The following is a 55653-nucleotide window of genomic DNA, read 5'->3' on the forward strand; positions in this document are numbered from 1 at the left end:
AATTGGAGTACTTTAAATTCTCTTAATTGCAGGGTAAGTCAACCCTCCCATTGAGGTCAAGTAAAACAGTTATATATATATCTGGAATTATTTTATAATCAATATATTTTAATTTAGAACTATTAAATATATTATTTTTAATATACAATATTTAAATACATAATTAAATACATCTTATAAATATGAAGAATACATACTTATTTTTACATTTTTCTTAAAAGCATCAAAAAGTTGATGAGATAGTGACAGAATACTATGCCAAAACTTTGGAGAATCTGAGAAGCAGTCTCTCAAAGCTCGGTTTTCTCTGCATGGGAAGAAACAGCTGCAGTATGGAACTGTGGTATTTGGCCGCCTCCCTGGACAAGAAAGATAAAATGGCCGGGCAAGTGGAGAGTCTGATAAATACCCACACATTAAGTTGAGGTCCTGAAGGGCTTTAGTCTTGGAGAGAGCTTCCCAAATATGTCTGTGCATTAGAATCTTGGGAGAGCTTTTAAAAATTCTGAAGTGAGCTCAGTGGTTGAGCGTCTGCCTTTGGCTCAGGTCATGATCCCGGGGTCATGAGATCGAGTCTCACATCGGGCTCCCTGCAGGGAGCCTGCTTCTCCCTCTGCCTGTGTTTCTGCCTCTCTGCCTGTGTCCCTCATGAATAAATAAATAAAATCTTTAAATAAATAAATAAATAAATAAATAAATAAATAAATAAATAAATATTCCAAAGTGCAAGATGCACCACAGACCAATGAAGTCACAGTCTCTCGGGGTGGGACACAGGTAGCAGGATATTTGGAAGCTCCCCAGGGGATTTCAATTTGCAGATGAGTTTGGGAAGCTCCAGTGTGTGAGAGAGTATATTGGGAGTAACACTGTTCTCACATGGGTGACTGGGAATTTCAAGTCTGGAACCTCAGTTAATGTGGTCCCAGAGTATGAGAGACAAAGGAACATTCTCTGTGGAGGTATATATTTTCATCCTAGGCCTCAAATTATTTCTTTTTTAAAAGATTTTATTTACTTATTCATAAGAGACACAGAAAGGCAGAGAAACAGGCAGAGGGAGAAGCAGGCTCCCTACAGGGAACCCGATGTAGGACTCGATCCCAGGACCCTAGGATCATGACCTGAGCCAAAGGCAGATGCATAAACATTGAGCCACCCAGGTGCTCCAAGGCTCAAATTATTTCTACCAAAAAAAAAAAAATATTTAAATGCAATGTCAAGTGTAAGTTCTCTATGAGTAAGAACCGATGATAGGGAATGCTCACAAAAACAATCCTACAGACTTCCGGTAGTGAAAGAATCAGGCACAGACTCTGAAACCATGTTTCCTGTCTTAAACGAAAAAAAGGTAAAGCTTGGAAGTTTTAGCTGGTGGAAACCAAAAAAGTAACTGATTTGAAAAAGAAGCAAGTAAAAATTCTAGAACTAAAATATACAATAACCGTAATGAAGAATCAAATGCACAGTTTAACAGTTAAGCAGATAGAGCCAAAGATTAGACTAGGAAACTGGAATATAAATCAGAATAAAATATCCAGAAGCATTACAGAAAGGCCAAAAGGATGAAAGAGAAAACAGAAGAGAGGATAAAAAAACATCAAATAAGCCTTGGCAAATTCTGCTTGAAAGGTCAGATAGGAAATACTTTAGGCCATGCAGGCCATACTGTGTTAGTTGTAACTATTCATATCTGCCATTGTAGCTTAAAAAAAAAAAAAGCCATAGACAAGAAGTAAATAAATAATCATGACTATATTCAGAACTTTGTTTCCAAAAAAAATGGCTGACCCAGAGGCCACAGTTTGTCATAGAATAAAAAAGATCTAATATATGTATGTTATATCTTGGAGACAGATGTCTCCAATTACACCCTAGAGAACAGTAGAGAGGAATAGGGTAAAAGCAATAACTGAAGAAAAAAATTACTAAGAATTTTCAAGACTTGATGGAAGACAGTAACTCACAAATTGGGGAGTCCAATAAATCCCTAGGACAAATATAAAAGAATCCACATTTTGGTTTGCAAGAAAAGCAAAGAGAAAGAGCAAATCTTAAAAGAAACTAGAGAAAAGATTGCTTTTAAAGGAATGACAGAGTGACAGCTGACTTCTCAATATCAGAAAATAAAGTAAAAGGGAGCCTGGGTGGCTCAGCTGGTTAAGTGTTTTCCTTTGGCTTGGGCCATGATCTCAGGGTTCTGGGATCGAGCCCTGCATTGAGCTTCCTGCTTAGCAAGGGGTCTGCTTCTCCCTCTGCCCCTCACCTCATTTGTGCGTGTTCTCTCTCTCTCTCAAATAAATAAATAAATAAATAAATAAATAAATAAATAAATAAAATATTTTTTAAAAAGAAAGGAAAAATCCAGAACACAGGGGAATATTATTTCCAATATATTGAAAGGAAATAACCACCTACCTAGAATTCTACACTTAGTAAAATTGTACTTCAAAAATGAAGGCAACATAAAGACATTATTGGACAAGTAAAAGAATGAAAAGTTTGCCTTCTGTGGATCTGCACTTGGGAATACACTTCAGACATAAGGAAAACAATCACATGCAGAAGGTATACTTGAGACCGGGAAAAGGCAAGCAAAGAAAATGGTAAATATGTGAGTAAATCTAAATGAATATTAACCATGTAGAATAATAACTATCATGTTATTACAGTGTTTAAATATAAAGTGAATTGAAACAAATAGCAATAATAGCATGAAGTTTGGGAAGATGATAAGAAACATTGACATTTTTGTGCTATCTGGGAGGAGAGTAAAGGTATTAATTAACATTTAATAAGTCAAGGATGCATATTGTGACTTCTAGAATAACTGCCAAGAGAAAAGAAACAATGTGTGCAACTTCTAAGCAGAGAGAAAAATTTCCAGCTAGTAAAATTGATGAAATAAAAGAGAAGGCAAAGACAGAGAGAAAAAATCATAGAACAGCTAGTATGACAGAAAGTACAAAATAAAAAGTAAATTTAATCACAATGCACAGAATAACTTTAAATGTAGATAGACTAGTAGCTCCAGTTGAGACTAAGATTGCCCATCTAGATCAAAAAACAAACTCCAAATATACGCTATTTAAAAGCAACATATCTAAAACATAAGGATACTGAAATGTTGACAGCAACTGGAAAACATACTCCAACAAAATAAGGAAATAAATAAGAAGAGAAAGATCCAGGATTAAGAAAATAGGGAATTAGAGGAGGACAACAGAAGGTTCTGGGAAGAAAGCTTCCAGGTAAAAGGAAGGATTAAATAAACTATCTAATGCTTCTGAGCATAGGAGATAATCTGCTGATAGGTATTTGGTTCCTCAATTGAATATCTGGAAAAATTTAGATATGTTTTTTTTTTTTAAAAAATCACACAAATAAAAACAGAGGGGAATATCACAAATTTTGGCTAAATACATATTTCATGTTTACATTAAGATTGGGCAAATACTTTTAATTGCAGAGTTGATTATTAGTATATATTACATTTCCTTTCTAGGTTTTTTCTCAGGGTTTTTTTTTTTTTTTTAGAGTTATTCATTGCCAAAATTTGTGATATCCTCTGTTGAAGAGGGAGGGGAGTGAGATATAAGAGAGAGAAATACTTATTAATAGAAGCCAATCAATGGGGGATCCCTGGGCGGCTCAGTGGTTTAGCGCCTGCCTTCAGCCCAGGGCATGATCCCGGGGTCCTGGGGTTGAGTCCCACATCGGGCTCCCTGCAGGGATCCTGCTTCTCCCTCTGCCTGTTTCTGTCTCTCTCTCTCTCTCATGAATAAATAAATAAAATCTTAAAAAAAAAGAAGTCAATCAACAATGTGTAAAAAGTGATAAGCCAAGTGATTAGTAGTATAATAACATTATTTTGAAATATAAAGGATAATGACAGAATTATCAATTAAAAGAAGTAAAGGTGATTACCTATGAGGAGAAATGAAGAGTATCAGGACAAGTGTTTTGTAGTTATAAGCCTTCTCATTTTTTAAATTTTTAAATTATATACATGTGTTATTTTGTTAAAGTTTAAAGTTAGAAGTTAAAAATAAAACCAGAAAATAGAAGCAATTAAAGGGACCTTTTCCTACCAGATATAAGAATTAAAATGGAAATTAAAATTATAAATTACTTTATGCAGGAAGAGGCAAACAGCTGTCTGACTAGATCACAAATCATACAATTTAAGCAATAATTAATTGGCACAGAAAGAAACAAGCAGATCAATGAAACAGAATGAAAGTCCAGTCAGATTCACAGATTCACATTCAAATGGGAATTCAGTTCAAGATAAAAGCAGCATTTTAAATCAGTAGGGAAGGATAGTTTTTGATGACTGGGTGAGACATCAGTCAATTCATTTAGAAAATCAGTGTTCAATCCCTGTCTCATACTATACAAATAAATAATCTCAAATTAAAAGGTTAAATGCAAAAAACAAAATTACAAAAAGAGAATGAGATATTTTCTCATTCTGAGTTTGAAGTAGGTCTATACAATATTTTTGCATGGAAAAGGAAAATAGCAGTACAGTATAATTAGGATGATTATGGGTTTTTGTGTTTTGTTTTCTTTTTAGAGGAGGTGGAGGAGGGGCAGAGGAAGAGAGAGAATCTTAAGCAGGCTCCACACCCAGCACAAACCAGAGCCAGGGCTCAGTCTCACAACCCTGAGATCATGACCTGAGCCAAAATCAAGAGTCAGTGCCAAATCAAGTGAACCACCCAAGTGCCCCGATTCTGGGTTTGTTTGTTTGTTTGTTTTAAGTAGAAATGTATATGAGTGAGTTTGTGTGTGCATGTGAGAGTGTATGTGTGCACTTGTGTGAATGTGGATATGGATGAGTGAGTGTGTTTGTGTGAACGTGTGAATGTGTGTGTGTGTGTATGTGTGAATGTGGATGAGAGCATATGAGTGGATGAGTCTGTGAGTGTGTGTTTGTGTGGGTGTATGAGTATGTTAATCACAGTGACTGGATTTCAGTGGTGGTGATAACGAGGGAGTTTATAGTTCTCAAAAATGTGGCAAAGTTGGGATGATTATTACTTTCATTTTCTCCTCTTATCATTTTTCCAGTAAAAAAAAGTTAAAAGAAAAAAATTTAAAAGTTTTAAGTTTTCATCCTTAACATTTGAACCTTTCCATCTATTACTTATCAGGGAATTTGTAAAATTGTACTCATATGTAAAGCATGGACGAATAAGTACATATATTTATAATTGCTATGACTTCTCTGATCTTTAAAAAAAAAAACCTTTATTCAGCCTTTGTAAATAGGAAATGTTCCCTTTTAAGCCACATTTCTTGAATGATTAACACTTGCAGGATATATGACTACATAGATGATGTAATTTCTCCTAATATAGGGAAAGTTTTCTAAGTAAAGTTGTGAGCCCAGTTAAAAGAGGGAAATGCTCCTTCTAGCTGGTGATAGGAAATAACTTCAGAACTCCAAAGCAATAATAGCCATTTTAAAAAATTGACTCCTGGGGATCCCTGGGTGGCTCAGCGGTTTTGTGCCACCTTCGGCCCAGGGCATGATCCTGAAGACCCGGGATCGAGTCCCATGTCGGGCTCCCTGCATGGAGCCTGCTTCTCCCTCTGCCTGTGTCTCTGCCTCTGTGTGTGTGTCTCATGAATAAATAAATAAAATCTTAAAAAAATAATAATAAATAAATAATAAATAATAAATAAATAAATAAATAAATAAATAAAAATTGACTCCTGTACTATGGAGAAAGTGAAAGTCCTGAGATGCTATGACTAGCAGCACCCTTATATACTATCAGTTGTAAGAACTACAAAGAAAAAGATGCACCAGGAGAAACTTTTCTGGAAGCATTTAATTAAAAAATAAATCCTGTTTGCCTTAGTCATTTTTAAGCCACAATAGTAAGACTATTTTTTCTCCCCATGTAGTGCAGAAAGCAGATCAACAGAATAAAATTGAAAACAACAGAACGAAACCCAAACAAACAAGAATAAAGGTTTTATATTATCTTGGAGAAGCCGCATTGATGTCTGAGACCTGGAGGAGCACGGAGGCTCGGTCTGGACCTCTCTTTCGCACCTCAGATCATTGCCATCTCTTGGCATCATTTACTCAAAGACGCCCTGGAGGCCTGCTTTTCCCCAGGCACGATGCTGGGCACCTAGGGTGTGACAATCTCAAGTCGTTGGTAGCAGAGGGAGTGGGAGAAACAGGTCAGAACTCAAATGCCAGCCTGGAGGTGCACACAGAGGCCTGCTCCCCGCCCCCCCGGGGGGCTCAGGCTGCCTCCCAAAGCCATCCAGTATCTCCCGGGTGTGAGAAGCCAAGCAGCAAGGAGCAGAAGAGCAACAGAGTCTAAAAGCATCTTCTCGTTGAGAATTTTTGCATCCATGTTCATCAGGGATATTGGTCTGTAATTCTCCTTTTTGGTGGGGTCTTTGTCTGGTTTTGGAATTAAGGTGATGCTGGCCTCGTAGAACGAATTTGGAAGTACTCCATCTCTTTCTATCTTTCCAAACAGCTTTAGGAGAATAGGTATGGTTTCTCCTTTAAACGTTTGATAGAATTCCCCTGGGAAGCCATCTGGCCCTGGACTCTTGTGTCTTGGGAGGTTTTTGATGACTGCTTCAATTTCCTCCCTGGTTATTGGCCTGTTCAGGTTTTCTATTTCTTCCTGTTCCAGTTTTGGTAGTTTGTGGCTTTCCAGGAATGCGTCCATTTCTTCTAGATTGCCTAATTTATTGGCGTATAGCTGTTCATAATATGTTTTTAAAATCGTTTGTATTTCCTTGGTGTTGGTAGTGATCTCTCCTTTCTCATTCATGATTTTATTAATTTGAGTCTTCTCTCTCTTCTTTTTAATAAGGCTGGCTAATGGTTTATCTATCTTGTTAATTCTTTCAAAGAACCAACTCCTGGTTTTGTTGATCTGTTCCACAGTTCTTCTGGTCTCGATTTCGTTGAGTTCTGCTCGAATCTTTATTAACTCCCTTCTTCTCTTGGGTGTAGGATCTATTTGCTGTTTTTTCTCTAGCTCCTTTATGTGTAAGGTTAGCTTTTGTATTTGAGTTCTTTCCAGTTTTTGAATGGATGCTTGTATTGCGATGTATTTCCCCCTTAGGACTGCTTTTGCTGCATCCCAAAGATTTTGAACGGTTGTATCTTCATTCTCATTAGTTTCCATGAATCTTTTTAATTCTTCCTTAATTTCCTGGTTGACCCTTTTATCTTTTAGCAGGATGGTCCTTAACCTCCACGTGTTTGAGGTCCTTCCAAACTTCTTGTTGTGATTTAGGATGCAAAAATTCTCAATAAGATACTGGCCAATAGGATCCAACAGTACATTAAAAAAATTATTCACCATGACCAAGTAGGATTTATCCCTGGGACACAAGGCTGGTTCAACACCCGTAAAACAATCAATGTGATTCATCATATCAGCAAGAGAAAAACCAAGAACCATATGATCCTCTCATTGGATGCAGAGAAAGCATTTGACAAAATACAGCATCCATTCCTGATCAAAACTCTTCAGAGTGTAGGGATAGAGGGAACATTCCTCGACATCTTAAAAGCCATCTATGAAAAGCCCACAGCAAATATCATTCTCAATGGGGAAGCACTGGGAGCCTTTCCCCTAAGATCAGGAACAAGACAGGGATGTCCACTCTCACCACTGCTGTTCAACATAGTACTGGAAGTCCTAGCCTCAGCAATCAGACAACAAAAAGACATTAAAGGCATTCAAATTGGCAAAGAAGAAGTCAAACTCTCTCTCTTCGCCGATGACATGATACTGTACATAGAAAACCCAAAAGTCTCCACCCCAAGATTGCTAGAACTCATACAGCAATTCGGTAGCGTGGCAGGATACAAAATCAATGCCCAGAAGTCAGTGGCATTTCTATACACTAACAATGAGACTGAAGAAAGAGAAATTAAGGAGTCAATCCCATTACAATTGCACCCAAAAGCATAAGATACCTAGGAATAAACCTAACCAAAGATGTAAAGGATCTATACCCTCAAAACTACAGAACACTTCTGAAAGAAATTGAGGAAGACACAAAGAGATGGAAAAATATTCCATGCTCATGGATTGGCAGAATTAATATTGTGAAAATGTCAATGTTATCCAGGGCAATATACACGTTTAATGCAATCCCTATCAAAATACCATGGACTTTCTTCAGAGAGTTAGAACAAATTATTATAAGATTTGTGTGGAATCAGAAAAGACCCCGAATAGCCAGGGGAATTTTAAAAAAGAAAACCATATCTGGGGGCATCACAATGCCAGATTTCAGGTTGTACTACAAAGCTGTGGTCATCAAGACAGTGTGGTACTGGCACAAAAACAGACACATAGATCAGTGGAACAGAATAGAGAATCCAGAAGTGGACCCTGAACTTTATGGGCAACTAATATTCGATAAAGGAGGAAAGACTATCCATTGGAAGAAAGACAGTCTCTTCAATAAATGGTGCTGGGACTTCATCAAGATAAGAAGTTTTGCACAGCAAAGGATACAGTCAACAAAACTCAAAGACAACCTACAGAATGGGAGAAGATATTTGCAAATGACATATCAGATAAAGGGCTAGTTTCCAAGATCTATAAAGAACTTATTAAACTCAACAGCAAAGAAACAAACAATCCAATCATGAAATGGGCAAAAGACATGAACAGAAATCTCACAGAGGAAGACACAGACATGGCCAACATGCACATGAGAAAATGCTCTGCATCACTTGCCATCAGGGAAATACAAATCAAAACCACAATGAGATACCACCTCACACCGGTGAGAATGGGGCAAATTAACAAGGCAGGAAACAACAAATGTTGGAGAGGATGCGGAGAAAAGGGAACCCTCTTACACTGTTGGTGGGAATGTGAACTGGTGCAGCCACTCTGGAAAACTGTGTGGAGGTTCCTCAAAGAGTTAAAAATAGACCTGCCCTACGACCCAGCAATTGCACTGTTGGGGATTTACCCCAAAGATACAGATGCAGTGAAACGCCGGGACACCTGCACCCCGATGTTTATAGCAGCAATGGCCACGATAGCCAAACTGTGGAAGGAGCCTCGGTGTCCAACGAAAGATGAATGGATAAAGAAGATGTGGTTTATGTATACAATGGAATATTACTCAGCTATTAGAAATGACAAATACCCACCATTTGCTTCAACGTGGATGGAACTGGAGGGTATTATGCTGAGTGAAGTAAGTCAGTCGGAGAAGGACAAACATTATATGTTCTCATTCATTTGGGGAATATAAATAATAATGAAAGGGAATATAAGGGAAGGGGGAAGAAATGTGTGGGAAATATCAGAAAGGGAGACAGAACGTAAAGACTGCTAACTCTGGGAAACGAACTAGGGGTGTTGGAAGGGGAGGAGGGCGGGGGGTGGGAGTGAATGGGTGACGGGCACTGGGGGTTATTCTGTATGTTAGTAAATTGAACACCAATAAAAAATAAAAAAAATAAAAAAATAAAAATAAAAGCATCTTCTCTTCTGACTGCAAAGTGAATACCCTGCTGTGATCACTCAGACAGGAGTGGGGGTGGGCTTGGGGAGGTGAGCCAAGCCCCAGGATTCACAGGTGGTTGGAGAGCCTTAGCAGGTGGGTCGGGGTCTGCACTCCCCCTACCAAAGTCCCGGATCTGGCTCTGCCCCCCACTCGGCCCCAGCTCTGCCCACCGCTCCCCCAGCTCCTCCTCCCTCCCCCCACCCCTCATCTGGGCCCTGCTCTCTGCACCCTCACCCCACCCCGGTGATTACATCCTCCTGCCCCATGTCCTGCCACTGGTTTCAGGAGGTAGCTGTAGCCCTGTGCACAGCTCAGCTCTGCTGCAGACACCCCCACACGCAGCCCCCTACTACTCCCACCCCTCAGCCCTCCAGGGAGGGGACGCTTCTTTCCCACTAGTGTTTTCTGTTCTCATCTGTCCCTTCCTTTCGTTCTCCACACACAGATGTCCACACAGTAGCATTTAAGCAATCTGCACCTAACCATCAGAGGTGATGGATTGGAAGTACAATCCAGAGAACGGCTTCGTGGAAGTGCCAAGACCCAGATCTGCCTGCAGGCTCCCTTCCAGCCCTCGCCTGCTGCCATTGAGGCAGGGGAGGGCTCTAGACCTTTCCCGCCTCAGAGCCCAGGGAGGCAGTATTTTCTCTTATTTCATTCCAGGACCCTAAGAGAGGAGTGGCCATCAGTTCTGGTTCACACCTGAAGTGTTCACATTATTATTAACAGGTTCCCCTTTGGCTCCCGAAGCTGATATCCCAAGTTTGGATGTTAAGTTTCGTGGTCACCTTGCCTGGGAATAACCTACCCTAGGACGGACAGGAAGGACACCCATTCCTTTTGTGCAAATCCCACCCCCCACACCAGGAGAATGAGTGGGCTCCACGGGACCCAAAAGACTTAGCCTCCCTTGGCCTGAAGGCAGCACTTCTACCTCAGTCTGTCTCCTTCTGTCTTACGTTAAGTCCCGTGTGGGGCCTCGGCAGTCCAATCCAGGGTGTGCTGTGGCTGGACCAGTACTGTTCCTTTTCAGTGAGAGGGGAGTCCTCTGCTAATTCGGAGTCCAAGTGAAGTTCAAGTGTGGGCTAGTGACATGCCATTCACACCTACATACAAGCCACCTGTCCACAGGACAGTTCATCCAGCATGGTTCACCTTCAATGACAGGAGCCCCGTGTGTTACAGGAGTGAGCAATTTTAGAAAATATGCAAGCAACTAAGTATGTGAACCAACCTCAGACCTGGCTACCAACTTTTTTGGGAGAGCAATATAAACGCCAGCTCATGGGTTCCCTGGGTGGCTCAGTGGTTGAGCATCTGCCTTTGGCTCGGGATGTGATCCTGGGGTCCTGGGATCGAGTCCCTCCTTTTGCCTGTGTCTCTGCCTCTCTATCTCTCTCTCTCTCTCTGCCCCTCTCTCTCTCTGTCTCTCTCTCTCTCTGTCTCTCATGAATAAGTAAATAAAATCTTTAAAAAAATAATTAAATAAACATAAAAATAATAAATGCCAGCTCAGAAGCAGGAATCCTTCTGTTGGTAACACTGGGGCGTGCATGGCCATATCCAAAGTCTAGCTGATAAGCAAGTTTATGCTCCTCGCACGGAGGTGCTACATGTCAGATCAGTGAGGACTTTTGCACTGGGTTTTTGCACACGCCCCCAACCCCATTCACACTCAAACCCAAACTGAATGAGGGCCTGCAGGGGGGCCTGTAAAAGCAGGCCCAGGTGCCCAGCTGCTCTGGGGTCTATTTGACTTTTTTTCCCCCCATTCGCTTATTTCAATGCAGTATTGATTCGGCGCCGGCTCTCAGAGCCTGCTGGTACGTGAGATGACTATTGCACGCGGAACATCGATTCCGTCTGGGCTGCCCGAGTGCCTTGCCGGCTGCAAGTGGCTAAGTTTTCAAGACAACCCAGCATTCAGCTCCTGCCAGATTTAAAAACTGCGAGGCCAGCCTCGAGTGGGTGCAGCTACCCCGTGGGCGTGAGACGCTCCGGCTTCCCCATATGTCTGTGTCTATATGGAGTGTCTCTGTTTCTAAATGGAGTCCGAAAGTTTAGACCTGAGTTCTAATTCGAAGCTTTTCTTCTGAAGAGCTGACGTCCACTCTCCGGTTCCTGGGACCCCCACCTGGGAAGTAGAGTGGCCGGGCTAGGGAGCCCCGACAGCCGCCTGCTCTGACATTCTGTGGGGCTGCGTTCGGTGTCAGCTGCCACCTGGGTGGTGCATCTCAACAAATACTCTCTGGGTCTGTATCCCCATTTGCAAAAGTGGTATGATGGCCCCCATTTAATAAGCACCTCGGGAGGAGGTTGTGGGCTCCGAGTGGGACAGGGTACATGGAAACGAGCGGCAAATGGCTGCACACAGCAGGCGCTGAATAAATGTGCTTGCACGGCCTTGCGGAGTCCCCGTCTGCGAGAGCGGAGTGGCGCTTGCCTGTCTATCTTGGCCAACACTTAAAGGCTCTCCGGAAGCCATGCAAAGGCTGGGGATGAAGGCAAGCAAGGGCCAACCTCAGGAATAATTATCACGCAGAAGTGGGCTGGGATCCGAGCTGAAGACAGAGCCCAGAGCAGAGCTGATGAGCCTGATTAATTTCTTGAACGAGCTAAAACCATAGAGACGCCTGCTTAAAGCCCTGGACTTGTCCCGGATGCCACTCAGAGGGAAGGCAGAGGAGGACTCCCCGGGCGTTCAGGGCTTGCTGGGCCCCCCCAAGCCAGGCCACGGGGTGGAAGGCAGGAGGGGAGGGGGCGATGGTGACAGAGTGGCTGTTGGCCCGAGGAGCCACCGAAGCCCAGGGAGCAGCTGGGAACAGAGGCAGCAGCGGGGCGAGGGGTTATCTCAGAACCTCTCACTAGGGCTCTGGGTAGCAGGAGGGGGCTGAGCTGGAGGGCAGGCGGCTTCCCCTGTTAGGATAAAGGGTGAGATTTTTCTCGAGGAGGGGAATCACCACAATAAATGGTGTGTCTGTTTCTACTGAGGCTGAAAACTCAGACTCTGAGGCGGGAGGTTCTCCTGGGGGCCCAGGGGGAAGCCAGAGCCATGGGCTGCTCAGAGAGATAAAGCTCTGGCCAGGAAACTGGGCTTCGCTAAGGGTTGTTTTCGCTCGCACTTGATTACAAAAAATCTCAAAAGCACAGCACAGCTGAAAGCGCTTCCCAGGGCACCGGGGTCGCTCAGTCTGTCAAGTGTCTGCCTTCAGCTCAGGTCCTGATCACAGGGTCTTGGGATCAAGCCCCGCATTGGGGAGCCTTCTTCTCTCTCTGTCTCTTATGAATTAAAAAAAAAAAAAAAAAAAAAAAAAAAAAAAAAAAAGCACTTTCTAACACTGGCATCATCCAGCTAGATTCCTTCATGATTGTTTGTATCACATCTCTCCATCCATCTCTCCCTCTCTCCATCCACTATTCCATGTTAATTTGAGGGCATTTCAGAGTAACTTACAAGCCTCAGGACACATCCCCCTAAATATCTCCACATACTTAATGTTAACTAGAGCTCCATGGGTCTCTCTCTTTCTTTCTTTTTTTTTTTTTTACAGATCTTTCCCTCCCATGTAAAATGTATATGCCATGAAATGTGCAAATACTAGGGCTCCAGGTGCTGTGTTTTAACAAATACATGCCCCTGTGTAACCCCAACCCCTGTCATGGTACAGAACGTCCCCAATCACTCCAGGGTTGGCTACAGTTGTGTCACCTGACCTCAGACAGGAGGCTTACTTAGGTTTGACTCCAGGATGTCTTCAAACTTCTCGCATCATAGAACGCTTTTTCTAAGTGCCAAGTTCAAAAATTCTATCTTAAAGAAATAAGCCTAGATGGAACACTGAATATTATTTAGTTCAAGTTCTCTATATTACAGTTAAAGAAACCTGAGAACCGTAGTTGTTATTTATCCGAGGCCCCTAAGCAAAGTCACAACAGGAAATTGATATTTATTGAGGTACTGCTCCAAACCAGGAAATGTGCTGTTATATGGGGGAACCCCTACCACATAAACCCTGCCTCGCAGGGCCATTGTAAAGATGGAAGACAGTTATGTGGGACGCCTGGGTGGCTCAGGGGTTGAGCATCTGTTTTCTTTTTTTTTTTTTTTTTTTTTTTTTTTTTTTTTTTTTTTTTTTTATTTTTTTTTTTTATTTTTATTTTTTTTTTTTATTGGTGTTCAATTGAGCATCTGTTTTCCTTTGGCTCAGGGTGTGATCCTGGGGTCCTGGGATCAAGTCCTGCATCGGGTCCTCACAGGGAGTCTGCTTCTCCCTCAGCCTATGTCCCTCCCTCTGTCTCTGTGTCTCTCATGAATAAGTAAATAAAATCTAAAAAGAAAGAAAGAAGAAAGAAAAGGAAAGGAAAGAAAGAGAACTGTGTACGTGGAGCCCCTCGCTTGTGCCTGTACCGAGAGGACACCAGAAATCATCACTGACTTTCTCCTCGGTTCCTCACTAACATTTTACTGTGTTCACATGGCTAAGACAGCATGTGTACATGCTTCATTTCATTTCCTTAGTGTAATAACCCTGTGAGGTAGGTAGGAGAGGTATTTTTATTCATGCTTTACAGGAGATTATATGGCTTGTCCCTGATCATTATTAGTAAATGATAGGGTCACCGGGACTTAAACTCAGTCTCCAGACACCAAATAATTTCAGCAGGGAGATTTAGGAGCTTTGTCCATTTTCCTCCCTGGCCATCTGGGCATAGAGTGGAAGGGCAATTTGGAAATGCTAAGAAGGATATATTTAGTTCAGTGACAGGCACCCAACTTGAATTGGCTAAAGAAGAAGAGGAAATCTATTGGCTTCTGTAATAGAAAATCTCTACCCAACCCCCTCCCCACTCTGCCACACTCCCTCCAATTTCCTCTTGTCCTGGCTCCACTCTCAGGTGACAACACCCCCATGGAGGCAAGATGGCCACCACGAGGTATTGGTTTATATCCATTCCAGTTAGCAATCTCAAAAGAAAGGGAGAATTTTCTTTTGCAGTATCAGGCAAAAACCCAAAGAATGGGTTTTATGTGGCCATTCTTTTTTTTTTTTTTTAAAGATTTTATTTATTTATTCATGAGGGAGAGAGAGAGAGAGAGAGGCAGAGACACAGGCAGAGGGAGAAGCAGGCTCCATGCAGGGAGCCCGACTTGGGACTCAATCCCCGGACTCCAGGATCATGCCCTGGGCCGAAGGCAGGTGCTAACCCTCTGAGCCACCCAGGGATCCCCCTCATGTGCCCATTCTTGAAACATTTTTTTTATTTTTTACAGTCTGTTGACTGGCCACCATGTAACCAGGGGGTGGGGCAGCTCCTCCTGTGCCCTGAAAGGGAGGGAGGGATGGTGTTCTCTGGAAAGATCAACAGGCTGTTATCAGAGGAAAGGGAAAACGGATGATAAACGCCTGGCAACAACATTTAGTTAACAAAAATAAGTTTAACAAAACTAGTGGGAAACCTGGATGAACTTAAATTGTTGGAAGTGGGTTTACCAGTGCTCCCTTGGAGCTTTCTAGACCCAGTCTTTCAGAGATTTTCATGGCAGTTTCCTTACATAGGCACGATTGATTGCACTGTGGGTGATTGAACTCAGTCTCTGCTCCAGTAGAGTGGGGGCGGGGGGGCGGTGAACGTTCTAGCCCTCAAATCACATGTTTGGTCTTCCTGGCATTAGCCCCCATTCTGAAGCCACCCAGGACCCCCTCACTCCTCAAGAGTCACTCGTTAGCATATACTCAGATAGGGTTGAAAGGATCTCACTATGAAAACAAAAGACACTCCTAACATAAGTTCCAGCTGAAGCTCCTGCCACCAAGAAAATGATGAGTTCCCCTATTTTCTACTAGAATAAAGGACTTGGAGTTAGAATGTCAATGTATTCATGTGACGTCCTTCTCAGGAAACCTACCTGATTTCTCACAGAAACTCTCATGCTTAAGCCCGGAGATCCTACAGATGTCTGAGTCACTCCAAGCCCCTCCCAGGAAGTCTCCCAAGAAGCTATGGTCTGTTCCCCTTCTCTATGGATGACAGATACTGTGCCTTGTTCCCTTGTGATGCTCCCTTACTTGCCACAGAGATTTTCAGGCCTCAGTGAAATAAAAAATGACTCCCTTTTGGACAAGACGGGGGGCTGTTGGTTTGGTATTGTTTTCCAAAGGGATCATCATCATGGCAGCCGTTTTGAATGTCAGGCTCATGTGGGCTCTTCATCATGGGCGTTCCCACTGCCGTGCAGCCTGAGAGGTAGGGTGGAAAAAGACATCTACGCACAGCTTCTCTTTCTCTAAGCATAGTTGACAGAAGTCAGAAAAAGTTGTGGCAAAAACTGGACAAGGTCAGCAAAGCCTTCCATGTTGGCTCCCATCCCCACAGCCTTTCTCTTCCCCTTTGGCAGGTTTCCTCCTTTCTAACTCCCCCGCTGGAAGCAACACAAAAGGGGACAGGGACAGAAAGGACATGACAAAAGACAGAGCCCAGGGAAGCTGAGTAGTTGAGAAATGAGAATCAGGACAAGACTATTAAGAGTCTTGTTACATTGGTTTAGAGTCAATTAAATTTGATATTGATGGAACATGAAAATGGGATTGGAAACAATCACAAAAGAGCAAATCCAGATTGTTCAAAATTCATGAAGTGGCAGGAGAAGAACCAAAGATGCAGTTTGGCCAGGTGACATTATTAATACTTAGAGAATCATTTTATTCTGTAATCCCAGCACAGACTCTACATCACTGCCACCCGCGTGCCTCCCAGCCACCATCACCCGGACTCGTCAGGCTCTCTTTCTCCATGTCTTTCAGTTTTTCCAATGACAGCCAGATGGTACCTCTGAAGACATGAACTGAGTCATGTCACCCCCTTGCTTAATTGTTTGACCATTTCCAAGTGCATTTAGAATAAAACCCCAAATCCTTGTCATGACTTAAAAAGCTTCATATCCTCTAGTATCTGCCAACTCCTCAACCTGATACCTTGTCATTCTTCCTGCTACCGAGTACAGGTCACCAAGGTTTACTTTTAATTTCTTAAAGTACCAGGAAACTGCCCCAGGACCTTAGCTCATGCTGTTATCACTTCTTGGAGAACTGTCCCTGCTTTCCCCCACAACTACTCCTGTTCATTGATAAGACCTCACACTACTCTGATAACACCTCCCTCTTGATCTAAATTAAGTTCCCTGTGTTAGGTCTCCTGTCTCTGGGGACCCCGTGCTTTCCATCTGTTTGCTACTTACATGTGAACATGTATGCTTATTTGTTTAATTTGTGCTTCTACTCTCACACCACAGTAGAAACACCGTGAAGGCTGGGACCATATTGCTTTTGTTCATTGTCATATCCTCAGTTCCAAGTATAATACCTGGCACATAGGGACACACTACCGACATTTGTTGAACCAATAATGAATAAATGAGCTGCTGTGTACTCATTGCTCCAAGAACCTACCTCCACAAACCCCATTGGGTGCACCTGGACCTTCCTTTCTCCCACCCAAGTCATGTTCCTTCTCCTAAGGCACTAACCAATTTCTCCCAAGTTATGGCTATGTTTTTCCTCCCCCCATTAGACTATAAACACCTTTAGGGCACATTTGTTCACCTTTTTGCAGCCTTCTATAATGTCTAGTATGTGCTTTGCATTAAGCATTTTTTAAAAGATTTTATTTATTTATTCATGAGAGACACACAGAGAGAGGCAGAGACATAAGGAGAGGAAGAAGCAGACTCCCTGAGGGGATCTGATGTGGGACTCAATCCCAGGACCCCGGGATCATGTCCTGAGCCAAAGGCAGAACCATTGAGCGACCCAGGCACCCCTGCACTAAAGCAAATGAAAGTTTAAAACCAGTGTGGATGATTGACATGTTATCTTTTCCTGTGCCTATATTGGTAAACTGATCTTCATATTCCCAGTGAGCAAAGGATCATGGGATGGGGCCAGAAAGAAGGAAATTGGGGGGGGGGCGGGGGGAGGGATGATGGGAAAGGAGAGGAAGAAAGAAAGGGAAAGGAGAAATGAAATGGGAAGAAAGAGGGATGGGGATACCTTATGTTATGATGAATGAAATGCATGTGAAGTCCCAGTTACCAGAAACAGTTTACATTTTTTTCTTTACCCACTTCCCTTGTCATAGTTGCATTCGGTTACTTGTATAGCCTGGGCTTTTTGCTAAAAGTTGATGGGTCTGATTTTATATTTTAAGCCTTGCAGCTCCTGCAGATGATCCTAACAGACGTGGAGGGATTGGAGGGTGACAGTGATGGAAGCACCCTGTTTCACCAGATGGAGACACTGGATCTTCAAAGGTCAGCCAGTTGGCACCAGAGAGTGAAGCATCAGCAAGCTCTCCTTGGCCCGTGAATGGAACTATTTCCCACGGGTCTCAGAGATCTCTAATCAATTCAGGAACCTCACAATCTCTGGGTCAAAGTGTATTCTTTAGGCCAGTGTGTTCTCAGGATATGTCTGAAAGAATTTTTTTTCTTTCATAAATGTCTCTGCTCCTTCTATTAATTACATATGATGTCTCAATGGCCAATCATTGTTTCATTCCATTTGACCCAAAGAATAAATGAATTTCCTGTCTATGCACTAAGAACTATTCAGTTGAAATGGCTTTCTTCTTTTTTAAGATTTTATTTATTTATTCATGATAGAGAGGGGAGGGCGGCAGAGACACAGGCAGAGGGAGAAGCAGGCTCCATGCCGGGAGCCCGACGCGGGACTCGATCCTAGGGCTCCAGGATCGCGCCGTGGGCCAAAGGCAGGCACTAAACTGCTGAGCCACCCAGGGATCCCCTGAAATGGCTTTCAAATAAAGTCAAAGTTTAAGTGGAGAGTAGCTCAGAACCCTATTAATACATTGTGGAAAACATACACCTATTTGTAGATGAAAGAAATAAACTGTTTAAGTCAAAGAATAAGTAGATAGTTTATCCTTAACAGTATTAATTTACTTCATAGTATTGCCAGAGAGTAAATCATTCAAGTCTTAACATTTAACTCCATTTTCACATTCATTCACCTGATCCCCTTGGGGGTAGACAGCATCAAAGAAGTTGAGAAGTGTATAAATCTAAAGAGGGAAGAATGGAGTGTAGCCAGAAATATACTGAGACAGGGATTAGAAATCTGGACTCTCCCCCACTCTCTGCCAATAGTGAGTGTGAAGTGAGGTAAGTCAAATCTTACCCTGGATCTTAGTCTCCTAAACTTGGGTAATAATCTCTAAGATTCCTTCTTGCTTTTCTTTTTCAAGATAATAGGCTATCAGGGTTAATGCACGTCTCTCCTTAATTCAATAATTTTTCTTAAAGTACTCTAATGGAAACATATTCTTCTTAGCTGGGACACAAGAGTGATAGGGAATTCTGCTTCCCAAGGCATTCACTCCTAGGGATCCCTGGTTGGCGCAGCGGTTTGGCGCCTGCCTTTGGCCCAGGGCGCGATCCTGGAGACCCGGGATCGAATCCCACATCGGGCTCCCGGTGCATGGAGCCTGCTTCTCCCTCTGCCTGTGTCTCTGCCTCTCTCTCTCTCTATCATAAATAAATAAAAATTAAAAAAAATAAATATGTCCAAGGCATTCACTCCTCATTAGTCGATTTGTGATCTTAAAATGTGTCTCTCTGTAATTTCCTCTCATTGATCTTAGTCTGTGCACCAGAAAAATCCAGAACAACAGAACTTATCTGGCCACATGACTGCTGTTTAAAATTTGAAGGCCTTATCTTGGCCTCTGTTTTCCAAGAGAAACCTCTCCACTTCCTTTCACTCTATATAAATGCTTTCCAGACACCTCAACATCCGCCTTGCTGACAGCTGGCCCCTCTCCATTTTACCAACGTCTATCTTAAAATGTAGTTTCCCAAATTAAATTGTATATCCTATCTGTGATCTCAGCAGAGCTTGAAGCGTGTCTCTCCAGTGATCTAAGAAAAAATACTTCTCCAAGTAGTTTGGTTTCACTGGTAATGAATAAAAACACACACTGTTGATACAGTTGTTGTTTTTGTTTGTTTAAACCATCTACATCACACTGTTGACTTTCATGGCTGTAGTTCCAGCTGGGCCTAAACTGGGATTCAGACTCTGAGAGTATATGATAAACTGGTACTAATGGTGACCCACAGCATTGGCCATTGTGCATAAGGTGAGTTTCATGGAAGAAGTAGCCCGCAGAGGAGGGTTGGTGCCAGTGTCTGGGGATGGAAATGGGAAGTGAAGGCAGGTGTCTACCAAAAATATTGCCTTTGAGATGTCTTAGGTCTAGGGAGAGTAAGGCTGGGAATGATATTAGGGTACACGTAAGACTATGTTAGCAACTGCAGGAGATGGTACCTCCTTATCTCTGCTTGTGACCTAGCAGGGACTTTTTTTTTTTAATAAAATGGATTTTTAAAATTTTATTTATTTATGATAATCACACACACAGAGAGAGAGAGAGAGAGAGAGAGGCAGAGACACAGGCAGAGGGAGAAGCAGGCTCCATGTACCGGGAGCCCGACATGGGATTCGATCCCGGGTCTCCAGGATTGCGCCCTGGGCCAAGGGCAGGCGCCAAACCACTGCACCACCCAGGGATCCCAATAAAATGGATTTTTAAAAAAATTTTAGTTATAGTTGACACATGATATTACATTAGTTTCAGGTGTATAACATAGTGATTTGACAAGTCTATACATTACAAGTAGAGCCACCACTGGCTCCCATGCAACACTATTCCAATACCATTGACTCTATTCCCTATGCTGTGTCTTTTATTCCCATGACCCGTTCATAACATAACTGGAAGCCTGGATCTCCCACTCCCTACCCCCAGTGGAGTCCCGAAGTAGTGAATACTAAAGGAAATATGGCCCTTGAAGACATCTGCCCATTGGAAGGGACTTGGGGTTGCCATGAACCCCCAAGCAGGCAGGAAGCCACAGGCAACAGTAGGGAGGAAAATCTTCTTTTCCAGTAGCACATGGGGGACCTTCTGAGGATTCTAAGCAAAGCTTAAAGGTACTTTGAAGATGAACTGAGATCCTGGCATAGGTCCAGCCAGGGAAATCTGAGCTAGTGAAATTGAATTATTACTGATAATGAGAGCTCACTGGGACCATTAAGCTGATGAAGCAAAGAAAGAGTGGGTTCTCTTGTTACAAACTTAACAATGAACACGATCTCTTTTTTGTTAGCATCAGTCTGGAGCATCCAAGACTTTCCTGAAAAATTCCCAAGTGATGCCAAATCTTCTGGTTTGGCATACTAGACTTTGAGTAACAAGGAATTAGAATGACATGACTGTAGAGCCTCTAAAAAGAAATAGTATCAGGTGAAAAACTGCCCTGAACTAGGACTGTTATATTTGGCTTCACTGCTCCTTGCTGACTCTCCATCTTTCTGAGTCCTCTAAACCTTCCTCTGACTTGTGAAAAATGAATCTCTGCCCTCAATATTGTTGCTGTATTTGCGTGGTCCCCCAAAACAAAGAGAGAACAGCTATTTGCAAAGGAAATGTCTGGAAAGCAAAACTGTCTACTCTTCAGACAAAGAAGCTTCAGGAGATATTAAAATTAATCAGAGAAACAAGATTTTGAACTTTCGTTCTGTTTGGCCCGATATTTGATGTTCCAGAATGACTAGTAAAGGGGAGAAGGGAGAAAATGCTAAGAAGTCATTTTAATATGATTTCTCCGCTCCTTTAATCCCAATACAAACTGCCCAGGGCTCCGCTGAGACTCTAACTCCATAAAATCAAAACGTGTGCTCACAGGAGATTCCCTGGCAAGCTTCTAGATCTTGTGATTATTCCATCGAGGCCCTGTGGTGGTCGGGGGCGGGCGCGGGGGCGGGGTATGGAAGCCACAGGGGTAGGTGAAGGGTTAGAGGGAATAGGAATGAGCTCACTCTAATGACAGACCCTGCACTCAGCCTCCAGCCAAGAAGCTCACTTCTCTTCCTTTTTTAAAAAAAAATATTTTATTTATTTATTCATGAGAGACACAGAGGAGAGACAGAGGCAGAGACATAGGCAGAGGGAGAAGCAGGCTCCCTGCAGGGAACCCGATTCAGGACTCGATCCCGGACCCCTGAATCAGGCCCTGAGCCAAAGGCAGACGCTCAATCGCTGAGCCACCCAGGCGCCCCAACTTCTCTTCCTTTCAACACTGTCAGAGAATCTCCTCTATTCTCCTTGAGCATCACATTTCAAAATCTCACACAGGAGACCCTTCCTAACAGCCAACCCTAAAACACAAGGCAGACACAGGACGCCAGCAGAAATTTCACATCACGTTCAAGTATAGAGGGATATGTAGCCCTACCATCGCCACTGGAAGGTGGCATCTCAGAGGAGCACCACACTGACTCAGGCTCACCCTCCAGGGCAAGCTCTGTGGGCTCCCCTCTGCCCCCTGTTCCTGTTCCTGCTATGGCCCTCAAGTCCTGGGGCTTTGGCTCTCCAGTAGGAGGACTTCAGTAATCTTGCCCATTCAGGCTCCAGTAGGTTCTCTTCAACACTGTGTGAAGAGCAGACGTGTTCACGCAGCACTTCCCTACAACACAAGCTCTCCAAGCCCTGCATAAGAATATTAACCACAGAAGCCCAAGGGATGGCTCTTTCGGCTGGCCAGGACCACGACCCTGACCGAAATCAAGAGCCAGACACTCAAATGACTGAGCCACCCAGGTGCTCCACCACTTTCACTATTTTTAAGTGTTCAATTCTGCAAACCCCCTCCACACTAGCCCCTTCTATAAAGAGAGAACTTAGAGACATTATTATTTTTCTTGGGGATTATATGTGTCTTTTAAAAAGAGGTAATGAAAAAAAAAAAAAACCTTAAAAAGAGGTAATGATTACCATAGAGGAAGACATGAAGGAATTTCAAAGAGGAGAGATAATGAGACAAAGAACCTTGCATATTTAGAAATAGGTGAGGAATAAAATTTTGTGTGACTTTCTAATGTCCTTAACACAATACTTTCTTTCCCCTCGGTTCTCTTCGGCATGCAGTGAAAGCAACATGAGATTTAGAGGTGCTACTCTGCTGTGTGTTAGTTGTATGACTTTTCAGCTGGTATCTTTCTGCCTTGATGTATTCACCTGTGAAATGGGAATAATAGTACTGATGTCAGTGTTGTTGGGTAATTCAAATGAGATAATACACATCAAGAGGGATCTTAAAATTACTCTGCACAGGGATCCCTGGGTGGTGCAGCAGTTTGGCGCCTGCCTTTGGCCCAGGGCGTGATCCTGGAGACCCGGGATCGAATCCCACGTCAGGTTCCTGGTGCGTGGAGCCTGCTTCTCCCTCTGCCTGTGTCTCTGCCTCTCTCTCTCTGTGTGTGACTATCATAAATAAATAAAAGTTAAAAAAAATTACTCTGCACAACTTGGTTATTATTTATGTGAAATTCTGTTACTGATTAATATATCATCAGGCTACAATTTCCCTGAGGACAGGGTCTGGGTCCTACTCACTGCTCTGCTGAACCCCCAGCCTGAGCACCTGGTTGGCATTGAGCAAATACTGATTAAATGTTTGGAGGGACAAGAACTCTCCATTTTTTGAAAGTTCTTAATGTATCCAGGATAATGAGAAGTAAAACCTTAAAGACGAAGCACATAGATAGAATAAGAGAGCAAGTCTGTGTGGTTTGGTTTGTTTCACTTACTCTGAGTCCAACGGGGCAAATTTATCATCATACCTAAAGCTGGTGCTTCAGGCATGGGCACTCATGACTTGGCACAACCTTCCTGTACGGGGATTTGGCAAAGGGTATAAAAACCTCAAAAACAATCCATCTTGACCCCAAATTCCAAGTCAAGGAGGTGATGAGAAACATCCAAAGATGTGAGCAAACTTATAACTAAGGATATCCTATAACGGAAAAACCAGACACCACTTTCTTACCCAACAAGAGAGACTGGCCAAATAAATCATACATATTCAGACAACAGGACACAGCCCAGCCACAACCTTTAAAATGAAGGTATAGAAGTGTACTTATTAACAAGGAAAGATGTCTGGAACGTAATTAAAAGAGAAAAAAATTGCCGAGCAATTAACACAGAATGAAGGAAATGCCTGTCCCAAAATATTAGCAGTGATGACCTTAGGGATTATTCCTGTTTCTGCATTTTGTTTTTCTGAAATTTTCTCCAGATTCTATAATCAGCATGAATTGTTCCTGTGATCTTAAGATAAGTTAACCACAGAAAGAGAAATAAAACAGTCCCAGATAGACTGTAAGGAATTTGGGAGGCTTGGAAAACACTTGGAACCAAGTCCCGTATTGATACACCAGCCAGGCATCTTGAAGGCTGGCAGGGAGCCGACAAGATGCCAGCACGACCACTCAGCTGACTAGTGTCTGTCACTGAGGCATTTGGTTAAAGAAGACACTGATGGCGCTTGCCTCCGGCTGCCCCAGCCAATGCCACGCCGACCCCCGGCTATCAGTGTCGGCACCTTCTCTCTTCCATTTGAGGCCTGGGCATCTGCAAGAAGCAAAGGGAGGAAATGTCCACACTCTGAGTCAGTCAGGTCCCCAGCTGGAGACTCTTGCATCTCCTTCTCCCGGAGGAGGAGGTAAGCCTGGGGACTTCAGGGCAACGACCCAGAGCCAGTGCCACCCCCCTCCAAGCCATGAATAAAGACTAGGGTCCAACAGAGGGACCCCTGGGGATCAATGCACAACTAATTTCCTCCTGCTTAGTGAACCCTGTGAACAATCTGAGGACTGGATTTTTTAAAACTTTGTTCCATAAAAAAAAAAAAAGTGCTCACATAGTAAGAGTGGCCAAGGAAGTATCAGTTCTGGTTTTTTTTTTGTTTTTGTTTTGTTTTGTTTTTTCAGTTGCAACATTTTCCGGTTGAAAATTGCTTCATTATCTACAATGTCCTCTCTGCTTCACCTCTCTGGCTTCCTTGCTTTACTGAGAATCCTGAAACTCCTCATGCTTCTCAAGTGTACAACCTTGCTTGAAAATTCTTGCCAGACTGTGAAAGTACTGAAAATTCTCCATGGCTTGTCTAGTCTCTGAAAAATGCCTTCTTGTTGCTGTATCTCTAACAACCTTCATGCTGATCATGTGCCCAAATCCCCCCTCCCCAGTCTGTCCAGAGGCGTTTGGGATGCTGCCAATTCCAGGAAAGACCTAGACCCAGGTTCCCCCAAGAATAAAGACCCTTCAATATAAACATCACACTGGACCCTGGGCTCTGTTTAGTTTTGTTTTATTAAGCATATATTTTTAGTTTGTATTTAAATTCCAGGATAGTTAACATACAGTACACTATTAGTTGCAGGTGTACAATATAGTGATTCAACACTTCCCTATGTCACCCGGTGCTTAACCCCCAACACCTGTATCACCCATCCTCCCACCCACCTCTCCTCTGAGGACCAGCCGTGTGTGCATAGGGTTCTGTTTTACAAACTTCTTGAGAACCACACTCAATTCCTTCTAAGCACGAAAATGCTGTTCTGTGGACAAGTCCAAAGCCAGTGCTTTCAGGACCATATTTTAGGCTCCTGCTTACTTGCCTAACCTCTGTGGGAGAAAAGGAAGAAGACAAGCAAGAATGATAGCATTTGTCATTGATGTTTGGGGATGAGAAGTGCTTTGTTCTAGAAGGCATGGGGTTAGAGCATCAGTGTAACAACACAGTATTAGGAAACGCCACTTGTTGGGGGGATGAATCTGTTGGGACTCCTTGAGTTCTAACTGAGAAAAATCCCAAGACCAGTAGGCTTCAGCAAAGGGATGTTCATTGCCTCAGGGAAATGCAGATGTCAAGGCTGGGTCTGACTGGATGTGTCATTCAGATCAGGTGCCATCAGGAATCAGACAATTTCTCTCTTGCTAACTATCCATCTACTTTCCTCTGGGTTGGGTTCCTTTTTGCTGTGCTCACATGTTGAACTCCCAGAGAATCCTGGCTTTCATTCAAGTAGACTAGAGAGCTTCTGTTCTTTTTAATAGCTCTACATTAGCCCCGGGACCAAGTCATCTTGGACTGAGTAAGCTGCTCTGTAGGAACAGCTCACGGGGTTTGAGAAAGGAAAGCAGCTGATGGGCCAGCTTTGGCCCACCCACCCTACTATGCCAAAGGAAAATTGTGATGTTCCCAGAAGAAGCAAAGGATGGAGGTCAGACAAGAATATGAAATACCTTCCACCAGGTTTGTGGGCAGTCTTGAGTAGCGAAGACACAGGCAAGGACCACTCAAACGTCAGCAGTTCCACGGACAGTCGTGTCAACAGCCCATGAACTAAAAGGCTTTAGTGACCACCCAGAAACAACTTTCAGAAGCAATCCACACTTAGGAGATGAATCCTTGCAAGTCCTAACCTCAAACAGCCCTCAATTCAGGGAAACGTAGAGACTCGCACAAGCACATATGTTTCACGGAGAACAGACTTGCACTGGGTCTTGAAGAATGGGTAGGATTTGGATGGAAAGCTGGGAAGGCAGAGAAGCAGGAACACACATAGAGGCAAGGAGTCTGGAATAGATGTAGGGACCACAGCCTCCAAACAGATGCAGAAACCACAGCCTCTAGAAGAGGCAACACATGGGCGATTCTAGAAAGGAATTTGAGCATCCAGATTAACTCTCCATTACTGAGGCTGACTTTCCCTTTATTTAAAAAAATGTCCTCTTTCTTTTCTGATGTGTCTCAGCACAAGCCAGAGCACAAGCCAGAAACCCATGCTTTCACTAAAATGTCAGGGCTTGCAGGGGGCAGGTGTGTGCTAACATAGAGTTAAGGCACGCTGTCACCAGGAGACACGCCAGATCAGTGGGATCCCTTGTAAGCCAAGATCAGAATCCATTGTCACCCAGGAGAGAGCAAGCGAGGGCCTGGGGGATTGAGGCACAGGACAGGTAGGAGGTGGGGAAGGAAGAGCTAAGGAAAAGGCTGAGAACAAAGGAGTCTGGGAAGGGCCGTAAAATGGAAAGCACACATAGTGATAAAACACAGGCTTGGAATCCAAAAACCTCAGTTTGATTACAAGGTCCAAATTTTTATTTATAAGATGAGATGATGGATATCTTCATTTACGTGATTGTGGTAATCATGTTGTAATATATGTATTGAATCATCATGTTGTATACCATTAAAAAAAATCATGTTGCAGAACCTAAAAAAAAAAAAAAAAATCGCAGTTTGAATCTCACACTTAGTAGCTGGGAGGCCAAACTCGATCTCTTTAAACTACAGGTTCCCCATCGAGAAAACAAGGATAATCAAACCTGTACTTTAAAGCAATTAGTATTAATAAAGATGAAGGAATTATCATTGTTCTGCCATTTCCTTGCTGTGGGTCCTTGGACAGGTTGACTTCTCTGAGCTACAATTTCCTTATCTGTAAAGCAGAAATGGTAGAAATGGATCCAGGATTAAATGAGATAATACATGTTCAAAATCAGCATGATGACTGGCAGCAGTGAGCACTTAGGGGGTGTAAGCAATGGTGGTGGTGATGCCAATGATATCAATCGTATCATGCAGGATGCTTGCAACTCTATGGGACAGAAAACCCAAACAGAAGTGACTGAAACAGTAAGAAAATATTATTCCCATGACAAGTCCTGAGGCCAAGAGGTTCCAGGTTGGGTGATTCATTGGCTCAAAAATGTCATCAAGGGTCTAAGCTCTTTCCTGCCTTCACTCTGAGTTTCTTGGTGTGTTGGCTCTTTCCCGCCTTGGGCTGTCCCCTCATGGGTGCAGGATGGCTGCCACCACTCCAGACATCACATCATCTCCTAACAAACTCCAAAGGCAGAGGAGATCACATCTTTCCTTTTTAAGGGAAAGGGAAATTTTTCTGGAAACCACCCTGTAGCAGCAACCTTTCTCTCATTACCTCATTACTCGAAACAGCATAGACACACTAAGGCCTAAACCTATCCCTGGCCTCATGAGAGGGGAATAGAATCATGGCTCTGTTAGCAAGGAAGAAGGTGAGTGCAGATGGCTGTAGAGACCACCCAACCAACATCAGTCACCTTGTTAATGATGAGGACAACGCTGGACACCAAGCACTGGGAGGGGAGAGAGAGAGGTAACCGGGGTGGAGGGGAAGAGGGTACGTTAGCTACGGAGTTCTCAAGAGAGGAGTCTTTGGAGTCACAAAGTTGGATCCCAGATTTTTGGCTCTGCCACTGTCTACCTGTTGAACCCGGCCATGATTTACCCTCCATGGCTTCTTCCCACAGCTGCTAAAAGCCAGCATCGAGGGATGCTTGAGAGGAACACTAAGCCATGTAGAGTATGTGCTCAATAAAAAATGAAGCTACCACTAGTACCTCCAGCCTGGTGACAAGCACAGAAGCCACGTCAGTTGCTAGGCCAATAATCACTGCAGCCCTTGAATGCAAATGTGTGTGTGTAGACTTTCTTCTCTGTGACTGCAAGAGCATGTTCAGAACAAGGGGGGGACATTAGGAGTGTGGTTGAACCAAACGGACCAGGATCTGCTTCCGTGGCAACATTTGGATGCTTCGTAATCCTGGGAAAGTTGCTGATCCACCTCATGCCTCAGTTTCCCCATCTGCAAAATGGAATGATAGCTCATTACATCACAAGATCAAGCAAGCCCACCCGAGTGCTGCCGTATAAACTGTCAGGAAAGATGGGCTACTGTTGGCAGATTTTCTCTTTTTGCCATAAAGACGCAGCTCTTCATTCTGTCTCTCACTCACTTGGCAAGTTGGCGCTACTTGAGCAGTGGTGAGAAACTTGGCTTTCAATCCTTGCTCCTTCTCTTAAAGCCACGTTGCTCTGAGCATCAGGTGTTTTTTTCAGCAATGTGATCAGCCCACCTATCTCTCCAGAGATGAGACACTCCAAATAAAAAGTTGTGAAGACTGACACTCCACCTACAATGTCATTTCGTTTATGCTTACTTGCCACAGTTCTGGTTTTTGTCTTGTTCTTTCTTATCACGCACACTTTTCTTTGACATCCTGCCTGAGACTTCTTCCTAGGCTAGGGTCACTACTTAGCATCATCCCCCAAATTTCTCTATTTTCCCTTCTACCCAAATCTTTATGCATCATTATCAGTAACCTTCTAAGTGTGCCTCAAACTTTTCATTATAAGACAGTGACAAATATAAATGTATTCTTTTAAAAGATTTATTTATTTGAGAGAGAGAGAGAGAGAGAGTGTGTGTGTGTGTGTGTGTGTGTGTGTGTGTGTGTGTGAACAGGGAGAGGGAGAGAATCCTCAAGCAGACTCCCTGCTGAGCACTGAGCCTGATGCTGGGCTCCATCCCAGGACCCTGAGATCATGACCTGAGCCAAAATCAAGAGTCAGCTGCTTAACCAATTGTGCCACCTGGGCACCCCATTAGTTATTTTAAATTTAATCTATTTTCCACAGCCCAAAGGTACTGGTACTGAATTAGAATGTGAAAAATGCCAACTACACACACAGTGCTTATTACAAATTCTAAATAAAATATGTGATTTTAGTAAATGCAAATATACCTTGGAGATATTGTAGGTTTAGTTCCAGACCAGCACAGTAAAGCAAATATTGCAATAAAGTGAGTCAAATAAACTTTGGGATCCCCAGTGCATAGAAAAGTTATGTTCTGCACTGTACTGTGGTCTATTCAGACTGTGGTCTATTCAGCGTGCACTAGCATTGTCCCTAAGGAAACAATGTACACAACTTAATTAAAAATACTTTATTGCTAAAAAATGCTAACCATCATCTGAGCTTTCAGGGAACTATAATCATTATGATTATAATGGAAAACTTTGGAATATTGCAAGAATTACCGAAATGTGACACAGACACAAAAATGGTGCCAATAGATTCGCTCAATGTCAGGTTGCTGCAAACCTTCAATTTGTAAAACCTGCAGTATCTGTGAAGTTTGATAAAGCAGAGCACAAGAGAATGAGGTGTGCCCATCTTTGCTGAGGTCCTACTGTGTGTTGCATCGGGCCACAGGATGCCTGAGACACAGTTCCTGCCCTCAGAGAGCTGACTCCAGTTTGGGAGGAAAGACCTGCTGCTAAGTAAACATTATACATATAAACACTTCTAAAATCAATATTCAAGTAGTGAAGGCCTTTTAGAAAGAATGGTGGCTTTTGAAAGCTCTGAAGTGAACATCACTGGAAAAAATAAAACATCAAAAGATGAATTTTCTTTAGCGGCCTTTAGCCACTACATTACATCACAAGATCAAGCAAGCCCACCCGAGTGCTGCTGTATAAACTGTCAGGAAAGATGGGCTACTGTTGGCAGATTTATTTTTATTTTATTTTATTTATGTATTTATTTATTTATTTATATTTATATTTTATTTTTTTAAAATATTTATTTATTTATTCATAAGAGACACAGAGAGAGAGGCAGAGACACAGGCAGAGGGAGAAGCAGGCTTCCTGCAGGGAGCCCAACGTGAGATTCAATCCTGGGACCCCAGGGTCAAGACCTCAGCTGAGGCAGACACTCAACCACTGAGCCACCCAGGCGCTCCACCTCTAACATTTTAAATGTCCAAGATTCTATCATTTTCCCCAAACAGATGGATCCTGAATGATGACACACTAAAGGTATGATTACTTATCAGTTTGATTTGTTCAGGTTTTTCTGATCCTCCCTGAGAATGAAGCCAAGGCTGAGTGTGAGTCAGAGGCTGAGGGCCACAGCCTCTCCTTTAGGTGTTTAACCCCATGAAATGGGATGCTAACTAGGGTGGTGCTTTCACTGAATGGAAGGGATGAAATTTCCTTTTAGATTTCTGTTTCAGAGAGCAGTCTTCAAGGCAAAGGGCAGAAACCAACTCTGCCTCTAGTAAAAGCACTGAGAAAGTTATTAGGGGCTCACGGAGTCTACAGAAGGCTGAGGACCAGGCTTGGAAAAAAGGCTGGAATCCAGGGTGTTCCAGAGGTCAAGGCACCAGGACCACTGCCAACTAGATCTTACATTCAGAGATGGAGGCAAGCCCACAGAGAGGGCCCAGGGCCTGTGCCCAGCCCTTCCTCTACACACCACCCTCTCTCCAAAACAGATGCTCTTGGCCACCCCTAGGACTTGGGAGCATAGACACCAGTGGCTTGATCTGCCCTCACAGGCTTGGGGCCCTTTGAGTAGGGTGCCCAGAGTATGGTCTAAAAAGGTTGATACAGGCTCTGGCTGGGCAGAGGTGAAGCCAGAGGGATCAAAGTAGAGCCTTCCAAAACTCAGGGAGCCCTGGTGCCCAGGTCTAGGGGAGATACCACTTACAGCAAAGGTCTATCCCTCTGCAAGACTCATCTGGCCACCTGGCACCACTGCTGGCATGTACTTCCACTCTAATCCAGCCACACCTCTCTCAAGAGGCCAGGCCCAGGTGACACCATCCAACGGTCAAGCCCAAGTCACCTGCCTTCCCCAAGGCTATTCCAGATGGTAGGAAGCCCCATCTGGACCCTGGGGCTTCCTCCCAAGGCCACACACACAGAAGTGGAAAGGAAATCTACAGAAGAAAATCTGGGTGCTGCAGGCAGAGATGATTGGTCAGATAGCCCTAAAGCAGCAAGCACTTCTGGCTACCTCTCAAGATGCTTGACTTTTCAACTCATGATAGCCATGCACTCTGTGCTTGATGGAAAATCATGACCATTACCAGTCCCATCCAAAAGAAAACAAGTCACTAGTCAATAGTACATTTTTGTTGGTACCCCAATCCATAATATCAGAGGACAAAAAGTTGCTTATTTAATCATGACTGGCATCACACTAGTTGACCTTCCTGCTTCTTTCCACATGTTCTCAAACTCCACCCCAAAAGTCTCCACTTTCTTGGAACTTAGGTAAATAAGCAAGAGTACTAAGAAAGCTATCATGGACTATCAGTTTAAAAATTCCTCAGGTTGGGGGGCACCTGGGTGGGTCAGATGGTTAAGTGTCTGCCTTCAGCTCAGGTAATGATCCCAGGGTCCTGGCATCGAGCCCTGCATCAGGCTGCCTGCTCAGTGGGGAGTGTGCTTCTCCCCCTGCCTCTCCTCCATGCTCATGTTCTCTCTCTCTCTCTCTCTCTCTCCTAAATAAATAAAGAAAATCTTAAATAAATAAATAACTCAGATGGGCAAGAAGGAGTAATCTATCGCTAGGACAGGATGGTGCTAGAACGGCACTCAAAGCAGACACTTCTACTGTGGCACCCTCCTGATGACAGTACCTGCCTGAGGACACCTGCCTGAGGCCCAAAGCAGGGAAGACAACAGCAGAAAGGCAACTCAGAGCATCAAAGAATCCTTTCAGACACCTTAAGTTTCTAGGTCTATTCCTCTATTTATTAAAAGAGGCATTACATGTGTAAAAAGATTATTTAATAAAACCTTTGCATTCACATGCACAAGGAGGGGAAGAAAACCATCCTTATAGAAACACAGAAACCTATGTGTGCTGACTTGTAGTAATGGCCAAGGCATAGTGTTACATGAAAAATGCAAGCTGTTGAACATTGTAATGGGTTTGGTGCTGAGTGCATAATGAACAGGAATTACATCCACAGCAGACCCTTGAACAACTTAGGGGTTGGGGCATTGGAGTCCCTCCTGGTTGAAAATCCACATATAATTTTTGACTCCCCCAAACTGAACTGTTAATAGTCTACAGTAGACCAGAAGCCTAATGATCATGTAAATAGTCAATTAACACATATGTTGTATATTCTATGTACTATACACTGTATTCTTAGGATAAAGTAGGCTAAAGAAAAGAGAATGTTATTAAGAAAATCATAAGGGGGATGCCTGGGTGGCTCAGCAGTTCGTCTGCCTTTGGCTCAGGGTGTGATCCCAGGGTCCTGGGATTGAGTCCCACATCGGGCTCCCCGCAGGGAGCCTGCTTCTCCCTCTGCCTATGTCTTTGCCTCTCTCTGTGCCTCTCATGAATAAATAAATAAAATATTTTTTTAAAAAAGAAAGAAAATCATAAAGAAGAGAAAATACATTTACACTGTTGAAGTGTATTTATTGAAATGAATATGTGTGCAAGTGGACCCTCAGAGTTTAAACCCAGGTTGTTCAAGGGTCATTATACATACACATTATACTATACTATACCTACTTGTATATGCTTAAAGTGTCTCGGATGGGTATACAAATAACCTAATGAAAGTGGTAGCAGGGACTTGTGTGTGTAGGGGGGGTGCTGAGAATGGAGGGGTGATTTAAGCAATTTGTCTGGTTCAGTTCTTCCTGAAAGAAAGTGTTATGAGAACAAAAGAAACAAAAGCAGGGATGCACCGGCTTATGATATTACCCCATAGATCCACAAATGAATTAAACATGTGCATGTACTATTCAAATAGTTCAATAACTGAATAATAATTCAATAATACAGAGAATTTGAATACAATTCTATGGAAAATTGAAAAAGGTAAAAATAGAGAAATGGATTTCATAGTGAAGCAAATAGCAAAGGAACTTGCAGTGCTGAGGGGTTAACAAAGATGATTTGACCCCTTTCAGAGAACACAATCCTTTTACTCCAGCCTCCCAGGAGCGAATCTGTGTGCAAATGGGATATTTTTATTTATTATTATTAGTTTTTAAAGTCGACTCCATGCCTAACATGGAGCCCACTGCAGGGTGTAAACTCACAATCCTGACACTGACATCAAGACCTGAGCTGGAAAAAAAACAAAAAAAAAAAAAAACAAAAAAAGACCTGAGCTGAGATCATTAGTTGGATGCTTAACTGACTGAGCCACCAGGTGCCCCAAATGGGACTTTTTAAAAGAAAGAAATCATTGAAAAATCCCAAATGGCTTGATTGATGAATGGTTGATTGAGACCTGGAATTTGCTTCAAGAATTTTGTTTCCTTTCTTTCTCTTGCTTTCTACAGACTCTTTCTGTAGTAGAAACATAAGAGCCAGAATTATTTTCTAACAAAGAAACAATTAAACAAGGGCCAAGGAGATTCCAAGAAGCCAAGAGGCATGAGAAAGATAAAGCACACAAATACTTTAGGCGACTTCTTGAAAATTTCTGAAACATGCTCAGAAATGTAGAATTGCAGATTTGTTAGAAAGAAAGGAAATGTGGGAGAAAGGCAAAGGTGAACAAAGACCCTCATGAAAGAGAAACCAAAGTCTACATTCTTCCCAAAAGGGAAAGAGACTAGGAATTCAAATAATTGTTTGATTTTTTTTTTAAGATTTTATTTATTTACTTGAGAGAAAGAGTGAGAAAGAGCTCAGAGGGAGAGGGAGAAGCAGGTTCCCCACTGAGCAGGAAGCCCAATGTGAGGCTCAATCTCAGGACCCTGAGATCATGACCCCAGCAGAAGGCAGATGTTTAACTGAGTAAGCCACCCAGGCTCCCCTGATTTTCTTTTTAAGCAGGCTTCTCACCAGCATGTAGCCCAATGTGGGGCTTGGACTCGTGACCCTGAGATCAGGACTCGAGCTGAAATCAAGAATTGGACACTCAGTCAACTGAGCCACCCAGGTGCACTTCAAATTGTTCTATTATTTAAATACTCTCCGTAATTGCAAAATAAAGAGTTGCAGGGATGTTGTCGACCTTCCAAATATGTTTAAGCAAATATATTTTTAATTTGGAAAAAGACAAGAGATATCAGTTAATTTGGAAAGAGACAAGAGATATCAGTTATTTGAAAAAACACAGGAGTCCTTCAGCACTGCCTGAAAAAATGTTTTAAAAGATTTGCTCTCATCTGCTAAAAATGGAATTTAAGGAATGAAAGGACCCTTGGGTGCTTTGCTTCAGAAGAAGTCATAAGTCAAGGAGGTCAAGAATGCTTCTAGAACACCACAATGGTCACAGACGAGACCACCCTGACTTGATCTTGAAGCTTCCCCAGACTCCCTGATCACCTAACCATGATTTCTACCCCTTGTCATGGTCAACCAGAACCATGGGATTTTGAGTTCAGTGTTAGCACGTAGCCCTCTTCTCTCAAGGGAATATTATCTGATGCATCCACTCTTCTTCATTCCACTGGAGGAAAATGTGGGTATAGAGAAAAGTGGAAAACACAGATAAAGCCAGCTAGGAAGTAATGCACTCAAGAAGCAAGGGGAGGGAGGAGGTAACGTTCTTTGCCGACACTCCTGTGTGTGGGCACTTCCCAAACATCATCCTCTGATTTAATCCTTACAACCACTCAGGGAGATAGGTACTTTCCTCTCCCTTCTTTCCAAATGAGGAACAGGCATCAGGAGATTAAGGACTTGCCCCAAGCCACTCAGCTCCAGCAAGTGGCTCTGTGGGGATAGGGGGAGGGGGTGCCAAGCAGTGATGATGGGGGGGAGAGGGTTGCAGCTCAAACTCTCCCACTGTCTCCTAACCTCACTTCTATTGGGGCCAACCTAATTTCACACTTGGCCTGAATTCCCTTGTGCCCAAGTTAATTTGTAAGATTGCCCTACTTTTTTTTTTTTAGACAGTGACTCTATTTGAAGGCTCTTCGTCACAAGGGCACAAACATCTTTTCTAAGTGAGTACTGTTTCTACTATTTATGGAAGACTGGAATAAGCAGGAGGGCAGTCTCTGACTCACCCTCTGTGGCTCCATCTATGAAAACAGACCCCGGAGATTCCAAAGAAGAGTGATGGTGAAAGGCATGGCTCAGGCACTACCCTCCAGTTGGCTGCAAACATGTGATCCTGGCTTCTGACTGACCCAGAAATAAGGCTTCTACAAGTGAAATCTGTTGAGACCCTCATCAAAAAATATCTCTGCCTCTCCTCTCTCACAAAGTGCCTTTGGAGCCTCAGTAGATCTCGGCTCAAATATTCCAGAACACCTCCTCCCATTGGCAAAGGAGGACTGAAGCTGTCTAATTTTAGGGTCTAACAGTTGGCATGCAATTAAAACTGTATTTATTATGGGCTTCAGAGGAGAATAATTTATTTATGGGTAAATTAGGATCATTGCAATACAAACATGCTCCCACGGATCAGGAATTCGCTATGCTCAAGCAGGGACTGTGAGAACTCTGCCATTTTTACAATATGGGGCTTACTGTCACAGAGCAGAAGATCCGACACTTCTAGTCTACTTTCAGTATCAGTCCTGAATGCTAAAGCGGGGTTCCAGTCAAGACTATTTTTTAGCATTGCTAAGGATTTGAAGTAATTCATCAGAGGAAACTATAAACAAGAAAATCTCTTCCTCTTCCTGAAACAAAAAAAAATTACGTTAGTTTTAATAGTTCAGAAAAGCAAATTGAGAGCATTTTGGGTTTGATTTGCTTTAAAAATTTTTGCTGACCAGAAATAGGTGAGTCTAATTATGCTGGCTCTTTTGATGATGCTGATTTGCTAAAATAGAGAAAATCATGCTTTATTATTTAAACAATGAGAAATCAAAGAAAAAAATTGATCACACTAAGCTACACTTCCACTGTCCTCCTGAGAACAAGGTTTCTGCATTATTCCTCTCTGTCAATTCAGTATTGCCTTCAATGTCCTGTCTCAGAGTCTTCCAACCTAGAGTATGTCCTCACCTCCACCACTGCCATTTTACAAAAAGGTATAAAGCATAAAAATACACACAAGCATGAGTCCCTTCCAACTCAAAAACTGTATCACACTGTTCTATGTGGCGTAGGGCAGTTTGTTTTTAACTTGTTTTTAAGTTCTGATGTAGAAAAAAGTCTAAACCCTAAAGCTAGGATGTAGTTGTATAGCCTTCCACTATATCGTCTACTTCCTCAGGTTGAAGACAGATTGGTAACCCGGGACTATATATATACCCTTGGGGTTATGTATTTCACCTCCTTCTTTTAGAGAGAGAGAGAGCGAGCAGGTGGGGAGGGGCAGTGGGAGAGGGAGAGAGAGAATGCCAAGCAGGTGCCATGCCCAGTTTGATTTCACCACCCAAAGATCATGACTTGAACCGAAACCAAGAGTCGGACGCTTAAGTGACTGAGCTACCTAGGGAACACTCTGTGTCTTCTTTTCCTGCCCACTCACTACTACATGGTAGCCCGGGCATGAATACTTACATATGATTTGCAACTAGTCCCTGTATGATCAAACCCATTCAGCATGAAGAGAAATGCAGAGCTGATCATCACTCCCAACTGCCTGTCCTAAATGAGTACACAGAAGACACCCTCCCCACTTGGGTCAGTCTTCATCACAGAGCATGTTTTGTTTTGTTTTGTTTTGTTTTGTTTTGTTTTCATGGAAACATTCATTACTATAGGAAATGATCTTGCTCATTTGATAACTTGTTTGTTGCTGGTCTCTTTTTATTCCAACATGCTTTTCATGACATTAGGAAACCTCTCTTTTTTAATTCATTGCTGTGTTCCAAACACCTAAAAGAGAGACTGGTGCGTGATAGAGATTCAGCAAACATCTGCCAAAGGAATGAATGCCCTAATGATTTTGGAAAGGACGAACAATGAGTCTGTGAGTCCCTAAAGATAGTACTCAAGAACTCTAGAATCCTCTAGATGATAGGTCATTTAGAGTTGGCAAAGTTTTGTAAAAAGACCAGATAGCAAATATTTTAGGGTTGGTGGGCCACATGGTCTCTGCCATGACTACTCAAGTCTGCCATGGTAGCGTGAAAGCTCCATAGACATTCTGTCATGAAAGGGCATGTGTTCCAATGAAGTGGTATGAATAAAAATGGTCAACGGTGTAATTCAAAAAGGTATCTGTACCCCTACGTTTAGTGCAGCATTATTTATAGTAGCCAAGATGGGAAGCAACCTGAGTGCTCACAGACAGATCAATGGATAAAGAAGATGTGATATATGTGCACATATAGTATATAAGATGTGATATATGTAAACATACAGTATGTAGTATATATATACTATGCTGCAGTGCATATAAATACATATATATATACACACCTCATATATACACCATATGGTGTGTGTGTATACATACACACACCCACTAGAATATTACTCAGCCATAAAAAAGAATGAAATCTTGTCATTTGCGACATGGATAGATCTAGAGGGTATTGTGCTAAGCAAAAAATATTCAGACTGAGAAAGACATACACCATATGATTTCACTTATACATAAAATCTAAAGGACAAAACCAGTGAAAAACAGACTCCTAATACAGAGAATAAACTGGTGGTTTCCAGAGGGAGGTGGGTGAGGGGATGCACAAGATAAATGAAGGGGACGAAGAGGTACACACTTCCAGTCACAAAATAAATAAGTCATAAATAAATTAATTAATTTTAAGTTTAAAAATTTGTATATGTGTGTGTGTATAAATTTTTTAAGTAGGCTCTACACCCAGCAAGGACCCCAACATGGGGCCCAAACTCACACCCCTGAGATCAAGACCTCAGCTGAGATCAAGAATCAGAAGCTTAAACTAGTACAGCACCCAGCCGCCTACCTTTGTTTTTTGTCTTTTTTTTTTTTTTTTAGTATCTGCCCTTCCTTTTTTTTTTTTTTTATCATCAGAACATTTCTTCAAATAAATCATGGTGATACTAAATTGATTTCGTAGTGTTAATACCCTTTTTTGGAACAACAAAAGCAGGCATGCCAAGGTATGCTTCGGACATTTTTCCTCTCCCAGAAATCCCAACAGCTGAGAAGTGCCACGATGCTCTCCCATTCATCCATCGCCTTCCACAGCCAGGGCCTCATTTACAGTCAAGAGAGCCCTTTCTCTTTGGAAGAAGAGGACTTCAGAAGTTGACAGAATCACAGAGATACTGAGAACGAAAGCACCAGGACAAAGCCGTCCCTCCCCACATGAGCGTCCTGGGAGAACATAGACTCCCCACCTGTCTGCTGCACCTCGCCTGCCTTAGCAGGGACTGAATGCCAGAAACAACCTTGTGGGCCCCATAGAACAGATGCTTCTAGTGCCCTGCATGTCAAAAGAACTGTCCCCTCCCACTCTGGTGCCAAGGCACCGCCTTACTCCATCTCATGCTCCCCTGAGCCTTGCAGAGCCCCCTGGGGTTAGCAGAAGCAAGGTTGCCCACAGAAATGAGTGTTTAGCCCTTCAGCCACTTTAAACAGCAAATTAAGACAGGAGGGGATTATGGAACGAGTGCTGAGGAAGCCAGGAAGCCAGCTAATAGCATCTTCCCTGACAATCCTGAGCTCCAGAGCTCTTTACCTTTCTCTATACACTGGTCCAGACTACTCCAGAGGACAAGGGAGCTCGGGCCTGAGGGTCTGTAGCATAATGACATTTTTTTGGAAGAGAAGTCGCCTCTTGCAAGGTTGCCAGAGGGTTAACATCACAGTGACACATTCAGTCTGTTGGTGAAAGCCACACACGTAGACAAGTGGAGAACTGGGATATAATTATCCAGATAATTCAGAAATCGAAACAACTTTGCCCAAACACTAAGGCAAAAGGTGAGAAACAAAGACCCTCACAATTCAAATGATTGCTTCAGTCATTTTTTTGCACTTGCAGACATGTCTTTAAGCCCTAGAGTTGAGTAGGGTGGGGCTGGGAGTTGCTTCTAAGCACACACTGGCTTCTACATGCAGCTCTCAGACCCGAGCAGTAATGTCAATGAAGCAACTTACCCCGGGTACAGAGAGAGGATTCTATTTAAACAAAACAAACCAAAGCATCACATTAGCTTCCTTTTATCTGTCAGTAGATCACTACGGGGCACCTGGGTAGCTCAGTTGGTTAAGCATCAGATTCTTGATTTCAGCTCAGGTCATGATCTCAGGGTTGTGAGATCAAGCCCTGTGTCGGCTCCATGCTGGAGGTGGAGGCTGCTTAAGTTTCTCTCTCTCTGCCCCATCTCTTCTCTCACTCTCTCTTAAAAAAAAAAAAATCATTGCTTTGAGGTAAGAGCCGGAAACCGCACACTTATACAAGGAAAGTTTGACTTAAATAAAAGTTGTTTGATGGGCTACTTCCAGTAATCCAAGACCTAAGTAAACACTCCAAAATGTCAATAGTGGTTATGTCTGGATAGTGGAATGGCAATGGCATTCATTCTTTCCAAATTTTCAGAATTACGCATATACTATGTATTTAATCCTTTTTAATTCTTTATAGATTTATTTTAGAGATAGAGAGAGATCACAAGTGAGGAGAGGAGCAGTGTAAGAGAATCTTCAAGCAGACTCCCCACTGAGTGCAGAGCCCCACACAGGGCTCGATCTCATGACCCAGGAGATTATGACCTGAGCCAAAACCAAGAGTCGGATGCTTAACTGACTGAACCACCCCGGGGCCCCTGTATTTAATCCTTTTTAAAACCAGAACAATTTACTCTCAAATGGCATATCAGTATATAGGTATTTCTCCTTAATGCATTTTAAGTTTCTACCTCTTCAGTAAATATTTAAATTATCTCTAGCTAGGTTACAACGTAATCACATTAATCACTCACTTAATACTAACTAAATGGAGTGCATATGTACTGACCTAGATGTAGGCTGACCACCCCCCACACACACCAAAAAAAGGAGGCGTGTTTACAGTTGGGTTCAGACGCACACAGACAGGGCTGGCAGCCTTTGGGCTCTGTGAGAAGCCAGCTTGTGGGGTCAGAGAAGCCTCCGAGAGCAGATTCACCATCTAGAAGCAGCCTGGCCGACTTGGCAATAAGGCTTGAGCATCAGGAGATAAAGTGGTTGCAGAGAAACAACACTTGAATCCCTCCCAAACTTACGACTTGGGTGGTATATCTATGCTGTGAGGAGGAAAAGCCTTTTATTTTGGGACTGACAAAGCTCTCCCTTGAGCCCTGCAAGGTTCCAGAACTTTTGGGGTGGGGGTGGCGTGTGGCAAAGTTAACATTCTTCTCACCTGCTAGGGGAGACTGAGAGTTAGGCTTAGTGGGGAAGACTTTTGTTCAATAGAAGGATAAATTTTTTTTTAATAAATAGAGAATAATATTTATAGAACTGTTTAATCTTACAAAGTAGTGAGCTCCCTAGCACTGGGAGAAAAGACTGAAGGATCAACACTGAATGCAAAGCAGCCGGGTTAGCCTCTGAGGTCCCTTCTGGGGTCCTATGCCTCAAGCTAAAACGTGGGCTGGAATGTGCTGGGATGTGCCATTTTTGTTTGCCATGTCTGTTCAGCTCTCATGCATATGCATGAGAAACTGTTAAGAGCATGCCAAGAAGCTGACTTTCCTACCCCACTGTATTGCTGTGCTGGTTAATTCCATGTCAACTTGACTAGGCTATGGGATGCCCAGATATTTGGTCAAATGTTACTCTAGGTGTTTCTGTGAGGGTGCTGTGGATGAAATTAACACTTAAGGCAGTAGACTCTAACATTTGATTAAATTAAAATTTTAATCAGTAAAGCAGATTTCTCCCTCTATAATGTGGGTGGGCCTCATCCAATCAGTTGAAGGCCTGACTAGAACAAAGAGACTGACCCTCCTCACAGGTGAAAGAGAACTTTCCAGCAGACTGCCTTTGGACCTCATTTGCACCAGCTCTCCTAGATCTTCCACCTGCTGGGCCCCACTGCAGCTTTGGACTTGCCACCCTCTGTAACTGCAAGAGCCAATTCCTTATAAACCTCATTCTCTCTCTCTCTCTCTATATATATATATGCAAATGTTACCAGTTTTGTTTCTCCAGAGATGAATACAACTTGCCTTATCAGTCTCCTGTGCTGACCGAGTTTCCGCTTTCCCATCTCTAAGCGTTGGAAGCATTCCAAAGCTCAGTCCTCAGTCATCTTTCCTATGTGCCTCTCTCTGGAGGGGAGACCAGTCAGGCTGTGGCTCTAAATACCATCCCCTATAAAGTGTTGGCTTTAGAGCCGGCTCCAACCTCCCTGTGGACATGCAGACCGGACCACACTTCCGATTTCTTCTTGGATGTCCAAAAAAAATCTCAAATTTAACATATCTGAAACAGAACTCTGCCCTCCACTACCCCTTTCTTCCTTCACTCCTCCATCATCATTAATGGCACCATCCTTCGCCCAGCTGCCCAGGCTCAAAACCTAGAAGGCGTCCTTGATTCTTTCTTTTTCCTTCATATCCAACCTTTAGCAAGACGTAGGAGCTATTCCAAAACAGAGGCCACATCTGTCCACTACCCATCGTCTTCACTACAAGACTTTGCTTCTGCCCTTGGTTCCCTCTCTTTCTTTTTTCTTTTTTTTTTTCCCCTCTCTTTCTTCTCCTTACAGTCGTAGTGGTATTTTTAAACAATGAACCTGATCACATGACCTCTGTACTCAACACCCTCCCATGGTTTCCTGTTTTGCTCAAAATGAAATCCAAATTCCTTCCCAGGGCCTCAAACGGTGCCTCTGCTTCTCCCCCTGACTCCACATCTTATGGCCCTCCCGCCCTGGCCTTCCTGCTATTCCTGGAACACTCAAGCTAGATCTTACCTCAAGGCCTTTACACGTGCCATATCCTTGTCTGAAATACTCTGTCCCCAAACCTTCATGCTGGTTTTCTCCTTCACAGCATTTCTGTCTCAGCTTCCATGTCACCTCCTTGGAGGTCTTCCCTAACCAAGGGTCTATCTCCTTTTCTTCCCTAACTCCCACCCCCAACTCTGCTTTCATTTCTTTACAGTACCTATATTTGGTTGGAACTAGGTTGACCTCCAGGAGGAATCCCTACTGCTCACTTCCTTGATCTGGATCTGGGGCTCCACCTGTAGAGGAGACCAGGCCTCCAGACTACCCAAGACTTACCCAGTGAGTGCCACAGGAAACGGCCACCTCATAACCCTCCCAGATCTCAACAGGAAGGACAAGGAGCCACAGGTCTCCAGAAGGTACATAGAAGTTGGGATCTGGGCCTGACCAAGGCGTGCTTGCTGCACGGGGGAAAGGAGTGTAAGCACAGTGCTCCCATCTTAGGGCAGGCTGGCCCGGGGGTGAGCAGGAGGCCTGACAGGGATGATCCACCAACTCTATCATCAGAAACAATTTTTCCTTGGGAGTAAGGGATGGAGAGAAGGCCTGCTAGTGGAAGATCCTTCATGGACACCCGAGGCCTGGGGAGGAGGGATCCCTCAATGAAAGTAATAAAAATATTATTGGAGGTAATGGGCTGAAAAGCAAGTAAGTTGACTGGTTTGTCTACCAAACAGGACTCAGTGCTGAAAGAGATGTAGGCTCGGTGGTGGCATTCAACACCATAATTTTTTCATACGGAGCATTGCTCACTCTTCACTGGTGCCTTACCGATGGCAGATGAAAGCTCATACCTGCCTTCCTCTCACCCTCAACACCTCTTTTACAGGAATTTGGTTACATAAGTTAATTATCTTCCTACTTCTCCTGTCTTCTCATGTCATTTGCAAACTAACTTGCTTTTCTCTCTAGTGGCTTTATTATCCTTCTGTATCTCTGTGAATATCTTGCTTAAATTGTAGGTTCTGATTTCAACCAAGGAAGCAACATGGAAGCAACAGACTTGCCATGCCGAATGGTACCATGTTGGAGGTGCTAGAGAAAAAATAAAAGGGAAAAAGAAGAAAACAGAACACCTTCTTCTCCCATCCTCCCAAATGCACCCTCATCATTTTCCACGTGTTGAATGCCAGGCTAGGCCCCACTCAGTGACTCTGCCAACATGATCACCCTGGCCCTGGTTTGATCTGGACTTGCAGCATTTCTCCTAACAGCAACTCACAGGTTAAAGAGTAGCATGTTGGGACACCTGGGTGGCTCAGCGACTTAGCACCTGCCTTTGGCCCAGGGCAGGGTCCTGGAGACCCAGGATCAAGTCCCACGTCCGGCTCCCTGCATGGAGCCTGCTTCTCCCTCTGCCTGTGTCTCTGCCTCTCTCTCTCTCTTTCTCTCTCTCTCTGTGTGTGTGTGTGTGTGTCTCTGATGAATAAATGAATAAAATCTTTTAAAAAGTAGCATTTTAATGAATTGTGAACATGTTTCAAGACAGAAAGGGCAACATAGACTGAATATGGGTCTTCAAAAAATGCACAAGACAGGTAGTTGTTGGTTTATTTTTTACAATTTTTATTTATGTATTCATGAGAGACACACAGAGAGAGGCAGAGACATAGGCAGAGGGAGAAGCAGGCTCCCTGTAGGGAGCCTGATGTGGGACTTGATCTCAGGACCCCGGGATCATGCCCTGAGCCAAAGGCAGACACTCAACTGCTGAGCCACCCAGGTTCCCTAGGTAGTTGTTGTTTTAAAGCTGATACCAAAAAAAAAAAAAAAATGTGTAGGAAAGAGAGCAGCATCACCTTGAATGGGTATCTGTATCACATCGAGTGTCCATCTGAGAAAGTCATGGGAACGGATGTGCCATCTCAAGCCATTTCTAAATACACAAAATCTCCGCACAATCACCATCTGAAGTCTTGGCTCTGAGTAGTTAAAGAACATGAGAGCTCTTCTATCTTTCTTTTGCTAAATAGTCAAGCTGGAGTTTTACTAAAACCAGGATTTGCTAATAAAAAGATAATTTAACTGTTTCAGCTAGGATTCCTCCATCATAAGCCTAGGTAACTAACACCAACCAGCTTAGCAGGAAAAGGGATTTATTGTGAGGATATGGTAGCTGATGCAAGGACAAGCTGAAGCACTAGGTCTCAACAGGGACGGGAACTGGGCTACGCTGGGGATCTAAGTAATCAAAATCACCAGGGAGTCTCTTCAAGATGCCATTGAGTTCAAGGAGTTCCAGGCATTTTTCCTTTGTATTCAATCCACAGAGACAGCGAATCTGATTGCCCTACTTTAGTCAATGTAAGCAGAACGGTCCCACGAGGGGCGGAACCAGTGAGAGAGGGGTAGGTCTCCCAAATAGCATCATGAAGCTGCCGCCAAGACAAGCACGGTGGTGCTAGAGGGTGGGGATAAGGGAGGGATGGGGGACGGGTGACCAAAGTCCATTCTAGTGCACCAAGCAACTTACGGAAGATGTTTCAACTCAATCAGGTACTTTCAAGTATTAATTCGATGTCAGTGACTAATTTCATACATTAAGAAAAGCCTCTTTGGCTATGCATTGGCTCAGCAATGAGGAACAGCTGCTCTGCACGGGGACTGTCTTGAATTTGCCCCGGAGGGAATAGGCTAGGTGCCCCTTTCTTATTACCTGGAAAATTCTCTTCATCTGCTTTTCATGGTGGGCGTGCCACATACTTCTTTTGTGTTTCTCTTTCTCTGTTATATGATTCAGTGTACCTAATCCATGCACTCCTTAAAGAGCCATAAGTTGAATATCGTTACGTTTTCCCCCCTTTTGCACTTTTGTTATTTTAGGGAGAAAAATGTACTCTACACATGGATGGTTAGACTGCCTTAATATTCCTTCTCATCACTCTCTCAATAGGCCAACTTTATTTAGCTAACTAGCTATCCTCTATCTATCTATCTATCTAGCAGGCTCCAACATGGGGCTTGAACCCATGATTCTGAGATCAAGATTTGAGCTGAGATCAAGAGTCCAAGGCTCAATTGACTGAGCCACCTAGGTGTTCTGGCCAACACATTTTTTTAAATTTTTTTAAAGATTATTTATTTATTTATTCATAAGACACACACACAGAGAAAGAGAGAGAGAGACAGAGACACAGGCAGAGGGAGAAGCAGGCTCCACACAGGGAGCCTGATGTGGGACTCAATCCCAGGTCTCCAGGATCACCCCCTGGGCTGAAGGCGGTGCTAAACCGCTGAGCCACCAGAGCTGCCCTGGCCAACATTTTTTAAATTGGCTTTTTCAGGGGCATTTGGGTGGCTCCTTGGTTAAGAGTATGCCTCTGGCTCAGGTCATGATCTCAGGGTCCTGGGATCAAGCCTTGTGTCGAGCTCACTGCTCAGGCAAGGAGCCTGCTTCTCCCTCTCCCTCTGCCCCTGCTCCTGCTTGCTAGCTCTCTCTCTCTTTCAAATAAATAAATAAAATCTTTAAAATAAGTAAATAAAGCAAATTGGCTTTTTCATTGTGCACTTTATTTTTACTCTCTCCATGAATCAATAGCATTTGCAGTGCCCATTTACTTGTGCCTTTAGGTTTCTTTCTCCCTTTTCAAAGACTCTGACAGCTGAGGGGAGAGTTGCTCTCCCCCTTTTTGCAACAAGACTACAATGGTCACTTAAGAGGAAGCATTGGAAAGCTTCAATTTTTAAGGCCCTGTCGTCACTCCCTGGCACCCAGTGTCCAGCCAGCGGCTGCTGTTGTGTTTCCATGTGAGGGCCTGGACTGGGGAGGAATCATCTGCAGGGGTGGGTTTTGTTTCGTAACTGCCGAGGAAGTGACAAGTCGCCAAGCTCTATGTTTAGAGTCCCCGGGTGAGTTCTCTTCCCCACCCACTCATCCTCCAACCATCAGCAATTCTTTAGGGGCTCCCTGTGAATGTCCGCCTGCACCCTTCTCCTTCTATCTCTGTGACCAGGACCCTGGGCATGGCCACCGCCATCTCCCATCTGGACGGTAGTGACAGCCTCCTCTTTTGAGACCTGCCCGCTCGGCTCACCACCACCACTTCTCAGGGCAGCAGTGCAGTTATCTTTCACTAACACACAGCCTGTCAACAGGAGGTCAGGCCCCTCCAGTGGCCTCCCATCACACCCAGAATAAAATCCAAACTTTCCACCACCATGCCCAACCTGCCGGCCCAATGGCCACCAGTGCACCTGACAACCTCTTCCGGTCCTGGGTGGTGTCCTTGCCATTCCTTAAATAACCAAGCCAGAGCCCCCCTCAGGGCCTTGCTCTTCAGTCTCCCAAGGGCTGGACAGTTCTCCCCTTTCTCTCTCTCTCTCTCTCTCTCTCTCATCTCAGGGAAGATGGCCCATCCTCAGAGCAGCTATAGTGATCGCCCACCCTGAACTGCCGGTCCTCCTCACTCTCTCTCTACGTGGCTCTTATTTTTGGGGCAATAATATATATATATAAATATCCATCTTCCACTGGGAGAGGAGAGCCAGGGGATCAGTAACATTGTGCACATTACTGCCGATCCCCCAGCACCTGGGACCCCCCCACCCCCGATCACCTCAGATGCTCTCGGTGGAGACTTGGGGTAATCGGTTCTCTCACTTCTGACTATGATGGTTTTTCCTATGGGCTACTTCGGGGCCCCATCACCCTGAGAGAAAGGAGAGTTTCTTGGGCTCTGGAAGGAGAGAAGGGATGGCTGACAGCGTGGCGGTATAACAGGAACACCATTGGCAGTCACCCTGGAAGTCCCAGTGAGGTCGCAGTGTGTCCCACCAGGCGGCACTGTCCGTGAGGCTGTTAGTCATTCCCTGCTCTCCACACCTGAAAAGTCCTCGGCAGGAGTGCACCCTCGCTGGAGAGCACTTCGGAAGCCCCTGTTCTGTTCAGCAAAGGAAACCAGAAATCAAGGCCTCCTGAAATATCCAGGCCTGCATGGTGACATGATAGAATGTGCCCTGTCTCCTCAGCCCCTGGGGCCTAACACTGACCCCACTCCAGTCTCTAAAAACGGGGAGGCCACCAGGGGTAAGTACGATGCCAAGAACTGTGCATTTCAAGTCAGAAAATAGAGATTTGAAGTCGTGAGCACTGACATTTCACAGCCTGCTGACTCCAGCCAAGTTTTGGATGAACTTACACCCTTCTCTGCGCAGGGGAGATAATGGCACCTACTTCAGGGGTTATCCTGGGGAGTCGGCAAGAAAGATAGGGCTCTGGTGGACCCAGCCCACAGCCTGTGTCTTCCCATCCTTTAAACTCTGTACTCTTGTCTCTCTCAAAAGGATTTGGCATGCCCTGTATGCTTTTTCAAGCCTCTGTATACAGGCTTTCAAGGTTTGTTTTCTTCACCTCACATAATCAGATGAGTTAGGCCTAATCAGCCGGAGATGTGGTCTTCTTTGGATAGTAACAGCTTTAGATTTTGCAAACACTGCTTCTGCTGCATTAGAGTCTCAGCGCATCACTAAAATGACAAGCTGCTTTCCTCAGAATGTATCAGGAATTCTGTTTCTTAGCAACACCCCTCCCACAGGCAATAAAAGACGGAACATAATTCCCTTCGGGCATTGGGAGCCTGCTCAGAATACTGAAAATGTGGCCAGTTTCCCCCGTGGAGGCAGAATCAGAAATCAGTTCTCCGCCTTTGAAAGACAATGCAGTCAGGACCCTTCAAAGTAAAGCTTGCGAAAAGTTTAGCGCATTTCTCATCTCAGCACCTGCTGTTACGGGGCTTAGTTGTCAAGGTAGTACGGAATTTTAATGTATTAGCTCTAGCCTTGCTCTGCCTGATTCAAAATTAATAAGGAAGCTTTTCTTTCTTTCTTTCTTTCTTTCTTTTTTTAAGATTTCATTTATTTATTCATGAGAGACTCACAGAGGGAGGCAGAGACATAGGCAGAGGAAGAAGCAGGTTCCCTGTGGGGAGCCCAATGCAGGACTCGATCCCAGGACCCCAGGATCACGACCTGAGCCAAAGGCAGATGCTCAACCACTGAGCCACCCAGGTGCCCAAGAAGGAAGCTTTTCTAAATGCTCAGCTCTTTCCTGTTAACTACCTTCAAGTCCAACTTCCTGGAAAGTATAACAACTTACTAGCTGCCAATACCAGCTGCCCTCTTCAGTTTTATATTGTAGATTTCAGAAAATATTTTACATTTTTGGGTCAGGTATACAGTAAGCTCACTGGGCATGTCAAGTTCATTTAAAGGTTAAAATCCAAGCAGATCTAGTATTTAGCTTCTCACTTACTTTTCCACCAGACAATAATATTAGCTACTGCATTTATGAACAAATTACTATGTGCCAGGTGTGCTCCTGGGCACTTTAAGTGCTTTATTGATTCCTTGTAAAATCTTTGTGAGATAGGTATTATTAATTCTCATTAATTGTAGAACTGAGGCTTAGAAAAGTAAAGTAACCAGCTCAAGGTCACATTGCCAGTAAGAGAGACTCATGCACTTAAGTAATACATTAATCTTTATTCGACTATTTTACTCATAAGTTTCCTTTGTGATTTTTGTGTTATGCTCATTAATGCCTTTGATCTAGTTTGCTGAATCTGAGTGAATAAAACCACCTGTAATTTTACATTTCTAGAAAAGGCAGTGTTCAGTCATCACCTAAAGACACGTAAACACATGTATCATTAATACTAAGCCCTTTAATGCTGAAATTGTATGCTACAGAGAGGATATATTGAATGAATCCAGGGCAGTAAACAACCAACCAAACAGGCAAAGAACTCCCAATGAGCTCTGACTTATTTTCTGAACAGATAAGTTTCTCAGCCACCAGAGCCAAACTATTTTTTCAGCTGTTTGATGATGGGGGTAATTTACTATGTCTTCTCTGTGTCTGTGCTTCTGTCATGCCCTGTGGGTAGCTAGGAGACTGGCAAAACAAATGTGGTCACAATTATTTCAAGTGTGTTCCCATCTGATGGATCTAATTTTTTCTTAGACACCTGACATTTGAATGGCTATCATATTCTGTGAGTAAAAACAGTCTTGTCATTATCATTTCATAAGCCATCCTTAACTTTAGCAGGAATACTCCAGCAAGTATGTTATCTGGTATGCTGTCGACACAATCTAACAAAGTGCATTTAGCTCTATACTAAATAGTGTCTTGGGAGGGATCTCTCTTTCTCTCTCTCTATCTCTGCATATCTATTTAGATATATCTGTAGGTCTCTCTATATGTAAAACATATGTGTGTATATATATTTACATATATATACATTATATGTAAATTCCAGTATTCTGGCACAAATGGAATAATGAAAGATCCATTAAATGCACATTTCTTTTAGCTACCTCAAGATATCAGTCCACTGTTAGTGGTGTATGACATTCTCTTAAAGGGTCATGAGACACTAAATGCTTCACAAACATGTAAATAAGAATAAAAATAGAACTTGTACTTTGCACAAGAAAATAACCCATGAGTGAATGTTTCTAGTAAAGGAGAGAAAATGCGCTATATCAAATTTTCACCCTCTCTTTTACCCTGGACATTATAAGCAGGTTTACTTGAGCTGGGTCTACAGTCTGCGACAACAAAATGAAGACTTCTCTGTGGCTCAAAAAGTTCTTAGCCCCAGATCTGGGCCTCATTACGGGTTGTTCTAAGGAACTTTGTTTTTTCTATGGTGGCAGAGGAAAAACAATGTTTACATTCAGAAGTGAATCCCAAGGGCATTCCCAAGGTTATATTTATACAACTTTCAGCACAATTATAATTCTATGCCTTTCTGACCCACTAACAAAATATAACTGAACTCTGGAAGGAATATCAATATAAGAATGACCTTGATTCACCTCTAACTTATAAAACTTAAAACCCTCTAATAACTCTTGGACTTGTGACCCATCAGTTTGAAAAGGAGGCTGGCATCTTGCTGAGTGTGGACTGCTCTCGAATCACAAACACATGGAGATGGACGTAATACCTACATGGATGGGGTAGGAGTATCTCATGGCTGGGGACTCTGTACCCAGAAAAGGTAGCTCCTTGAGTCTCAGTTACACATGACATCAGGACCCCAGATGAGTAGTTCACAAGAAAACCTCAGCCTCCTCGTCCAGAAAGGCAGCTAGGAGCCTTTGTTGTCTGCCCATTACTCCGCATCAGGTGAAATAACTAAATGCTCTCACATGAAACTAACCAGAAGCTCACACACTGGACATAGGATCCAAATTAATTTCACCCTCTTCCTGTAGGATGATCAAGCTGAAAATTTAATGTAAAATATGAATTCTAGAATCCTTGGAACCCTGATTGCTCTGTAGGGATATTCCCTGAACTCTTAGGTCTCAGTCCTGAAGAATGGCCACCCACTGAGGACAGCTATAAAAATAAAATTAAAGGTGCACCTTGTGGCTCAGTTGGTTAAGCATCAACTCTTGATTTCGGCTCAGGTCATGATCTCAGGGTCTTGAGATCGAGCCCCACATGAGGCTCCATGCCCAGCTTAAGATTCTCTCTCTTCCTCTCACCCTCCCCCGACCCGTGCTCTCTCTCTCTCTCTAAAATAAATAAATTTTAAATAAATAAATAAAATTACAACCTCCAGGAGGAGAGAAGGCTTATCAAGAGGGAGCACCATACACAGGAGGATTGGCAGCCCCTGAACTCGAGACAGCCTGCTGAAAAGGAATCATGAAGTAAGAATATTAGCACAGTGCTTGAGAGAAACTGAAAAAGGAACAAGGCTACTTGTACAAAAGAGAACTGCTGGAAATAAAAACAGAGGCGGTAGAAATTTCAAAACTAAATAGGCTGGACAGCAGGTGTAGGGAGAATTAGTGAAGACAGAGGAATGGTTCTGGAAGATGAGAGTCTAGGACAGAGACAGTGAAGAGTTAAGAAAACAGACAAAGAAGAAACCAGAAAAGTCTAACAGTGGGTCCAACTAGAGTCCCAGAAGGGAAGAATCCAGAGAATGAGGAAGAGTCAGCACACAAAGATACAATGGGCGATAACTTTCCAGAACGGAAAAAAAGATGGGAATCCACAGATTGAAGAACCATACTGAGTCACAAGCAGGATAAAGAGATTAGTCGCAACCTAGTCACATCATAAAAGAAACTGCAAAATGCTGAAGATAGAAGATCTCAAAGTAAGTGGGAGAAGAAAAAAAAAACCCAAACTGATCACCCACAAGGGAACAAAGAATGACACAACTTCTCAGCAGCACTGTACACCAGAAGACAATGGAAGAGTAGCTTCAAAATGCTGAGGGGCAGCACTGTCCATAGAAAAGCTGTTAACATACATCTTTAAAGTGTCTTCTGTATGTTAGGAAGAATTTTCCTGGGGCACCTGGGTGACTCAGCAGTTGAGTGCCTTCGGCCAAGTCATGATCCCCAGGTCCTGGCATCAAGTTTAGCATCAGGCTCCCCACAGGGAGCCTGCTTCTCCCTCTGCCTTTGTCTCTGCCTCTCTCTGTGTCTCTCATGAATAAATAAATACAATCTTAAAAAAAAAAAAAAAGAATTTTTCCCCAAAGGAAGAAAAGTAGGCTGCAGGTAATGAACAGTGCTATTTGTGAAACTGGTAAATATAAGTCCGTTGGAGCACAAGTAAAATGAGAAAATGATTCACTCATATGGGAGAAGCGTTAAAATCCGGGGTGAGCCATCCTCTTAGGTGTGTAATGACCAGAAATTCAAGAGGTAAGAGAGAGGAGGGAAAACATCCCAAGGTGTGTGGAGCTCCATCAAGCCGGCATGCATGCTATATTCGTCTTCTGGGCCTACTCCAGTGGTTTACCATAAACTTGGCTTCAAATGACAGCAGTTGCAGCAGGCAAAGTCCAAAAGCCAAGTGTCAACAGGATCAGCTCCTTCGGAAGATCTGAGGAAGAATCTGTCTCCGCACCTCTCCCAACTACTGGTGGCTGCCACCAGCCCTTGGCATTCTGTAACCTGTGGCTACAACCCTCTGATCTCTGCTCCCATCTTCACATGGCCTCCCTGCAGTGTGGTTCTGTCCTCACGTGGCCGTCTCCCTACTAGTCTCTTAAAAGGAAACACTCTTCATTGGATTTAGAGCCCATCCTAATCCAGGATGACCTCATCTTGAAATCCTTGCCCTATAAATATATCTGCAAGGACCCTATTCCAAATAAGGTCACATTCTGAGGTTCTGGGTGTACATATGTTTTGGGACTACAATTCAACCTGGTATACATGTTAAAAAATGTAAAAGTAGTCACTAACAACGTTTTTTTGTTTGTTTTTTTGTCTTAAGAATTCTAAACAAATGGAGAGAATAAGAAATAAAGAGAACAATCTCCCTGAAGGTAGGAAAGGAAGTAATATGGTAGAAATCCAAACGAATTAGAAATTACTTTAAATGTAAATAATTTAAAATGCAATTGTTAAAAGACGGAGTCAGATTAGAAAAATGAAACAAACCCAAATCAACATATACCATTGCTGATGAAAACATTTACAGACTTGAGTAATATCCTATTTACCATCTTTCTCAGGGCCATAGCTCAGACAAAAATACCACATTCTTACTGGATTAATGTCCTGAAATCATTTTCACTTGTGTCAACATTAAAAACAGATGATAAGGCCACCTGGGTGGCATAGTTGTTTAAGCATCTGACTCGGTTTTGGCTCAGGTCGTGATCTCAGGCTCCTGAGATGAAACCCCATGTCGGGCTCTGCACTCAGCATGGAGTCTGCTTGAGATTCCCTCTCCCTCCCCCTCTACCTCTCCCTCTGCAAGCTCTCTTCCCCCTTTCTCAAATAAATAATAGACCTTTAAAAAACAAAGACTATAAACAGAGGCTAGAGTACAGAAAAAAAGGAAAAACATTGCTTTCAAACCAAATTTCCCCCATTCTAATGGTAGCAAAGAAGTTAATTAAGTTAAATTTTCTGGATAAGTTTCAAGGTTTTTTTAAAAGTAGTTTTAGATGACTTAAAAGATTAACAGAAGGTTAAAGCAGTGAGATATATTTCTTGATCCATCCCTCACTCATCTTTATTCTTCTTTCAATTTTATATCTTCGTTTAAAAAAAAATTCTCTGAAATTCCAGACTTCAGAGAACAGATCTTGTTATGAAACCTGGTAGACTGACTGATTTTCAATCGTGGTGAGCACACATTCTGAATGCACAGTATGGGCCAGATTTAACGAGTTCAGAATACAAAAAAGGTCACTTGCCTGCATGCGCACACACATATTCAAAGGATAGCTCCTTCAATTTTCTGTAAGAAAAAGTACATATTTCAAATAAGATATAAAGTACAAATTTTAACACAATAATGGTGTCAAAAAGATGAAGAAAATTCAGCCAATGGACTATGTACGTTCTAAACCTCATTTTGATAAAAAGATGAAATAGCCAGTCCTGGTGAGGGGAAAAGGTATACAATGTTATATTTTTTAAAAGATCTTATTTATTTGAGAATGAGAGAGAAAACACAAGAGGTAGGAGGGTCAAAGGGAGAAGCAGCCAACCTGCTGAGCGGGGAGCCCGTTGTGGGCCTCGAACCCAAGACCCCGGAATCATGACCTGAGCCGAAGGCAGACATTTAACCTACTGAGCCACCCTGGTGCCCTTGTACAGTGTAATATACAAGAGATTTTAATTTAAGATTGATCTCAATTTTTATTAAACCTAAAAGTCAGAAAAACTCTCTGCCCCTCCAGAACAGCTAAAAAGTGGCTTTGTTTGCCTTTCCCAAAATACTGCTCACTCTTCAAATGGCAGGGTTGTAAGGTTCGTATTTGTAAGGTTTATACCCCTGGCTCACTGTATAGTGCCTGATGGTCAACGCATTTACTGAACGTGTGAATTCATGTGATAAATTGCCCCCAGATTTATTTTCCTTCTGCCATAAAGCCTCTTTTAACTTTTCAGAACACTGGCAGGCTGGAGTTGCTTAAGCTCTTGAGAGTCAGACCTAACTGTGTCCCTTCAAGTCATGGTGTCTACGAAGTATGCATAGCTGGAGTCTAAAGAAAAGCCAGTTCAGTCAATACAGAGCACTACGTGTTACAAGAGTTGCCAGCAACCCTCTTATTTTGGCTTTCAGCACAAATTGATTAAGGTGTGTGAACATGTGATCATGGAGAATACCATCTTAATGCAATGAAAAGCTAATGAAGGACTCTTCCATAACCTTGCCCCTCACCGACTCGTAACAGACCTCGAATCTTACATCCTTTTTAAGGCCGATTCAAATGGTGAGAAGATCAATTTCGGAACTTGTGATTCTATTTCGGTAATTGCAACTTCTAATTTTAACGTGAAAAAGCTAGAAAATCAGCAAAAGCAGTGAAAAAGATAACTAGAGTCCGATCTGCTGAACCATCAGCTGAGACAGGGAGAGGAGAACAGTGTTAGTTGGCAACAGGTTAAATGTTTATATTTCTACGTGAGCATTTTATACATGATGTCTCTTAGACATTTCCTTGTTTTTGAGGGTGAGCCACAGCTTGCAGTCAGAATCTTCCACCACACTCAAGTTTTGTTGAGCACAAATGGTCTTGCCTTAAGTAACCTTGGAAAATGATCATTTGGATTATTATAAGGCTGAGGATAAAAAGAAATTTAAAAAGAAGTGTATATAAGCCCTGTATTCTGCTAGGTCAATTTCTTGCATGACTACTGGGTTAGCATTTCTGAAACTACTTTAGATGGACACCAGGGTTGAAAAAAATAGGCAAATAAATGATAGATAATAGGAGTCAGGTTTCTTACAGACAGAGAAAGAAGTTGCAAATAAAGCCAAGGGAGAAAGCCAGAAAGAATCCCAGGGGGCTGGATGAAGTGGATAAAGAGTTGGAGGCAGAAGCATGAACTCAGGTTTATTTTCAGCACAACAGAGAAGTAACTGTAGGTATGTGTATGTCCTGTGTCAATATACATTCAACCAGTGCATCCGACCATCAAGCCTTGCATTCTGAGTATCATTCCCCAATAAAAGGGAACAAGGCTCCTTGGAGAAATACAAGATGAACCTGGAATATTTTGTGGTGTCAGGAAGTAAGGAAGCCTCAAGAGAGAAAAAAAGTTAAAATGATGTGGCTCCCAATGGTGAAAACTAGAATGATCTGAGTGATGAAACATTACTTTACAGTATTTGATTGTAACACACAAAAATACATATCCATAAGCCTATGCTGAAAAATGACCGATGAGGGAGAAGGGGCAAATCTCCCTTCTATTAAGAATTCCAAATAATAGCAGCGCCTGGGTGGTTCAGCCAGTTGGGCATCTAACTCTTGATCTCAGCTCAGGTCTTGATCTCAGGGTCGTGAGTTCAAGCCTCGTGTTGGGCTCCATACTGGGTGTGGAGGCTACTTGAAAAAAAAAAAAAAAAGAATTTCAAATAATATATGCAGATACCCCCTCTAGGAAGAGGAGCTTAATTTCCCTTCTCCATGAGCAAGACTTGGGCTTAGTGACTTACTTCCAACAAATAGAATATGGAATGGAAAAATGGTAAGTCTCCAACAGTGAAAGAAACCTGGCAGACACCATCGTAACCAAATGTTCAAGGTTAATATCACCAGTGGTAAGTCACATTGGCATCAGGTACCCCCGATGAGCGTAGTGAGAACAGTGTACCACTTCTGGTATTCTTCCCTAGAAAATCACAATCCAAATACTCACGATTCAACTATATATCAAATCTCTGAGAGGGCGTGGGGAACATCACTAATGTTCTCTTAACTCTCCAGGATAAACGGGTCACACTCATTTAAATTCATTCTTGACCTAATTCTA

The 55653-nt window shown here is 43.1% G+C and overlaps 1 long non-coding RNA gene across 1 annotated transcript; it reads right to left on the minus strand.

Moving 5' to 3' along the window:
- Positions 1 to 24777: 24777 nt before the first annotated feature.
- Positions 24778 to 51213, minus strand: LOC119873853. Its single transcript, XR_005366515.1, has 3 exons — positions 50466 to 51213; positions 27844 to 28088; positions 24778 to 26675 (listed from the first exon to the last, which is right to left on the minus strand). It is a non-coding gene; the product is annotated as an uncharacterized LOC119873853 (long non-coding RNA).
- Between the last annotated feature and the right edge of the window lie 4440 nt (positions 51214 to 55653).

The sequence above is a fragment of the Canis lupus genome, chromosome 11, assembly GCF_011100685.1.
Source record: "Canis lupus familiaris isolate Mischka breed German Shepherd chromosome 11, alternate assembly UU_Cfam_GSD_1.0, whole genome shotgun sequence".
Classification (NCBI taxonomy): domain Eukaryota; kingdom Metazoa; phylum Chordata; class Mammalia; order Carnivora; family Canidae; genus Canis; species Canis lupus.